The sequence below is a fragment of the Paroedura picta genome, chromosome 12, assembly GCF_049243985.1.
Source record: "Paroedura picta isolate Pp20150507F chromosome 12, Ppicta_v3.0, whole genome shotgun sequence".
In the NCBI taxonomy this organism is placed as follows: Eukaryota; Metazoa; Chordata; class Lepidosauria; order Squamata; family Gekkonidae; genus Paroedura; species Paroedura picta.
Genome location: NC_135380.1, coordinates 16632982 through 16695350, shown reverse-complemented (window position 1 = coordinate 16695350; position 62369 = coordinate 16632982). Strand labels below are relative to the sequence as shown.

At 47.8% G+C, this 62369-nt stretch overlaps 2 protein-coding genes across 3 annotated transcripts in view; one reads left to right on the top strand and one right to left on the bottom strand.

Annotated features, from left to right (window-relative positions):
• Positions 1-8010: 8010 nt before the first annotated feature.
• EIF4EBP1 (eukaryotic translation initiation factor 4E binding protein 1) lies at positions 8011-23539 on the bottom strand. The gene is made up of 3 exons (XM_077305052.1): positions 23295-23539; positions 9213-9383; positions 8011-8435 (listed from the first exon to the last, which is right to left on the bottom strand). The coding sequence occupies exons 1-3, from the start codon at positions 23458-23460 to the stop codon at positions 8404-8406; spliced, it is 369 nt and encodes a 122-aa protein (XP_077161167.1). The 5' UTR covers positions 23461-23539; the 3' UTR covers positions 8011-8403.
• Positions 23540-61376: 37837 nt separating this feature from the next.
• The window catches only part of LOC143821467 (neuropeptide FF receptor 1-like), a 6376-nt gene continuing 5383 nt past the window's right edge, over positions 61377-62369 (top strand). For both annotated transcript variants that reach the window (XR_013225804.1, XM_077305451.1), the window contains exon 1: positions 61377-61678. Coding sequence is in view for 1 of the 2 variants with exons in the window: in XM_077305451.1 (XP_077161566.1) it covers positions 61414-61678 (265 nt within the window). In the remaining variant the exon portion in view is untranslated. The remainder of the gene's footprint in view (positions 61679-62369) is intronic.

Below are 62369 nucleotides of genomic sequence, written 5' to 3'. Positions count from 1 at the left end.
GAGAGAAATAAAACAGCCCTACAAGCCAGTTGACAAAGAGCTGGCTTTTGTTTATTGGATTTTGGAATGAATTTAGAATTTCTTGACTCTGTGCAACCATCTACAATGCTGCCTTTAATTTGAAAAAATGAAGAAAAAGAGAGACCGAGTGAGAATCTGTCCCCCAGGGAGGAAGGGGTGGTCTACATCTCCATGGCAGGGCAGGCTTGATGTGCACTGACCAAGCCAATGCTCTGAGTCTTGGGCAGGCCGGGCAATTGAAAGGAAGATGCTGGTTCATCAAGGCAACCCTCCCCCCCCCCCCACTCTTCCACTGGGCCCATTACTTCCAATCCACATCTCGGCCTGCAGATAAACAAAGCCTGTCTGCTTCTCGCCCCTGAGGCCCTCCTCGGAGCAAGAGCTATTCAGGCCCATATTTCACACTGAGAGCCAGTTCAACAATTAAGGAGTGACTAGAAGCTCATTGGTACATGTGCGTGGGAGGGAGTTGTTAGCTAAAGTGACTTCCCAGAAATAGTATCCCTTTTGCCCCAAACAGCATCCCCCAGGGTGATGGAGCTTAAGAAGATGGAAAGTTGTGTCCCATCACACCCCAAACATCCCAGGGAAAGTAATGGCCCATCTGTTCCCCCTTTATCTTCATGGAGGAGGTGTCACTTGACAAATCGATCCTTCTCCGAGACTGACCTAGACCCAGCCCAGCCAGCTTCCATATATATTCCAAAGGTTTCTCCATCTCCACAACTGGGGCTGCTTTCTAAACTATTTCCCCTTATTAGGGATGCTTTATTGTGTGTTTTAGACTGCCAACTATTTTTTTATTGTTCCAAAATATACATCCTTCTTTCTCTGCTCCCCCCCCCCCTTAGCTAAAACTTGTATTGATGCTCTGGTTACCTTCCACCCTGTCCCCTGCAGTGTGCTTTTCTCTGCACTCTTTCTTTTATCCCTCTTTGCAAAACTCTGCCTGGATTTCACTCCTGTGATTCAGAGTCAGACCTCTTGGAGTCTTTTACTGGCTCCCTATCCCCTTACAGACTCCTTTCCCCTTTGCTTTCAGCTCTTACTTCTGTGACTTCTGCACTTCCATAAGATCTGGGTTTATGCTCTCTATCACCACCACCCATTCTTGTTGGAGCAGAACCCCTTCTTCAAACAGGTATGAGGTACCACTTCTCTGTCTCTCTCCCCCTTCAGATTTCTCCTCAGCTTTACTTTCTCCACAGGATCTTGGGACTTACCGTTCATCCTTATTCATAGCTGCAGCCAGGCTTTGAAGTATATGCACCTGCATTTTCCCGCATTCCTCTCTTGGACTCTCAGTGTTCTTTCTCCCCATTGTCTGTTTTACAGTCAAATTAACAAGCTGCAAATAGGACCACTACTGCATTTCCTTGTTCAATAGCTTCCAGTGTAAATCTGGCACATGATGCAGGTGGTGATAGTCTCTCTCTCTCTCTCCCCCATGTAGTTCTTTCCTAACCTTTAATGGATTCAATTTGCCCTGTTGGGGGAAACAACCTGGCTGTATTTTCCTCGCCATGGGAGCAGCTAACAAGGCCATTTGGGGTTTAGAAATTAGTGCAGGTAAGAGAGTTAACCACCTTGCCCCATAAATATGGTCCATGTGTCAACTGGAGACAGGAGCCTGCTTCAAAGTTGATATTATACGTTCAACTGTATATGATTTGAATGTAACATGAAGACATGCTCTCTGTGTGTATAAAGAACATGTACCCACTATGGCTTGTGAACATAGCTATTGTAAGGCAGCTTCACGTGGTCAGAATCAGGGTGTCTTGTGGCTGCTCTTTACCAAGGGACAGCCCACAGAAGATCCAGGCATGGATCTTTCTACTTTGCCTGCCTTTTGAATATAATCTTCTTGCCATCTTTAATTTGGCCTGTGCATCTTGGTAAGGTGTCCAGCACACATATAAGCACTGCATTGCAGTATCATCCTAACAGTAACAAAGATAACAAATCCATGCATTTCTGCTAAACACGCTTTGCTTATGCGTATTGCACCAGTGATGTGCCTGATGCTGGGAAGAGCAGTGTGCAACACGGCCGGTTCAAAAGAACATGTGAATAAAGATGCACTTGGCTTATTTTCACCTGAAAGGGTATTTTTAGCCCGTTGATTCCTTTCCATGTTGCAAACTTGCCTTTTCTGAATTTCGTTAGGGCATGAATCAAAATTTTTTTGCATAAACAGCTTTCGGGGGAACGCAGCGGGATTACCCCAGCTGCCAAAAAATCAACCTATTCATTTTTATCCCACCCTACTACCCAAGAACTACATGCATGGTTCTCTCCACCTCTTGTTTTATCTTCACAACAAGCCTGTGAGGTAAACCAGGCCCATGGAAAGTGACCAGCTCAAGGACACCCCGTGAACATCATGGCAGATTGGGAACTGAATCAGGATACAAATTTAAGAACATGTTCCCGGGAATTGGCTCCACTGAATGGAATGGGACTTGCTTCTCCCTATACCTGTGAAAGATGGCTCCCCAGGTCTCTACATCTAGGCCTATAACTACTGGGCCACGCTGTCAATTGTTTAAAATAGTTCTCAGAGCTTGCTGCTGTTTGTTACAGATGATATAGCACTCCAGAGGTGATCTGAAAGGAGTTTGGAGATGGATGCAATGAAGTGGACTCTGAGCCATGAAAGCTCCCACCCCAATAAATCTGCTTGTCTTGAAAATTCCACAAGAGTGTGCGATTTGTTCAAAAACAGTTATTTTTGTAGCATGTTTTAGTCATTTTTTTCACAATGCCACCCTCCCCTTAACTATAGCCTCATTGACAGCACAATCAGCTCAAAGTATTTGGCTTTAAACCGTTTTAAAGCCTATTGAACCCAAATAAGTCAGCTTACTTAACTTTGTGGATTGGGTTTGTTAGTACAGTCCCTGTTAATTGACCCATCCAAGCACAAGTCCCCAGAGACATGAATGGAAATAGCACACCAGCCGTTCTTTGATGGAGGGGAAAGAAGTCCCCAAGGGACAAAGGAATCTCCATTCTAACTGCTTTGCATATCATCGAGTCCTGTGATTTGTAGAACACCTCTTATCTACCCTGCCTTCCCCTTCATGATCTGCCAAACAAGCTCTGCTAGAACTCCCATCCTGAAGACGTGTGAAATCAAAGGGATACTGTGGCGGAACCGTTTCATGGGGCCCAGCAATTCTATACATCATGTTTCCTTGATGGGCAGGGATAAGGCATCAGCTTGGAAAGGAGCTGGGCTCCTCTGGGCCTGCAAGGCAGCACATAGCATTGGATTGCCATTCAGGAAACAAAAAGATAACTAAAGGATACACACACACACAAAAAAAGAGTCCCATAGCACCTTTAAGACCAACCAAGATTCAAGGTGCTATTGGATTCTATTTTTGTTGTGCTGCTTCAGACCAACATGGCTACCCACTTGAACCTAAAGGACAGTGCTGGTCTCTGTCTGGCATGAAAAGCAATTCTGAAACACACAACAGCTTGGATCCACTGCAGATTTCCTATTATAAGGAATTTCCGCCTGTGGAGTGAGACTTCCCCATTGCTCCTAGGGATGCCAGCCTCCCAGGAGGACATGGGGATCCCCAGGAATTACAACTCATCCTCGGACTACAGAGATCGATTGTCCTGGAGAAAGTGGATGCTTTGGAGGGTGGACACTTATGGCAATGTACCCCACAGAGGTCTCTTCAGGAATTTCCCAATCTGTTACTGGCAACCCTTCCCCTCCACCCCCAGCTGGTGACCAGGGGGACCTGGAATCCTAGCGTCCCCCCCCCCATTTCTGTTGTTAATCCAAAATCCCCACCAATGCTCTTCTTTGGGAGCAGAAGGTCTTCTGGAACAGCTGGGGGGAGAGGACTGCAGCAAGAATGGGGAATCAGCAAAAATCACCTGCTCTTCCTGTTTGTGCGAGTTCATTGACTGACTTTAGGCCACTGAATCTGAGGAAAGAGAGTCAAGCTGATTCCTGAGTTGCATGCAGACCAAATGGCTGTGGTGTGAGCCACCCCCTCGCCCCAGCTACATTTAGAAGAATTAATAGTAGACATCGGCCTGCATATTGAAGGCTCTTTGGCTGAAGTTTGAGATACTCACTTGGAAGACTAAATGGGAGTGTAAAGCAGCATGCATGTTTCAAATGGGAAAGGCAGTCCCCTTGGGAGTTTAAAAAACAAACAAAAATACAATACAAACTGTAAGCCACTTTGGACCACAAAGGAAAGATTCGGTGTAAACATTTAAGTAAAGAAATAAGCCTTTGATGTTGTATTGGATTTGCTTAGAACAGAGGCCGTTACTCAGCAGTATTTATCACATCATGACCCAGAAGAAAGAGAATCTGTTGGTGGGCAATTCAAGGTGGAACAGGCTGCTAAAATCCTTCACTGTTAACTGTCCACCTTGCCCTCTGACAGACATTTAAGTGTTAAAATGCTGGAAACGGTCATTTGAACCTTCAGGCAACTGACTTGTTTTACAAAGAATACACAAAGGGAGGCGGCACATCTGCAAACTCTTTGCAAAGCTTCAGTTGTTTTTTATGCCGATATTACGGACCAGTAGCAGACTGAAATCAAGCACAAAGGGGCTGGTTTGTCAGAAGGGGACCATTTTGAGTGCTGTTGATTTAGCAACCCTTTAGATCACTGAAACAGATCCCAGCTGACTTAATTACTTTAACCTCCGTTTCTGATCACCTAGTGGTCTAGTTTAGCAAGCAGGAAATCAGCAGTTTGTTCTGGCAAAGCATCTGGATTAAAAGACAGATGCAGATTTCTGTCTTTCATCTCTACATGGTCATCCCAATGCTCCATTCACATCTTTTGCTTGATGTACGGTCATGCCTTGTTGACGGCTCCCGCAAACTTCCCTATAGGAAGATTGTTTTAAAAGGTTAGGTAAACACAAGCAGTTCTGTTGGCAGGAAGCATTAAGACCAGTCACAAATTAAAAAGGCTCCACTAATTCACTGGCATTTTGGCTTGACAAGCCAGGAAATTAGGGAGTAGGTCCAAAATGTGAATTTATATGTCAGGCATATTATTTTATCCCTCCTAAATGGCTAACTTGAGGGCAGAGGGTCTATCAGATGTAGAGCAAAATCAGCTTATCCAGACAAGATGTATGCATACTTGGGGGGGGGGGGGAGGCTCTCCAGGTATGCAGAATTTGCAAATTATCCCTCAAAGAAATGAAACCTTCCTAGAAGCTGCCTGATGGAATGCTAACAGGTGGGAATGAGTAAAAGGACAACCCAACCAAAAAGGAAATGGCAGACTGGCAGCTCAAGTTCCTAAGAACATACAGAATTCTGGAGGGGGGAAGATTACAGTGTCAGGCAAGGGGACATTTCTAAACTGTTTCTCTCATACCATCTTCCATGCCCCTCCCAGCTTGAGTTCTTCAATAGCAAAGCTCATAGACAAGTGCCAAAGCAACAAAATCGCATTTGCAGACAAAGTTGCCATTTTGAATGCTTCAGGAGTTCCTCAGGTATGCAGGAAATATGAATATGTCAACCTCCCCCCCCCTCCGCCTACCAGGTCTGATGGAAGACTGAGCATTCTCACTGATCTTGGAATGTTGAGAGGAAGGAGGAAAGGGGGTGGAAAAATTGACCTGTTCATATCTCTAAGTGTGTATAGGATCTTGGAAGGGAAGAATACCAATAGTATATGTTTCATCTCCGCAATTCCTTGCGATACCCTAGATTTTAATTTTATTTCGTTTGGCATTGCCCTTTCTCATGATTAGCACCCTAGGCTACTATTAGACTTCACGGTATAAAAGCAAAACTAAAAGGTAGATAAAAATCCAAGAAAAGATCTTCTGTCAAGAATATGTTATTCATATGTTATAGACCAGGGGTAGTCAAACTGTGGCCCTCCAGATGTCCATGGACTACAATTCCCAGTAGCCCCCTGCCAGCGAACGCTGGCAGGGGGCTCCTGGGAATTGTAGTCCATGGACATCTGGAGGGCTGCAGTTTGACTACCCCTGTTATAGACTGTTTTGTGTACTGTTCTTATGTTCCATGTAAACCGCCCTGAGCCTCCGGGGAGGGCGGTATATAAATATAATCAATCAATCAATCATCAGGTGGAATGAGGATGAATGGATTGTGAAAGCAGGTTGTCATAGTGCCTGAAACACAGTGAAGAACATCCCTAATGGCCTGACTGGGAGCTTGAGTTTAGAAAACTGCGGGTGACCAAACTGAGTGAGCTTGCCCATTGGGCATTTAGCGCTGTTATTTTTGGGAGGTTCACACATACATTCACTTTTGCAGGGCAAGCAGCAATTAGGTCTGGGTGACTTCCTAAGTAGCCCTTAGAAGATATCCCTGGACTGGAAAGAGCTTTACGTTCATGTTTGTCTCCTTTTGACCACTAACGCAGCCTGGAAGAGTAATTCTACTGACAGCAAAGCAATATTCTTTTTGGCACAGGGATTTTCAAGATTCAAGCACCTGACGGTATAAGAATCCCCAGGCATTATGCCACAGAAAGTGTCTCGATAAGAAAAACCTTGAACCCAAAATTTTCATCCCAAATCTTGCTTTATTTCTAAAATGTAGGATCTTCAGACATTTCTACGTTACACAGCTTCAAGATCTCTCATTCTCACCTTGGCTGTTACTACCTTGCTCTTCCCAAGTATTTACTTTGGGGGGCATTTGGATGAGCCAATTCCTTGGTGGGATGATTCTCTTTGGGGACTGTTCACTCCTGGTTTTACTGCTGATACTTTTTTTGGGGGGGTGGGGAGTCTATCACAGGACTGTTTTCACTGTTTTACTGATGTTTTTATGACCAGCTATAGCCGTGTTGCTTCTAGTTGCTAATTTTAGATATTTTACTGTAGTTTTTCATTGAAGCCTCTAAATCGTTTCAGTGCTATTTAAGTAGAAAAGTGGTGCAGAAATTCCCTAAAACAAATTAAATGCTCCAGAACTCACACTTCCATCCATGTGTCCCATCAAACATGGAAACACCAATTTCTCAGTAAATGTGCAAAAGACAGATGTGAATCTAGGACAAAATCTTGGTTTGCGTTAGACACATAGCTAAAGTATGAACTCATGTAGTGACCTTATGCCTAGTTAGATCATGGCCAGTTATCTATTCATTAACTCGTGTGACTTCATGACTAAGACAAAACACACACTACTCTAGAACTCAGAACAGTTTTAAAAAATCATTTTTAATGTTTTTGATACAGGGAAGAATGTGTGCATCCCTTATTTATCCAAGTCTTTATGTAAGACACCCCCCACCTCTTTTTTAAAGAAAAGGAAAATGTTACAAGGCTACCCAGCACATTCAAGATTGAGAATGATCAGACTCTTCAGCTATGATCTGACCAGCCTCACCAGCCCACTGTTTTGTAATCGAGGAAGCAAAGGAGACTATATGAGTGATAGACACAAGATCAGAGACAACTTTCTTCCACTCTCAGTTCCTATTTTATCAAAGCTACCGATATAGAAAAGAGCCTCTTGTGGCGCAGAGTGGTAAGGCAGCAGACATGCAGTCTGAAAGCGCTGCCCATGAGGCTGGGAGTTCAATCCCAGCAGCTGGCTCAAGGTTGACTCAGCCTTCCATCCTTCCGAGGTCGGTAAAATGAGTACCCAGCTTGCTGGGGGGTAAACGGTAATGACTGGGGAAGGCACTGGCAAACCAACCAATATTGAGTCTGCCATGAAAACGCTAGAGGGTGTCACCCCAAGGGTCAGACATGACCCGGTGCTTGTACAGGGGATACCTCTACCTTTACCGATATAAGCACTAGTGCAACAGACATGCACAAGAGGCATGCCACGGTTTTGGTTTAATTAACTGTTTATTTGGTTTATTTCACTGTTTTGGTTTATTTTATAGTCTACGCTCAACACACCCATCTCTCCATCTCTCCCAAGACTTGAGATAAAAAAGAACTTAGTGCATGATGTCTGTGAACAAGAAGAGATCCACAAAGTTAAGTAATCATCTGCATCCAGCATGATTTTATTTTGACTCCTTACATTCAGTCCCTTGCCTTCAGAGCAATGGGTATTGTTAAACAAACAAAAGGCACAGGGATTTGAGACACAGAAGTTAAAGCATTCCACTCTTACACCAATGGTCATCGGTGGCAGCACCGCTATCCCACGCAGTGAAATCGGCCACCATGGTCACTCCTTACGCAACAGGAAATCGTCTTCCCCTCTTCCGCGTTAAAAAGTAAAAATCGAGTGGATTTTCCAGCTCAGAAGGCTTTGCAAAGCGTGGACTATTCTACGAGTCCCACTTGTTTTGGAAGCACGGCTGATTCTGCGTCTCCACAGGAGTGGGAGTGTTTTCCTCCCCCCATATTCTTAGGACAGAAGTTTTAGATATCCATGTCAAACTGGGCTTCGTCACCTGGTGGAGAAGAAAATGAATATGGGTCAGGTCCAGACTTCACACATGTGGGGCCCTTGCAAATATTATTTCGGCCCACCTGTTTGCCTGTTAGCAGCCTGCCCCCTTCTCTCTGCAGTCAAACTGGCTGGCAGCCTTCGATGCAGTCAGAGCCAAGAGGAAACAGGATAGCTTCTGACAGCACCGGTTAAGTAGGTGAAGGATTTTGCACTTTCAAGCTCCTGTCAACCAAAAGGTACAAGCCCCCCTCAAATGCGTCCTTCTGGCTAAGGGATTCAGCAGTTTTGGCTATGGTAGTGAATCCTGTGTGGTCCCATCATCCACAGCCCTGAGAAAGACTGCTCTGTGAGAACAGCCTCTAACAGGACTGTGACAAGCCCAAGGTCATCCTGCTGGCTGCATGTGGAGAAGAGGCGAAACAAACCCGGCATGCCAGATTAGAAGCTGCCACTCTTAACCACGACACCAAGCTGCAGCATACTTTTTTCCCCTGGGTCTAACTTTGAAATAAGCAGTCTTACTCCTGAAAAAGGTTACATTGAAAGGGTGTCATGTTGCACCCATCTAGCAGGCATGTTTCTGCAGGTGTCACTGATCTGACGAAAACAGCAGGAGAGAACAGAGATGTATTGGGTAATCTCTGGTAGGCAGGTACTTACGCACACACACATGCACACACGCACACACATGCGCACACACACACACACGACTCATGCAGCCTGTCTGAACGAGGCAATAAAAGCCCTTTTATAGTGCTAGCCACAGGTAACCACTCACCTATGCCAGGTTTCTCCTCCATGTTGTGAGCATGATTGGTCTCAGATCGCAGTTCCTTTGCACACGGACTAGTGACGCCTGGAATGTCAGGAAGATCACATGGCGGCGTTTTGGCAACTGGAGAATTGCGACACTCCATTAAAAAATGACGGTCGTAAATGATCCGTGTACCTGGAAGGGAAAACACAACCTTAATTCATCACAGGGTTTCCCACCAACTGGCAAAGAAATAGCTGTTTTTGGTTGGAGGTGCACATCTTATTTCCTGCTGGACAGCAACTAACATAATACATTTGTGTGCATTCTCACACATAGTTGTTGAGCACACAGGTCATGCAATCTGCCGTAATTCCAAGAAAAGAGGCGCAAACTCTAGTCCTCCTCATCATGGGAACCAAGTTATCATGTCCTCGGCTGGTCTTGCATCTCCAGCCTGTTGTTAGCAACAGCTTTCCCCCCAAAGCTGCAAAAACACTCAACAGCTAGCAGTGAGGGTTCTGCAGGTGCTGGGGATGACACCTGGACCTTCAGCATGCAAAGGAAATGCTCTGCTGCTGAGCCAAGGCTTCATGTAGAGGGCTGGACACCAGAGGGCAGGGTGCTGCACACAAAGGTATCTCCTTGAGCCAGAATGCTGAGTCTCAGAGCACAAAGTTGAGTTTTCAAGAGAACAGAAGTAGAGAAAGAGAGAGGACAAGCTCATAGGGCCTCCTTCAGCTGTACTGAGCTTGGGCTTTTGTGATCTAAGTGCCAATCGTGGTTCAACTACCCATCTGTACCTTGCTATGCATTAGGCAAGTGCCTACTTTTTGGGAAAGTGCTGACTGTAACAGTTACACTTTCATTCGCTGCCTTATTAAGAGAAATGGAAGCAGTGCAAAACAGGCAGAGACTTGGGAGGGAGAAGATGCCGAACTCCAAGGAGGCAGCTCACAAACAACACACACAGCCAGCTGCTTCCAAATGACCCTAGAGGGAAAACAAAAAGACCTGTTTGGACTGAGCACAATGAGAGCACGCCCAAATTGCCCCCACTCTTCTAAAAACCATCAGATATGTCCGCCACCTTTCAACGCAGTCATGGCATCTAACTGAGCTGCAACATGTTTGGGGTAATTAAACAGACAGGCTCCTTTGAAGCTCATTCCACACCACCTCCCATACAGGAACAAACGGTTGCCTTTTGCAGATACAAAGTTTAGGAGAAGTTAAGGCAGAGCTGGAGGTTCCTTGAAGGACGACTAGTATGTGAAGGAAAGCTGTGACCAAAACTGTAGAGAAGCAACAGCAAGTAAGGAGGAAGACTGAGATGCCTCTGGAAATTAAGATCCCTGCACTGCCGCCAATCTGATCTGGAAATATGTTTGAGGCACACTGTTTGCTTTGCACTTGGGACTACCCAGAGCAGAAGGAGGAGGACTGAAAAGTCCTTCATGTGCTTCAATGGAATTTCACCTCGACACAGCAATTGTACCCAAAACAATATCTGGAACGGGACTGGAGAAAAGACTCTCCCCCCCTCAAGGTCTGCCGTTTACAAATGAACAGAGCCTGCAACTGGAACCTTTCAGAGCCTAAATGCTACCATCTGCTAATAAAAAGGGGCTTGACTCGGTAGGCCGCAGTGCTCTGATCCTGCTTCATCGGTCCCAGGAAGGCAACCGTTGCAGCTGCAGTGGCTAGAACAGGGATTCCCAACCAGCGGTCCGTGGACCCCTGGGGGTCTGCAGGAGTTCTGAAGGGGTCCGTGAGAGCTCTGAAGTGGCATGATATGGGGGGGGGGGGTTTCTAGGCTGTCTTCTCAGCTCCTACTCTTCTTTCTGATTTATATGCTGCAGAGCTGTCATAGTAGTAGTAAAGGTGAGGGAAGGGAGCAAAAGGAGGGCTAAAGGTGCGGGTAGTGATGTCATTTCCAGCAGAGTGGCAGGGGTGTGGCCAGGTGACATCACTTCCAGGGCTCCTCAAAGACTGGAAAATTATTTCAGGGTCTTCTCCACGGTCAAAAGGTTGAAAAAGGCTGGCCTAGAAGGACAAATTGCAAGAACCCTGGGTGTGAGTTCTGATCCGTAGCCTAACTACAATCCAATAGAGGGCAGTGAAGGGGAACAAGTGTTGTGTTCCTCAAAGGAGCACAGAAATTACGGTTGGAAGAAAAAGTTAAGCACTTCCCCATTCAAAGGGACCTGTTTCCTGATGCGGCTTTCTTCTTCTTTGCAATGCTATCAAGAATTCATTGCATGCATTTTCATGTCATGTGTGTTCAGGCCAATGATGTAAACATTGTCCCTACAAAGCCTTGGATTAGTGGCTCCATCTCTTAGCCTTCTTACATCTGGAACAAAATAAGGACCAATCTCACACATGAAAGGCCTTTGAATCTGCTGATCTGCCATATTAACACATTGTATATATGCATTTCACTGAAACAGGTAAGGATTCCTCTTGTGCCCACTCAACAACTGGTTCAGGCAAGGCAAGAGAAGCTACTATGGAGCTCTTTGTGGAAGACTGGGATGAGGGAGAAATCCCTCTCTCTCGAGAGCAGGGGTAGCCAACCTGTGATCCTCCAGATGTCCATGGACTACAATTCCCACAAGCCCCTGCCAGCATTTGCTGGCAGGGGCTTGTGGGAATTGTAGTCCATGGACATCTGGAGGACCACAGGTTGACTACCCCTGCTCCAGAGCATTCGGAAGGCCTTGCCATGTGCTCCTACCACCAGGCACCTGGTTTTGAAGACTCTCTGCTGAATTATTTTGCAACACACGTACTGCCTTTCAAAACTGGTTAATCTCCACGGATCAAGCGGGAGGGAGGCTACGGTTTACACTGGCAGAGGCGCCTGTTCGGGCCTCCGCCCAACATTAAGGGCACCTAATCAGCGTTTGGAGACGACAAGGTTTGTCGGTGGTTACAGATGCCAACTGTTAGAACCTTTGCAAACAAGGCCGGCTGGGGGCGTTGTCAGCATATCAGCTATTTACAAGGACATTTCACCACAGGGTTGCCAGAGGACAACGTTCCTGGCTTTTACATTCAGGCGCCCGCAGCTGCATACCCAGTGATCCAGTTGACTCCCCCAGACACCTAGCACCAGGGCAAATAAACCTGGGGGTGGGATGGGGCTAGGAATGTAAACTTTTCTGAAAATGTTATTGGGGAGGGCAGGTTAGGGTCTCGGGAGACGCATGCAGTAGATTTCTGCTTTCCAAAGTCAATACAGGAACGGCGAGTGTTTTATGTTTAACTTGCTTAGCGCATGGTTCAGCTGACCTATCCAAGTACAGTTCACTCAGTCACCTACTGAAAACAAAATAAAAGAGAGGATCAAGGGAACTTCAGTTCAACTCTCCCACTCAGCCACAAGGCCCATTGGATGACCTTGGACTAGTTCCTGTCTTTCATCCTACTCTACCCTCACAAAGCTGTTGCAATGGTAAAGGGGGAGGAAGAACGTACCTGACTTCCTTAGAGAATGGGCAGGACTAAACAGGAATCCATAGACAGGATAGAGATTGAGAGGAAGGTTATGTAACAACCACCACGGTGTTTACCTAAAACAACAATGTTCAGACCTACGAAAATACACGTATTCATTACAAAGGAAGTTAAAAACATTACAAGGCCTCACATGCAGAATCAATTCCTAAAATCTCAAACAAGGACCAAAAGCATCTCGGCACAACAGCATACAGGGATCAGGCATACATTAAGCAAACACATGTATGCTTGTACATTTTTAATGATCTACGCATTTTATCTATATTATATATTATAGAAGGCAGCATGTTTACATTCCTTAACCCTTTTGGGTCCTTGATTCAGTAAACAGTTACCCCAAAGCAGAGGTATTCAAACTGTGGCCCTCCAGATGTCCATGGACTGCAATTTCCATGAGCCCCTGCCAGCATTCGCTGGCAGGGGCTCCTGGGAATTGTAGTCCATGGACATCTGGAGGGCCACAGTTTGACTACCCCTGCCCCAAAGTATTTAGTTCTCAGAAAAACTGAACAGGCGTTAGGGTTGGGCACACTCAGTGTGTGTGTGTGTGTTTTTTTAATTCTCTGAAAAGCCCATACAAACACACCATAATGTTGGCTTTCTGATAACTGCCCTCAGTTTCAAAAGCCGGTTGCCACACAGTATCATGTCAGGACGCTGAACGGGCAATGAGGAATAACAATTGCGCAGTTCTCTGAATCCCAGCCTGACCTTTCGCATCACCAGCAGGGATATACCCCAAGAGGACTCCCTTGGTTATTCACCCAGCATCATCACAGTACACAGCGTGTTGCAGCAACCTCTGCAAAAGCAGACGGTTCCCTGTCCTCAAGGAGAATACACTTAATAATAGGAAAACAGGGAGAGTCGGGCTCCAGGTAACCTGAGATGCTATCCGCATTGGCCTTCGGCCAAACAGACCTCCACAAACAAACCCGAGTAGCTTCAGGTCAGTCAATGGGAACATGCTGTTGGAAACCTACCAATGAAGATTCAGCAAGAAGATTCAGCCCCACATCAGAAAGGTTCCTGCTTTTGCCAAGCTTATGGGCGAGGGCCTGTGGTTTTGTCGAAAAGCACATGCACTTTGCACGGAAAAGGCTCAGGTAACGGGCAATAGGAAAGACACTTTCTTCTCGAGACCCTTCAGAGCCCTGATGGCCAAAGGTCAGATGAATCAAGTGTCTGATTGGGCAAGGTGGTTTTATATGTTCAGTAATTCCATCCAAGGCTGGGGAAATGCCTGGGCCAGCTATGTAGCAAGATCCAGCTAGCAACTGCGACGGCATATTTTCTTGAGAGCAGGAGAAGGCGAGGGACTCGCCTTCCAGGAAGCTGTTTGACTGGATAAAATTAGCACTTTGTGGACATTCCGATAAGGGCCATCTTGTCCAGCTCTTCTGGAAGGTCAGACCTTGCTCACCCTCATAATTTGGCAGACAGGGGAAGAAAGGCTAAGTGACCGACACCGCTTGCTAAACAAAAATTTGTGGCAGAAAGAAGGGTCTGGTTGAGATCTTTTTAACTGGAGATGCCAAGGACAGAACCTGGGACCTTCCCACACGCAAAGCATCTGCTCCACATCTGAGCCACAGTTTAGGTCAGGGGTCCCCAGTGTAGTGTCCGTGAGTGCCATGACAACCACCAAACCTTTCCTGAGGCCCACCAATTTGTTTTTAAAAGTGGGTGGTGACCAAGTGGGGCTTCTGACTGGCCGTGCAGATTTTTCGAAAGACTGTTTTGGTAGCGAGCTGCCACCACAACACAAAGGATCTTCTCTGTGCTACTGAATGTAAGCTGAAGCAGAAATTTTATGGCTTGCTCCACCTCCTTCGGTAGCCATTTTGAGACATCCATTTTGTGGCTGCATCCACCATACCATCTCAGAATCCCAAAGGCTCAAAAAGGCCGAGAGGGATGGTTTAGAGGATCAATCTTTGGGTCCCTACCTCATGGGGTTGTCGTAAGGATGAAATGGAAGGGTGGGCAAAGGAAAGCCATGCAAGCTGCCCTGAGCCCCTGCAAGGAAGTGTGGGATAAAAATGTTAAGACGTAGATTTCAAATGAAACGGAAACAGTTACTGCCAATACACAATGGATTTCTTGGCTTCACAGAACCTATGACAACGATTGACTACAGTCCAATTCTGCCATAAAGATGGACATTCCTGCATGCTGTTATTTAAAAGGAGGGGCCTGCAATCCCTCCAATCTGAATGCAAGACAATACTTGGTAGGTAAATATATGGCACAATGGAAAGAAGCCATGCTTGCATTGCATCATCTCCTAGGCCCTGCAGCCCAGAATAGCCATGTTATGCCCCCTCTACCATCACACACAAGATGTGACTTTTGGGGTACACCTTAGAACACTGCTTTACAAGAATTTGCACTGGATTGCTTAGAGCCAAACACGCCACGTCTTCTCCAGATTGTGCCATGCACTGAAGGGCTGGTTCTCCATGCGATCCATGCTTGCGTAAGACCATGGGTCATATGGGCAAGCTTCCTAACAGCAACCCGAGATCGCTGAAAACAAACCACAAATAGGGCTGGTGACCAGCCGCCTAACCCCGCTGAGGCACTGCCAGTGGGGTTATTTTCTCCCTCTGATGGATCAATGCCCATTTACGCACGGCAACACCTGCAGAAGTATCCCTAGTGAAAGCTCTACACTTCTGTCAGCAGGGGCTCTGTGACAATCGGCTTACACAATCATCGCTTACGAAGCCAAATAACGTTTGTCCTTATCAGACAAAAAACAAGGGAGCTGGTTCTGCCCTGTGGCTTGCTCTCACTTCCCTGCTGTCAGGAAACAGACTAGATAAGGTTCACCCCATTCTCTGAAAGCCTCTGTTAGAAAGCCTGAAAGCTGGACTTGCTGACCCTACAGTGAAAGGAATGCGCCCAAACCCACATCTCTCCCATTCCAGATATGGGAGCGTCACATCTCTTTACTGGGCTTTGAGCAAAACTTGCTCTGGGGGTGTAGTGGTTAGGAGTGTGGACTTCTAATCTGGCGAGCCAGGTTTGATTCTGCACTCCCCCACATGCAGCCAGCTGGGTGACCCTGGGCTCCCCACAGCACTGATAAAGCTGTTCTGACCGAGCAGGAATATCAGGGCTCTCTCAGCCTCACCTACCTCACAGGGAAAGTGACCGCAAGCCACTTTGAGACTCCTTCTGGTAGGGAAAAGCGACATATAAGAACCAACTCTTCGTCTTCTTTATATTCAGGCCATGGAACATGAAAAAAGCCCTTTCACACATGTTGGAGAGGAGAGGAAAACAAGGTACGTCACTCTGGGTCCTACCGGGGAGAAAGGCGGGCTATAAATGAACTCAACAAATGAACTCCTCCAGCTTTCTCCTCCCAGAACGGCTTCTCACTAGCTGTGCTTACGGCCTTACCGAGAGAGGAACTGATTATCTGACTCCTCCCAGAAACTCAACAACTGACATCTTCCTAGGGAAGACTTTGCTCATGCCACAAGGCAGGGCTCCCCAGTCTGGCTTCACCTGCCTTTCTATCTTGTGCATCACCAGAAATTTATCTCCAGAGCTGTTCATGCAATGGCTATCAAGTCATTCCTTTGTTCTTGCCCTACAAGGGAACTTTGAATCTTGCTCCGTGTCAGAGTGGCACAAGGGAAATTCCTGGCCTTTGTCATCTTGGTGGAGAAAACCCCACTTGTTACTTCTTCTTCCTCACAGCGACCTGGATCGCACACATACTCCACTGCAAACTGTGTTGCTGTGAAGTACTGTGCTTATCTTGTACGTATCTTGTACGTGTTTGAGATTATACTTAGCGCCGTTACAGGCTGTGCCATTTGCATTTCGTGGCCTTTGGGCCAGAGTGTTTACCACCTTCCTCTCTTTTGTATACATATCTCTCCGGAGGATGGAGGATAACATTCATCCTGCAGAGGACTGCCTGAACCCTACAGGGTTAGGCCACTGTTCTGTCAAGGCCAGCAATGCCCTCTGTGACTGGCAATGGCCACTCAGGTTCAAGACATGGTCCTTTAACTGCAGCTGAGTGGAACAGCCTCTGCTTTGCATGCAGAAGCTCCCAGGTTCAATCACTGGCGTCTCCAGTTTAAAGGATGTGAAATGCCTCTACTTGAGACCCCGGAGAGCTGCTGCCAGTCCAACAATACCAACCCTGATGGCCCAATACTCTTATCCAGTATGCTGTTTCGTGTGTGTGTTCAACTGGAAGCATCAGGGATTTGCATTGGGGATCTTCTCCATGCACAGCATGTGTGCCGGCACACAGCCATGCTCCCTCCCACGGTTTTAGGCCATAACCATGCCACCAATAAATCAGAAAACCTTTAAGGCACCACAAGGCTCTTGATCCTGCTGCAACCAAATAGGTGTTAATGTATCCCACAAAAATAGCCGCTCACAGTCAGCTGGCTGCAAGCTGAAGCACGGCTGCAAACAGCAGACCAGTGAAAAAAACGCCAACCCTCCTCTTTCAAGGCAACACGGGGGAGACAAAGCTAACCTACCCTGGAGCAAATGCTGCAACAAGCTAATGCACTTACAAACTTCATACCCTCCAAACAGAAGACACCATGCAAACTAAATCACCTGTTAGAGTACAGTGTATATCATTCCATGACTGGGAGTGTATATATATATATATTTAAATTGATGGACATTTATTGGGTGATATGACCATATGGTCATGTTGACCCACTGACTCCTCCCAAAATGGCCAATGATGGTCTTGGAGGGGACCACTGCTACAGAGCATGCACTCTTTATATAACTGCAACTCCACAGCTCCCGAAGAATTAACATCTGGGGCAGACCACCAGGAAGCTAATAGGTTGAGAGAGAGGAAGAAGTTAATGTATGCTGCAAGTCACTTTGACGGTCTTACAGAAAAAAGCAGGATATAAGCTTTAAAAAAATGCGAAGGGCTAAACCTATCAGTCTGCCAAAAAAAGAGAGAGAGAAAAGAAAACATGTCATGCTATTTCGCAGATAAACAAACTTCAGGAAATATTTAACTAATTGATGTTTGTCTTTCGCTTTCGTGCGCCAGGAATCATACGGAAGAGCCGATCACAAGACCCACTGGAGGTTTTGTTTTGGCAAAGGTTCTACTCGCCTTCCTTGAATCCGGTTAAGTTGCGTAAGAGATTAAGGCCCCACAGTTCGACTCCAAGCCTTACAAATTGCTCCGATGGCTGGTTGAATGCTTTGACAGTCATCCTATCATCTCCTCAAGACTATTTAATCTGTACTCCTGTGAAATACAAGCTTAAATGCATCCATCCCCTGCTTTTGGAGCCAAGCCAGCATTCCAGGAAAGGCCTCAACATGCCACCAAATGAGCGGGCCTTTGCAAGTTAGTTTATCTACACAGGTAGAGAGCCAGTTTGGTGTAGTGGTTAGGAGTGCGGACTTCTAATCTGGCATGCCACGTTCGATTCTGCACTCCCCCACATGCAGCCAGCTGGGTGACCCTGGGCTCGCCACAGCACTGATAAAGCTATTCTGACCAAGCAGTGATATCAGCGCTCTCTCAGCCTCACCCACCCCACAGGGTGTCTGTTGTGGGGAGAGGAAAGGGAAGGCAACTGTAAGACGCTTTGAGCCTCCTTCGGGTAGGGAAAAGCGGCATATAAGAACCAACTCTTCTTCTTCTTCAGGTCACCTGTCCATACAAAACTCAAAGAAGCCCTTTGCAAAGACAGAAAACCTGTGCATGATACAACAATGGGAAAACAAAAACTTTCTTGGCCTTCTCACAGTGTATAAAATTTCGCTACCTTAACAGCTGGGTCTTAATTTTTGCCATCTGTATATAATATATAAGGAAATAATACAAGGTGAAATTTTTTAAAAATGGTGAATTTCCTGCAGAGGGTTGGACTAGCTGACCTTGGAGGTCCCTTCCAACTCCATGATTCTGAGATGTTGTCATCAATAGAAGAAAATATGACCAGAAACTCTCTCAGAATCCCGGCTGGGCTAACAGCGCATTGAGACATTGGCCTAGATAGCACCTCTGTATCACCAACAAAATGAACTCTTTTAATGATGGATTATTTATTTAAAGCAATAAACATACACATCGTTGAAAATATGCTGTAGATGCCTATAAAGGATGTATGGGGGGGACTGTCTCAGGGAGGGGGAAGAAAAAAGAAAGAAGGGAAGACTGTCTTAGGGAAGGGAGAGCAGAAAGGAGGGAGATTGGGGAGGAAAAGCAGGGGGGACAGGAGGAGGGAGCAGATTGAAAAGGGGGGGAATGTTTGAGAAGGGCTGGGGGTAAGGCAATGGGAGAGTATTACTTGAAGTGGGGTGGGGAAGAAAGAGGGGAAAGACTGTAAAGGGTGCAGTGGTGGATAGAGGAAAGCAAAGGCGTAGGAATGCCCCCTCCCTGCAAGTTTATTGTGGGTCCCCACTTATATCTCTATAACACTAATATTAGCACACAAGAAGATTCATTCTCTACATCAGCCTTTCTCAACCTTTTTGCCGCTGTGAAACCCCTGAAACCTTCTTCAGCCTATGAGAAACCCCGGAAGTGGCACGATCGTGCATAATATGGTTGGGAAGCCCAGCTGGAGCCCCCCCCCCCCTTCTCATCCTCTCCAGGCCCATCACTGGCCATTTTTGGAGAGATGGGTGGGTTGACATGACCATACATGTAAACATTTAACAAATCTTAAAAAACAACCCCAGGGTTTCATGAAATCCTGCTCTACATAGCCCAGGGTAAACAGAACACATGAGACCTTATAGGGCCAAGGAGCTCACTTCAGCTCTTACTAACATGCAGAGGCATAGCATCTCATAGGTCTCCTTTTTTTTTTCTTGCCAGTTTTGAACGTTGCTCTTCCTCCAAAGAACACAGGGCAAAGTACCAGATTCTCTTCCATTCCATTTCCCCCTCCTCACCCACCAACACAGTGAAGAGGGCTAGGCTGACTGGCCCAAGGTTGCCCAACGAGCTTCAGGCCAGATTTGAATCCTTTCCTCCTAATCCACCGGACTAGCTCTTGCATGTTTTCAACTAGCCTAAGTTCCTGAAGGGGAACCATTCCTAAGAGCTCTTGTTCTAACAGCTATTCTGACTGCCTTGCCCTGTCTACAGTTCATGGGGAGGGAGGAGCAGGGAGAGAAATCACACCACCGGGCTTATTCTGCACAGTCTGCTGTTTCAGCTATTGTGTGTGTTCTTCTGCCCTGTGGCTGGGGATAGGAAGCGTACAACCCGTGTTTCCCCAAGCAGAAGGCCCAGCCTTATAAATTATACGCAACTCATTTTACAAAGAGATTTCAAAACAGCAGCTTTTTGACACGGCCTGTCGGCAGAGAAACTCTCTGGAACTGAAGTTTGCAGTTGCAGTTCCTTTAATGCAACATCCCCAGCGAAAGCAACTGCGATCTGCACAAGGGGCAGCTCATCCACTGAATAGTTCTGCTGCAGAGGTCTCTTCCATGACCAGGGCTTCCCTCCCTTCCAGGGAGAAGGTTATGCAAGTTTCTCAAATGCCCCATTGCTCATGTGAGAAATTGCACCTGCTATTTCTGCAGCTCAGAATCTATTGAAAACGTACTGATTGGCTCACGAGAGGCCCGTCCCGTTTCCTTCATTTGTCACCACGCACTATAAAGCACGTTGTTATGAAGGCCTTTGGGTGCATGCCAGTGAATCATTCTTGACTCAGAACAAACAGAGCCGGGCACACCTCCCCTCTGGCCACAAACAACAAGGGCTGGCACAGTAACAGAGCTCAGCTTTAACAGGGCCCTGGCTAGTGCACAGAACAGATGTGAGGCAGTACAGACAGAAAGGATAGGGGCAAGAGAAATCTGCAGCTACATCTGGAGTGCATGTTGTGTGTATTATGCTACCAAAAAGAAAGAAAAACCTGTTCCAAGGCTAGTAGCAATGTTTGCAAACTTTATACAGAATAAAGAAAATAAAAGGTCTCTTCTTTCTGTATGGCTTTATTGCAGGATCCAACCAAAACGGATTTCTAGATAATTTCCTCAGTGGTTGTTCCTCTCACTTGTAAATGAATTGGTACTTCAATACCTCTATGAAATGAAATTGTTTAAAGCATGTGTAGTCAACCTGTGGTCCTCCAGATGTCCATGGGCTACAATTCCCATGAGCCCCTGCCAGCATTTGCTGGCAGGGGCTCATGGGAATTGTAGTCCATGGACATCTGGAGGACCACAGGTTGACTACCCCTGCTTTAAAGTATACCCCAGCCTTTGGCTCTGCAGTGTAGGGATGCTAGTAACTTAGTGTGTGCCCACCCAACACGCTGCTTGAAGGTAACATTTATAAAATGCTTTGAACAACGAAAGCACTATACAAATGCTATGTGTTATTACTGTTACTAAGAAGACCGTCACAGGTCTTGTTTCCTTGGCCGAATATAACAATAACCATTGAACAGTTCGCTATAAACCATGAACAATCATTATTATTCTTCTAGCACAAATATTTATAGCCAAACATTCCCCAGCTCAGTTGGCTCTCCCTGATTTCTATGTCAAGAGTTTATTTTCCATAAATGCTATAGAACACAGTCTGTCTGAAGCTGAACAGACTGTGAGAGGGAAAATAGAAGCCAGGCCATTTATCTCTCCAGTTTAGGATGAAGCTCCTGTACACTAGAGAAAGTTTGGAAAGGCTGTCCGCATGACTGCCCACAGGATAAATCTCCCTTCCTGCAGTCCCTCAACCACTTCCAGCATCACTGCTCTGCGAGGACAGACTTACCCACCTCTTAATACCCCCTGTCCTCTCCAGAAAACTCATTAACAGATGATCCAATAGCTCTGGATGCAGGCTGGTCTTAGTTTCCCGGAGAGATTCCATTCCAAGCTGCTATAAGGCAGGGGTAATCAACCTGTGGTCCTCCAGATGTTCATGGACTACAATTCCCTCATGGAGGGCCGCAGGTTGACTACCCCTGCTATAAGGTACACAGCTTTCAGAAGAAGTGCATTCTCCAGAATCAGAGAAATCCATCCTTCTCCCATCCCCAGAGCAAAAAGATGGAGAAAGCCTGCAACTTATAAGAATATTTCCTTGGAAGTAAGCACTATGAATCTCTCTGTGGGACTGAGCTCTGAGCAAGCGCATGGGACAGTGCAACATTAAGGAGCTGCCTGCAGGGTTCCAGGGGGTTTGCTGTGTTTGTGTAGTTTTGGCAGCAAAAACCTAAATTCCGTAGCACCTTCAAGTCTGCCACATTTCCTGCAAGCAAAAGCAATGCTGGGCTTCAGCCAATCTTGTTAGAGGCAGCAAAGCACACGCCAAGTCCCAAAGCAGCTACAAGATCTGCACATCATTCTCTCCACAGCCCCTACATACAAGCACCTTGCAACATCTGCTTATCTGCAACCATCTACTACCTCGTGTTCCAATCCCAGGCATCATCCTCTGCCTTGTGGCCCAAATCCTTCTACATACACCCCCCTCCCCATCATCCCCAGCCCCCCTCTCTCAACTCCACAATACCCACCCTCTCCGTGCAAACTGAAGACCACTTTTTGGGTATCCTCCAAGTGTCTCCAGTCTGTTGTTTTGGTTCTTTCTGTACCAAAGGCACCCACTGAGACCCTTGAAGGAGCTGCATTATCTGATATTTTAAAACCTCAGGCATTTTTTTGGGGGGGGGGGGCTGTTCCTACACAGTCAATGGAGCTGTTGTTTCAGATGTTTCATGTTGATTTCAGAGTTCAGAAAACTGGTTTTCAGGCTCTGCTCTGCTTTGGAGTGGTCTCATAATACCTACCCCACCCTAAAGTCAGAAATGTTCTCCTAGCCTTATAAATTGAGCAGTTTTTTAATATACAGACAAAGGAGAGATGCTGGGGCTCATGCCAAGAGCCCTCTCTCCATAACGATGCTTAATGCTCAAATACCTTGAAGCACACAGGGGACTTCAGCGCACATGCATCTCATTTATGCAAAGGGCGTGTTTAATTTGCAGCCAGGCAAACGACAAAACAAAACTGACCTCGCACCATCCCATGTGTAACCCAAATAAAAACAAACCTCGTGTTTTAGCCTTGCCTCAAATGAGCTCCACAATCTGCCTGTTTGAACAAGGGGTCGCCTGCTCTTGAGAAGCGCAAGCAACAGGCCGAGTATCTAAACAGCTAGAAGGGGATATGCCAGGGCAAAGCCCTCTGCTGCAATTTCATAGCTCAGACTACATGTCCAGGAAAGGCAGTGCTCCGCACATGCACGAAGGCATGCATGGCGAACACCACTAGAGGAGGAAAAAAAAATAAAATTAAAGTAGCTTACTCCAATTATCCCCAATAGCCACCCCTCATTCATGGCCACAGCCTCATGGCACCCTCCTGGACCCCTATATCGAAGCACTTGCCACTCCTCAGCAGGGCTGGGGGGTGGGTGGGGGACTGCATACGCTTAAGTGCCAAACTTTGCACATGCTCAGAGTGCGCGCCGAGCGTCGCACGTGCTCCAAACCCCGGGGCGGGGGGCCATTCCCAAGCGGCACTCTGCACACGCCCAAGGGGCCCGGGAAGGACCCTCCCGCCGCCCCAGCCCCGCCTCACCCCCCGGCGTCGTCCCGAAGAGCGTCCCGCCCGGCGTGGTGCTGTAGTCCCCGGGAGGGAGCGGGACCCCATCGGGGAGGCTCAGCCGCTTGGCGGGCCCGGGGATGTCCCGGCTCAGCGTCTGCCCCTGCGGCGGAGGGGGTCGGCAGCAGCTGGCGGCAGACATGGAGGGACGGAGCGAGGCGGCGAGGCGACTCCGCGCACCGACAGTCCAGCAGCCTCCGACGGGCTCCCCGCCACGCCCCCTGCCACGCCCCCGACCGACCGCCAAGCACGCCGGGAAGTGTAGTCCTCGGAGGGGAGGGGCGCCACGCCTCTTCCTGCGCCGCCTTTGGTCCGGTCAGTTCTGCTGCGCAAAGCGGCGTGTTGCTTCCAAGGGTATTTTTACTATTATTTTTTAATCAGAGTCCCGGGGCACCTTTAAGGCCAGCAAAGATTTATTCAAGGCGTGCGCTTTCGAGTGCAAGCACTCTTCCTCAGTTTTTATTTTTATTATTTTTATTTTGCATTTATATGCCGCTCTCCCTTGTAGGCAGGCTCAGGGCGGCCCACAGAGGATTGAAATGGAGTGCAGTGCTCAGTAGAATACATATTATAACATTTAAAATCCCATTCAGCATTAAGTGGAAGCAAACCGTAGCACCGGTCTGCGTATGCCGTGTCCAAGTTACGCTCGCCGGCTACAGCGTTTTGTTTGTTATTGAAGAGCTGCTTGCATGCCTTTGGAAACATCCGCCGCTCCTCGCTCGTCGGCCTGCCGGGTTAAGTCAGTCGGAACGCGGCTGCTTGAAAGCCAGGGATGGGTTCGGTCAAAGTCCTGTGCGGGGGGCTGTGTGGGATCTGAGGAAGGCAGCTCTGAGTCTTGTTGCTCTCCAAGGGGCTACTGGATTCGAATCGAGCTGTTCTCCTGCGGACCAACACAGCGACCTTCGGAATCGAAGGTTGCTGGTCTCCAGGCGGTGGCTGGAGATCTCCCGGAATCACAACTGGCTATAGAAGTCACTTTCCCTAGAGAAAAGGGCTGCGTTGGAAGGTGGCCTCTCTGGCATTATACCCCACTGGGGTCCCCAGGCTCCCCCCCCCCATATCTCCAGGAATGTCCCAGTCCAGACCTGACAACTGGATCTGAAACTGCTATCTTGGTGTTCTTTGCTGCCCATTCACTTCCCATTTATGGAGACCCCCACAGACTTCCTATAGTTTGAGCCCCTTGGTTTTGAATGGCGGTAGATTGGTGTAACTCTGCATAAGGCGGCAGTGGCATTAGTTTTTACTGGGGTCTGCAAGTTTTTCATTAGCTGTAGTTCTTCATAAGATCTTAGACAGATCTTCATAAGATCGTCTGTTTTAAAGAGCAACGCAATTTTTCTTTAAAAGAAATGACTTCAGCAGTTCTTCAGCAACCCTTTTCCACCCAAGACCTATTTCTTGGGTGGAGATGAATGGGGCCAGCAACTAGTCTCTTTTAATTATTTCTTTTTACAACAGGGAAAGTGTCTGCCATTAATTACTGATGTGGACAGTTTTTTTTCTTTCTCCAGTGTTTTTGTGAACTACAACTGAACTCAAAGGTTCCTGAAGTGTGTCTATATAGATGTTGCTTGATTATGGTGACAGATTCTGGCACAGAGGCGTTCTCTTTAGAATTGCCCCTCGAATAACCCAACAGTACGCTATCTTGCATCTTCTTCATGCTCTTTGTCCTGATTTCCAATCTCCTCCTTTATGCCCCATCAGAGTGCCTTGTACCTTTTCCGTCACGGCTTGCAGCCTGACTCATTCCTTTTCGTACACCGTAACACCCATTGTCATGTGGCCGATCCATTCTTTATTCCTGATAAAAATTTATTTCATCGCCATGTATTTGCAGTGGTGGCTTTCTAATCCTTTAATCTCGTTCCTTTCATCTCTTAACTGCACTGCACAATCTCAAACCTGCCTCGTGGACAGCTGCTGCCTTTCTTTCAAGTGCTGGCAGCCAGAATGTGTGCTCATGTGGTTCTGGTCCCTTTCTGCTGCCTTGGAGAGACAGCTTGGTGTAGTGGTTAGGAGTGCAAACTTCTAATCTGGTGAGCCGGGTTTGATTCCGCGCTCCTCCACATGCAGCTAGCTGGGTGACCTTGGGCTCTTCACAGCATTGATAAAGCTGTTCTGACCGAGCAGTGATATCAGGGCTCTCTCAGGCTCACCTCCCTCACAGGGTGTCTGTTGTGGGGAGAGGAAAGGGAAGGTGACTGTAAGCCGTTTTGAGACTCCTTCTGGTAGAGAAAGGTGGCATATAAGAACCAACTCTTCTTCTTCTTCAGTAATATCAGGGCTCTCTCAGCCTCACCTCCCTCACAGGGTGCGTGTTGTGGGGAGAGGAAAGGGAAGGTGACTAAGCCGTTTTGAGACTCCTTCTGGTAGAGAAAGGTGGCATATAAGAACCAACTCTTCTTTTTATTCTGCACCAACTGTGTAATCCTAAGAAGAGTCATGCTGTTATAAATCCACTGAGGTCAATAAATTTAGAAGGGTGTAACCCTGCTCCGGATGGCATGGACAGAAATGCAGTGTCATGTGTATTCCATGAAAAGTTTGGGATATGGAACTCAAGTTTGTTGTGAGTTTAGGGATTTTTTTTTAGGAAGCATGTTCCTAGTCCTCTCCATTACAAAGTTTAGCTGGACTGTACACAGAAGAAAACTTGCAGTTTTGTATACGTTATGAAGAACATTTAATCCTAACGACAACAACAAAGGAACATATAGTGCCCTGGGCCATCTTCATTCTTTCAATCTTATGTATTTAAAGTGGAATCATCATTTCCACGTTTGGCTTCCAATGTTCTCCCTGGAACACACAAGTCCCTGTCTAGATGATCCACACTTTTGAGTCTTGCATAGAAATCTGACAGATGACACCTCTTGCACAAGAGGGAAAGTTAAAGCTGAGACAGTTTAGAACAGAGTGTCCTCAGCAGAGTTAGCTCCCATCTCCTACTCAAAGGGAGAGTATCAGTAAGAAATATACTTTTCACCCACTCCTATTATATTTCATAGCCTTTAAATCCCCTCTGTTTGCAGATTCTTTTCTCTCCTTCCCCCTCTCTCTTTCCGATGCCTTGGGTGTCTGAGAAAGATTCAGCACGTCTGGTGAAACCCACAGAATCTGTCATTTCTTTAGACATTTATACCTTGACTTTCCCCCCCAGGAAAGATCAGGAGGGCCGTGTGACATTTTTTCCTGCTGCCTTCCCATTTTCACAATCACCACTCTGTGAGGCTGAGAGAGACCAGCTGGCTCAAAGTCACCCAACGAGCTTCCATGGTTGAGTGGGAATTCGCCAGCATGGTGTAGTGGTTAGGAGTGCGGACTTTGGACTTCTAATCTGGCGAGCCGGGTTTGAATCTGCGCTCCCCACATGCAGCCAGCTGGGTTACCTTGAGCTCGCCACAGCACTGATGAAACAGTTGTGACCGAGCAGTAATATCAGGGCTCTCTCATCCTCACCCACCTCACAGGGTCTCTGTTGTGGGGAGAGGAAAGGGAAGGTGATTGTAAACCGCTTTGAGACTCCTTCGGGTAGAGAAAAGCGGCATATAAGAACAAACTCTTCTTCTTCATCATCCGGCTCTCAGATCCTAAGCTAGCACTGGTCACCTCACTGTACTGACTCTCTGTAGCATATGCTGCAGTAAATCACAGTTTTTTTCTTCTTCTGTGGATTCATGATCTAAAGACTTACAAAAGTGCTAATGATCACATCACCTCTTGATCACCCTTCCTCCTCTTTTCAAGTCGCTAATGTCTTCTCAGTGGGTTCCTACTTGGGCTTCAGTTGGTGCTTGGTCCAGGTCTCTCTTCTCATCCCTGTGGGCCGGCTTTCTCTGGGTGGTCCTGAGAAAATGCCAGATTTCAGGGTGGTCTTATCTCGGCGGCCTTCAGAACCAACTCGTGAAATCTGTGCCGTGTCAGATTTGGCAGCCTTCTCTTCCTCTCCCTCCCCTTGGCGGCTGGGTAGAAACAAGAGCCTTTGGTATGTGACCTTGCATTTGTGAGAGATGTTCACCTGTTGAGGTGGCAGCAGAAGGTGCAGAAGAATCAAAGCGAGTTATTATGGCTCATGCTCAATATCTCCGTCAGGGTCAGCGCCTGCAAAATGCCAACAACAAAGGCTCACGAGTGGGCTTCCATCTGTCTGATCTTCTTCCATCAAAGTGTTGCCATCTGTATTGCTACAATTTGTATAGAAGTTGACTTTTCATTGGACCACCCGACAATTCCAGTGCAACCTTTCTGAGGCACACAGAACTCTTTCTCAGGCCAATAGTGATGTGGACTAGAGGTAAACTAAGCTCCTTTTCTCTTTGAACCTTGGCTGGTTCTCCTTAATTGTGGATGCGATCTATCATGCTCAAGGTGTTTCCCCTTACAGTAACCTTGCAAAGGAGTTTAGGCTGAGAGACAGTCGCTGGCTCAAAGGCATCCAATGAGCTTCGTGGCTCAGGGCCTGAACTAGGGTTGCCAACTCTGGGCTGAGAAATTCGTAGAGATTTGGGAGTGCAGCCTGGGGTGTACGGGGATTGGGGAGAGAAGATAGATCTCGGTGGGATATAATGCCATCATGTTGACCAAATCAGCCATTTTCTTCCGGGGAGCAGATTTTTGTAATCTGGAGATCAGTTGCAATTCCAGGAGATCTCCAGGCCCTGCCTGGAGGTTCTACATGAAGTTTGTTAATATCCCACCTGGAGGTTGGCAACTCTAACTTGAACCAATCTCTTGTGTGTTCTCAAGTTTCATGTTTCCCATACATGTGTAGAGGGGAGGCGGTTTGGATCAGGGAAGATGGTTCTTAAGCTTCTCCCCACATTCCATTTCCCCTGGCCCACTGTGGAAACCCCCCTGTACGACGGCATCCCCCACAGAGGATCTGAACCAGGCATGCAGATTCCCCTCTGCCTTATGCACCTCACAGGGTGGTGGTTGTATCGGGAAAAGGAAGCCAAGGAGAGCAATGTTGGAAGTTGCTTTGGATCCCCATTGAAAGTGTGGTATAAACACACCAACCAACCCAGGTTTTCTGGTCTTAGCACCAAATTTTCTTTTGTCCATCAAGTTTCATAGAACCTAAGGAAATCCCTTAGGGCAGGGGTAGTCAAACTGCGGCCCTCCAGATGTCCATGGACTACAATTCCCAGAAGCCCTTGCCAGCATTCGCTGGCAGGGGCTTCTGGGAATTGTAGTTCAAGGACATCTGGAGGGCCGCAGTTTGACTACCCCTGCCTTAGGGTTTTCAAGACAAGAGACATGTATAGGCATTTCCCCATTGCCTGCATCTGTATCACAGCCCTGGCATCCCTTGGCGGTCCCCCATCCAACTGCAAAGCGGGGCCCACTCTGCTTAGCTTCTGAGAGCTGAGCTAGCCAGGTCAGGGCAGTGCCAAGCTGCAAAATACAAATGGCACAGGTTTGCCATGGGCACTGACAGCCACGCTGCAGCTCTGAATTCCTGGCAGACACTCCATTTAGGAGTAGCCACAGGAGCCTGATTCTAATTCGGATGGCGGCACACAGGGAAGAGGGGCTTCTCCCCCCCCCCTCTTCCTGAGCTGAATCATACAGGGCCCCCCTGAGGTCAATAATGAACTCCTGGCACTCCGGTGCCATTTCAGCTCAGGAAAATCGCTCCGGAAGGGGTAGGCAGGAGGGGGTAGGCCATTCCCCCTTAATAGAGTCCTGATCTGAACTGGGGCCCTGTGGCATTTCCAAATGGAATTGCTGCTGGGAACCAGCAGGTGCAGTGTGGCTTCTGGTCCCTCTGGCTGACGCGGGCAACTTGGTTCGCGTAGCTCGGCCCGCAGCCGAACTCCTTGGATATTCCACTCTGCAGGCCCTGTGCTCCGTTTCCTCCTGGCGAGAAATGAATTGCCCTCTTCCACCCTCGAATTATGGAATTGGGCAGAGAGGGGCCCTCCCCAGGGACCCCCTCTGTATTTATCCTGGATTGCCGGATCTTCCAAAGGAAGAGAAGAAGGCATCAGAAACCGTTCCCACCTCAGCTTCAGAAGGTCGCAAGGTCCCGGGAGTAAAAGAGAGCGAAAGAATGATATTGTAACGGGGCCCATTGTGCTGTTGTGTGCCATGAGTCCTGTGAGGGCGGCTGCAAGTGTCATACAACAGAAGTGGTTCCATTCCGGAGGCGCCGTCTCACACTCGGGCTATCGAGTGAAGGTTTCTTAGAAACCACACAATGCACCCGCTGAAGTGGGCTTCTATCACTATGTACCTCTTGAATCCTACTCTGCACACATTGGATAATGCCCTTTCCATGCACTTTAGAAGTAGGTTTTCCTGTTTCCCGCAGGAAAATGAAGCTGCGACAGCACATCGAAAGTGCATCATGCAACACGTGTGAAATCCTCTGACACAGGGGTAGTCAACCTGTGGTCCTCCAGATGTTCATGGACTACAATTCCCATGCAAACGCTGGCAGGGGCTCATGGGAATTGTAGTCCACGAACATCTGGAGGACCACAGGTTGACTACCCCTGCTCTAACAGACTAACATGGCTGTTCCCCAGAAGTCTTCTCTGATCTTCCTCAGCCTGAAGGTGGAGCCTGATGGTCCCTGAGCAAGACAGGGGACTACAAGGCCCCAGTTCAGTGTGGCCCATTCTTAGCCCCGTTGTGCCATTGACACGTCAGCGGAGGAGCTGGAAGCTTTGCCATGTGCTCAAAGCGGGGCTAGTAAAACAAGGGCCGTATCTCTGTGACTCCAGGGGCCTTCTGTTCTGCTCCGGCTCTTCCTGTTGACTCGAGGGTAAAATGCCATTCAAATGGCATTCTCAGAACCGGGGAGGACGGTGCCCGTGCCAGGTGTCAATGGAGGAAGGCCAGCTGCCATTTGTCACCCCTGGAAACGGCTTGATATTTAGATCGTTATGGTTCCCAAGTGCTCTTCAAAGAGCGTGTCCATCAACATTTGCACCTAACTTGAAGGGGAAGGACAGGGTGGCCTCCAAGAGACGGAGCGTTTGGCGAAAGAGCAAAGGAGTCCGTTGTCAGCGGCATCTCCGATGAACGCCCAGATGACAGCCGAATGTTGTTCCTGCTTTGAAAGAATGTATCATGAATCATGTTGAGCTTCGGCTACAGTGGAGGAGAGATCGATGTAACCCACCTTGGCTCCCCACCGGGGACTAAGGTGAGATACAAATAAAGTAAATTATAATTAATTAATAAACATTATATATTTAAAATAGCCATAGCTGAATAGATTAAAACATACAAACTAGCTAATGATTATCTCCCCCATTTCTGAAATACTTATAGGGCTGACCCACATCTTGATACCTATTATTTCAGAACCAAATCATCGTGTTTACCTGGATACACACTAATTTTGGGCAGTGCAATCCTCAACAGCATTACGACCTTCTAAGTCCGTCCGAACCGTGCTTGCTCCCCTCTTCTGCTTTCTTTCACAACAGCCCTGCGAGGTAGGTTAGGTGGAGAGAATGACTGGCCCAAAGCCACCCAGCGGGGACTTGAACCTGGCTCTCTCAGCTTCTGGCCTGACACTGTAACCACTACGCCATGGGGGTGTTGTTTGGAGGGAGCCTTCCGTAATCAGGATATCACTGGGGTGCAGACTGGGAGACAAGCGTGAGAACGCTTATGACAAGAGAGGCCCAGAGGAAAGAATGCTCATCTGTGCTCTGAGACACTGCTTGCAAGGGTTGCTGTGGAATGCAAAGAAAAGGCTTGGAGGGAGTTCAGCTTTTTCTCAAAACTATGAATCAATCATTTGTACGGTAGGCACAAGCCGTGGCCTCGGGTCCTTGAGCAATGAGATGTGCATTGGGGAGGGGCCGTGGCATGTCCTGTGGCTGCCATCTCCAGGGTCAGACAGCAGGTTTTGGGAAGAGAATCAGAGCCAAGAATTCCAGAGGGCCGACGGTCTGACTCAGGGCTTCCGCTGAAGTCCTGGATGGTTTCCCCAGGCAGCCCAGCTATGTACTCATATACAATGCAGAAGTATTAGCCTCTCTCACAGCAACCTGGCTTAAGGCAACAGCTGGGGTGGGGAAGCCATGTAATGTGCCATAGTAATTAGATGGGAGACCCAGGTTCAGATTCTGCCATGGACAACCTTGGACCTGTCACTCACTCAGCCTCCCTTGGCTCACACTGGTTGTTGGGAGGATTAGATTAGATTATTTATTCACGGTCATTGACCAGCATTAAAGTATGAATCAAACCGCATACATTGTTACAGCATTTTAACAGCCAGGACACGCAGCATCTGAATATAAACGAAGCCGCAAACATTATTACAGCATTTTGACAGCCAGGTCACTCAGCATCAACAGTAACCAAGGATTTCCGCACTCTGCTGGCAATGTAGCAGAACTTCGCCACCGTGTAAGAAATAGAATTTTCTCTATCTGCAAGCAAGATGGTCATTAGATGGTCCTCTGTAAGTCTAGCGAGCCTCCTAACAAGGGCAAAATTAAACAGCCTCTGGTGATGTGCTTGGAGTGGGGCGTCTTTCTGAGCCTGCAGGCATTGGAATTCTGGAATAGGTTGGCCAGTGCAGCCACAAAAATGGCTGCCGCAGGAGGCGGAGCCAACCACACAATGGCCGCTGCAGATGACCCTCAACTGCACAGTAAAGATACTGTGGTAGCAATGGCTACTGAAATGGGGATTTTAAAAATCTGCACAGCCAATCAAACCTCCAATGGCTTTTATTTAAGGGAGCGTGTGGTCTTAGTTTCCTGGTTAATGAGAAAATGTAAGGAGTGGTTTGAAAGGCATTAGTCGATACACAATGCTGGGAAAGTCAGATCAGGCTGCAATCTTATGCAGACTTCCTCGGGTGTAAGTCCCGCTGACATCAGGGTGACTGTCATCAGGATAGAATTGTGTTGCACGTTTTTCTATGCAAAACACCGTATGGGTGGCAATAGGGAAAAATCAAGACCTTTGATGTGAGCTTGACTTGCAACAAGGAGTATTCTTCTGCGAAAGGTGCATTTTGTTCCATGTGTAGGGCAAATTAGACTAGGGCATTGACGGTCACCTCTGGATACCAGCGCCTCCCAGTGCCTTTCTGTCTGTAAGACAATTCTCCTAATGTAACCTCCTTTTTTGATTGTTGCCGGTTAAGCTGCTCATGCACACTCTCAGCAACTGCATAGCATTGTGATGGGGGGGGGGGGCTGTTCCCAGTCATCTGGGTGTGGGCAGAGGGCCGTCCACTCGCTGCCATGTCTTTCTTGCTGACTCTCCATCTGGCAAAACTGGAGCATGCTCAAAAGACACAATAATGGACAGTGATGAAAAGTGCATTGAGACGCAGCCTGTGAATCTGGGTGAAAGCCATCTTGGATAATCCCTACTCTGAGCATTTATTTATCACCCTTCTTTGGTGTAGTGGTTAGGAGTGCGGACTTCTAATCTGGCATGCCAGGTTCGATTCTGAGCTCCCCCACATGCAACCAGCTGGGTGACCTTGGGCTCGCCACGGCACTGATAAAACTGTTCTGACCGAGCAGTGATATCAGGGCTCTCTCAGCCTCACCCACCCCACAGGGTGTCTGTTGTGGGGAGATGAATGGGATGAATGGGAAGGCGACTGTAAGCCGCTTTGAGCCTCCTTCGGGTAGGGAAAAGCGGCATATAAGAACCAACTCTTCTTCTTCTTCTTCTTCTTCTTCTTCTTCTTCTTCTTCTTCTTCTTCTTCTTCTTCTTCTTCTTCTTCTTCTTCTTCTTCTTCTTCTTCTTCTTCTTCTTCTTCTCCCCAGAGGGAACCCAAACCTTACATTATCATTCTGTTCTTCTTCATTTTATCCTCCTAACAACCCTGTGAGGTAGATGAGGCTGAGAGAGAGAGACAGAGACAGAGAGTAACCCAAGACCACCAAACAAACTTCCCTGGTAAAGTGGGATTCAAACATGGGTTTCCAAGACCCTAGCCTGATACTTTTAACTATTTTCTGGCTGTGTGGTTTGTAAGCCCCATGATATTTCTCAGCCAAAGTGTAGTTCTCAGTTGCATTTGGAAAGAACTGGCAAAGCAGGTGATATTTGCTTTCTGTAGGAATAGTACCTGGAAACTTGTGCCAGCCTGCTGGCCCATAGCCGCTTATGTAGCATACACAGTAATCTGGCTGCGTGCCCTGGGAAACATTAACCCAGGCAAATTTTGTGTGTGGCTTTAGTTAGCTGTGGGCAAGAAGGTTTATATGCACTAGACTTCTGACTTGATATTTCAAGGCCAAAGGCATTTCCAGTTCTCCGACTATGGCTCTAAGTATTTGGAGCAAGCGCATAGGAAGCTGTCCTAGTATGATAAGGGTTGAGAGTGCTGAACTAGACACAGGGAGACCCGGGTTTCCCATCCCCATTCTATGATGAGGATTATGGAAGGACCTTCAGCCATCTGCCCTTCACAAGGATGTTGGGAACATAAGCTGGAGAAGGACAGAACTGTGCATCTGCCCTGAACCCCTCTGAAGAAGGGCAGAACAAAAAAAGCAATTAGCAAAAGGTGAGAATGTTCTGGACACTTGTCTGAGTTCCTTCCTTCCTTCCTTCCTTCCTTCCTTCCTTCCTTCCTTCCTTCCTTCCTTCCTTCCTTCCTTCCTTCCTTCCTTCCTTCCTTCCTTCCTTCCTTCCTTCCTTCCTTCCTTCCTTCCCCTGCTTTTCTCTCCAGTGAATCAAAGTGGCTTATGTCATTCTTGCCACCTCCGTTTTATTCTCACAACAACCCTGTGAGGTAGGTTAGACTCTGAGCGAATGCCTGGCCTATGATTACCCAGCAAGCTTCCACGGCAGGGTGAGGATTCGAAATGGAGTCTTCCAGCTTTTAGAGTGACACCCGAGCTACTCCTCTACCTTGGCTCTCTTGATTTGGTGCTTTTTGATCCAACCTGTCCTCCCAGGAAAGAAAGGATGGCAAACCCGGTTCCCCCACTCCTCTCTTTATCGTCACAACCACCCTGCAAGGTTGGCGAGGCCGAGAAAGAATGACTGACTCAGGGTCATTCAGGGAATTTCAGGACAAGTGGAGATTTGCACTCAGGAGTCCCTGGGCCAGATGCTTCAGAAGGGCCTCCAGACTACATGTATTGGGTTACTGTTTTTTATTTGGTGACTGACTTTATTTCAAATATATGAGTGGCTTGATAATTTATCTTGCAGTAAACACAGCCAACGAACGAAGGCTGCACCATTGAGCCAAGCCATGAGATGCCTGTCAGCAGCTAAGCAAGAATTAAAACACGCTGAACTGCACAACCATTCCGATGTAACTGCACATCACTAATTGCTACCGTCCTCCAGAGAAGCCTGTCAAAAAACAGTGATGTGCACAGGAAGGGATGCAGAAATATCTTTGTGGCACAATGCTGCCCCCTAGTGACCATATTCACACAAGGAACAAGTTTCAACTTAATTTTCAGTTTTCAGCTACTGCAATGGATAGGCCTTGTTAATCTGTTCAAGAAATGGGAGATTTACCATGCTGATCAATGGCCTTAGAAGGGTGTAACTCTGTTCAGGACTGCATTGTTCTTATGCAACTTATATGTGTCAGGTTGGGACTGGGAGGGAACATAGCACAGTATAGCCTGATTTTGTCAGATCTCAGAAGTGAAGCAGGGTAGATACTTGGATAGGACATCAATGAGAAAAAAACTTTGCATCGTAAGGTCCTGGCAGACCACCTCTGCTTCTGACTTGTTGGGGGGTTACCACAAGTTGGTTGCAGCTTGATGGCACGGTCCTGTTAGAGCTGTTCCTGCTGAGCAGTTCTGTCAGAGCTCTCTCAGCCCCGCCTAACTCACATGGTGTCTGCTGTGAGGAGAGGAAGGGAAGGCGAGCTTTGAGTCTTCATTGAGTAGTGAACAGCCAGATATAAAACCCAACTCGCCTTCTAGTTAGCATACTTCAAGCCATGACTTGAAACCACAGTTTGAACTTGGTTTATTGCCCACAGGTCGTCTTCACTGTGATTTCTGGTGGAGTCCAAACGTGGACTTCTTAAATGAATCTCACCCTGTTTCCAGGCTCTGCCACCAACTGCAGGCAAGGCAGGATGCCAAGCGGGCCTTTTGATTAATGGGATGCTTCCAGTTTTTGCGGCTTTCCCCTAGAAAGCTACGTTTGCAACAGAAACAATTTTAAATTGTTCAACATTTCTCACAAGAAGCTTAGAAGACAAATCTGTGAGATTGTGGTCTCCTCCCTTAAGAACTTCCAACCTGACAAAGAATTCTGGGGAGCAAAAAACCCTCCATCACTGATTTGGCTGTAGGTCTTGGGACTAATTTAGGGAAGTCAGCTTCCAGCCTGACCTGGGGGTTCCCTGGAATTGCAGTTCTGCTCCAGACTGGGGAAAATGGATGCTTTGGAAGGTGGGCTCTAGGACAGGGGTAGACAACCTGTGGTCCTCCAGATGTCCATGGACTACAATTCCCATGAGCCCCTGCGGGCAACTGCTGGCAGGGGCTCATGGGAATTGTAGTCCATGAACATCTGGAGGATCACAGGTTGACTACCCCTGCTCTAGGGCATTGTACCTCACTGGGGTCCCTATCCTGCTCAAGCCCCATCCCCATATGTCTAGGTGTTTCCCTACCAGGATCTAGCAACCCTCCCTCCCCCTCCCACCAGTGGCTGCAGGGACCTGAAATCCAGGGGTGGCCACCTGTGGCTCTCCAGATGCCCCTGGACATCTGGAAAGCCACTGTTTGGCCACTCCTGCTAGTAATTAGAAGTATTTTAGGGCTGGGAGTTGGGAGATTTCTCTTTGGACCAGCATGACTCCCCGGCAACCCAACATGCTTAACGGTGCAATCGGAAGCAGAGCTCCGCCCTTGTGAGCCCGCTGACTCTTTAGTATTTTTCTCTTTGACCGTTTCCACGCGGGGAACTTCGCTGCCTCAGCTCCCGTACAGGAGCACAAATCGGGGGCGGATGAGGTGCACCAGGCCAAATGCTCCCCCGTGTGGGTACAGGAAGAGGTGGGGCAACCCGCCACGACTAAAACTCCAGCCTGCAGCCCCGGCATGAAACCTCCAGTGCGTAAACGGACTTTGTCAGTGGATGAATCACATGACGGGTCCTGCGCCTTGCTTATCCACGATGTGAAATGCCACCTCTGGTCCTGGCATAAGCCTTGATTAAATCTTTTAATGGGAAAAGTGCAAATAGCGCCTCAGAGGTCATTATCTATTCCTAACGCTTTATTAAGATTCCGATCAACATGGCTTTCAGGATGTGCAGCTTGTGGAAGACGGGAGCTCTTTGCGACTGGGGCTCCGCGCGGACTTCAGCCGTGGCCTCGCGGCGGCGTGGATTAACATGTGCTTGCGTGGCAGCAAGGAACCTAGGACTGCCGCAACAGGAGACGCTCTCAAACGGAGGTGCGAAGGCCATTTGTTCTCTGTGCTTGGGCACGTAAGGGAGCATCGGAGAGTACATTTTCGTGCGCTCTCTCTCCGTCTCTCCCCCTCCCCCCTCCCTCCCTCCCTGCCTGGCTCAACAAATGAGCTATAATAACCGAAAGAGCTTGCTAAGACTTTGCAATGCTAAGATTTAATAACGATAAAGTCAAAGCATGAGCAACGTCTGAGGGTCCTATGTTATTTCCCAGTGCCTTGATGGAGGCACAGCAGTGATAAGAAGGCTCTTATCGTGAACGTAGGCCCGGGAATGTTTGCTGAATGCCCATGCTGCCTAATGAAGCAATTCCTCCCAATATGAATGGTTAATGAATCTGTGGATCTGAGCCAGGGCGGGGGGGGGGGGGAGCTCTTGCGCTGAAGCTTTTGCAAAGGACAAACGACACCTTCCCATCTGGGTGATTATTTTTGAAGGTCCCTGCAGAAAGAAGGCCCCAAAGTGATGCTGTAAAGGAGAAGAACTGTGTTTCTTTTTTTGTATCCTGCTTTTCACTGCCTGAAGGAGTCTCAAAGCAGCTTATAGTTGCCTTCCCTTTCCTCTCCCCACAACAGACACCCTGTGAGGGAGGTGGGGCTGAGCGAGCCCTGAGAGAACTGTGATTGGCCCAAGGTCACCCAGTTGGCTGCGTGTGGAGGAGAGTGGGGAATCAAACCTGGTTCTCCTGATTAGAGGTCGCTGTTCCTAACCACAATGCCAAGCTTATGTACGGTAGCAAGTTCCGATTCAGGCAACTTGGGTCCCAAGTAGACCCCAAATGGCCCCAAAGGGTATTCCTTGGCCCATTGGCAGGGCTACATGAGCCATGTTATTAGCCCCAACAGAAGGGCAGATAATGTACTTGGGGCCATTTTGTGGCAGAACCCCACCCTCGCCATGGCAGCTTGCTGAGTGCCCTTGGAGCACTTGAAACTACTTCCCAGGGTGGTGGTGGGGATGAATTGGAGGAGAGGAGAACAATGCCCAGGGCCCCGCTGGGCAGAAAGGTGGTGTACGAATGGTGCACCACTCCCCATTCTTTGGGGAGGAGTAAATGTGGTGTAGTGGTTAAAAGTGGTGGCTTCTAATCTGGCAAACCGGGTTTAATTCCCCGCTCCCCCACATGCAGCCTGCTGGGTGAACTTGGGTTTCATCGCAGCCCTGATAGTACTGTTCTCATAGAGCAGTCCCGTCAGAGCTCTCTCAGCCTCCCCTCCCTCACAGGGTATCTGATGTGCGGAGAGGAAGGGAAGGCGATTGTAAGCCGCTTTGAGACTCCTTCAGGCAGTGAAAAACGGGGATTAAAAACCAACTCTACTTCTTATGTAAGGGAGAAGGCAGATCCCTAGGCTGGCTATCCAGTGCCCCAGGCTAAGGGCTACAAGCTAAGGCCAAGAGCTCTCCATCCTCCTCGTCACCAGTCCCATGCTGGCATCTCTGGAGGAAACAGAACCAGTCAAGAGCATGAGCCAGCCACTCTGAAATGTTTCTGCCTGTTCCTCCAGGAACACAGGGTGGCATCCCCCCCCCAATCTGTCTTCTCAATAACTCTCTGAGGTTGCATTGGTTGAGAGAAAGGGACTGGTCCGAGGTCGCCCAGTGAGTTCAGTTGGCAGAGTTGAACAAATGGCTCCACCCACATTGGACTTTCCTGTTTTGCGCAGGAAAACCCAGCTGCAAAAGCCCATTTGCAAGTGCATTCTCCAGCACGTGTGTAGAATAAGCACAGTCCTAGTCCAAAGCTTTAACCACTACGTTGCAGCACGCTGGAGGATCTCAGCCAATTGGGGATCGCATAGTAAAAAACGAGGACTCCCGCAAAGGCAAATAAAACCCTCTGGCCAGACATTTTGTCTGCATTGCTGAGCTTCGAGTGCAGCAGCATAATCTGAATGACATCTCGAGGAGCCCCCAGTATATTGCTGGTGCTCCAAACGCCTTCAAATAACTCATTTCCCAATTTAAAATGCAATGGTTAATCTTCCAAAGGAATCGTGCTCCTCCCCGATGTCTTGAGCATTATCGTTTTTACGGGTTGGTCTCTCAAGCGTTTCATTATCTACCCCATGTAATGACTTGCTGCCATGTTACTTCGACTGACATCAATTTCAGAGGAGTTCTCATAGGCCGCTGCTTAGTATAACATCGGCGGTTACTGGTGAATATCAAGCAGGAGACACAGATGGTTGTTTTGATTTTCTCGCACACGGCTTCCATTTCCCCGACAAGAGAGAGAGAGAGTCTGAGATAAGTTTGTCTGGCTTCTCTCCTCCTACGGAACAGCTGAGTTGGTAAGGCACCTTGGTGGGGATTCAAAGATAATCGGCCAATATCATTTGCAAACAGGCAGGAAATGCTGTCCGCTTAACACCTTAACTGCATCTCGTGACCCTGGGTACATTCCACAGTAACGCTTTTTTTTCCTGACGGCATGCAGCTTCAAAGCAGTTCTGCAGAGGGATCTTTAAGCAAAAGGCACAGGGTTTCCAGGCAGTAGCCAGGGCTGTGATCCATCATCCACAGGACCCTTGGCCTGAAATAGCAGCAGGAATAAGAGACACGTTCTGTTGTTGATGGTGCCCGTGTGAAGCTTTGCCCTGGATCTTCTGGAGAGCTTCAATTCCCCCTTCTAAAGTGCTAAGGGGTATCCGATTACCCACAACACATTCCGAAAACACAGTATGCCCCTCTTGGATCACCCGTCCCAAGGACATTTTTTGGCAAGACTCAGATTAAAATGTGCAAATCATAGGTTTGCTGTGCTGAATTGGGGCATCTTGAACAAACTGGGGCGTCCCTTGAAAAAGCTAAAGAGTGAAACGGGTTGGGATTTGTTGAATATCAAAGAACAAAGAACAATGGAAGTTTGAAGACTCCATAGAAGCCTACTCTGTATATTTAATTTGCCATATTGGTATCCCAGTGCCTCATACCGTGCCCTATGTTTAGAGCAAGCTTGAGAAGGGTTGGAGGGAGCAAGGGAAGGGGGAGTATTATATGCACTCATCTAGGGATGCCCATCCCCAGGTGGGACCTGGAGATTCCCTGGAATGGACCGTCATCTCTAGACTAAAGAAATCAGTTCCCCTGGAGGAAACAGCTGCCTTGGAGGGTGGATTCCGTAGCATTATCCTCCACTGAGGTCCCTCCCTGTCCCAAATGCCACCCACTGCTGGATCCATTGGCAAAGTCTGCAGGAATTTCCAGCCCAGAGCTGGCAACCCTCCTCTTGTTTCTCCCGCCTGAGAAGATGGCCCTTCTTGAATCCGAAGCACTTAGCGTGGGAGATTGGAACATTCCTGTGAGAGCAGCCAAGAACTATCTCCGCCATCCCGCCGGCGTCTCGCTTGCCCAAGGCTTGCTCGGATTTGCTTTCTGCCTTGGAAATTATATTTGATATGCAGAGGTCTCCAGTCAAGCTGCTGCTGATACTGGAAAGGATCACGGGGGAGAGGGAAGAAGCTGCTGACATTTGCATCTCGGGAACTGTTTCCTGTGCGGCAGAGAGGAGAAGTCTCATTTTCAAGTGTTCCACTGGAGATCAGAATAGAGCCGTCACCAGCGGCAGGCTAGTGGGTGGGAGTCTGAAGGAAACCTGCTCAGATTCCTCTTTTAGCCCTGCTTATTGCTCTCGCGCTAATAAAGCCAGTTTTCGACGGGTTTAAATATATTCAATTCAGAGATAAATATTAGAGTGGATTAAAATAGGAAAATCAGTCAGTGTTAAAGCAATGTTAATATTTTTTGGAATATGCAAGATCTGTAGTGTGCATGATTTAGGGCCATCTGAGAAATATCCTACAGGGGGCATCGGAGGAGATTCATGTTTAGCATAGTTAGAATAGGAACTTGCTGATGTTTTTCAAATAATCTGCAGGGTCCTGATTGGTTCATTTGAAGACTTCCTGTTCCTTTGATCACACTTCCTCCTTGAATGCAGAACAACATTTAGACAGCTAGGACTCTCTTTCTTCTCTCTTTTTATACAAAGTTGTTTCTCCTCTTAATAAAGCTATTTCAGTTTTTTAAGAAGCCTGGTGCTTGACATATCTCTTGCATATTTAAACTCTGCCAACAAATATGAGCAAATTAGAAACCAGAGTGGGCCATCTGTAAACAACTCCACAGAGCGGGAAGAATAATTCAGTAATGGCATTGTGGGAGGAGAAAGGGGCTGGCTGAGTCTGTGATACAAACTTGAAGGGCCAATTGGCCCCTCCAGGTGTCAGTCCAGGGCCAAGTGGCCAATCAGGAGCTGTGCAGTGCGCAGCTCCTGATTGGCCACTTGGCCCGTTCTGGACTTGGAGGTGAGGGGGCCGGGGGAAGAGGCTTCACAGTTTAAAAGGTCAAAAAAGGCTGATGTATACTCTTGATTGTTTTTAATACATGCACAGTAACTTTCATGTTGCATTCAGCATATATACATATGTAAAGATATGACTGAAACTCCACTTTCCTCCAGGGACTGACTCCCAGTTTCATTAGATAAATGAACATTCACTGGCTCTTTATTACAAATAGACCTCCATGCGCACACACTGGATGCACATAGGCTCATTGCTGCACATGAGCAGTGCTTTTCACCCCAGTGCAGCAAGCCAGATATGCCCTGTTGGGCTTTCTAAACTCCATGAAATTCCTTCCACTTGGGAGAATTTGACTCTGGTTTTGTTGCCAGGGCAACCCAGAGGATGGCTGAATTCTTGAGAGAGGATGGAATCTTGAAAAAGTTGGAGAAGGATATGTGTGTGGCTTTCTGTGCTCACTTGAGAGCCGGTTGAAGGAGTGCATTCCAGAAGGCAGGAGTCTACCGCTGAAATTGCCTTGTCCCTGGCTGCTGCCCACCTCCTGTTTTAATTAAGCAGCAGTGTGAGTGGCAGATTTTAACCGGCAGGCAAGGCAGCCCCATTATAGGCCCCCTTTAGAGTTTTCCAGGACTCTATCAGGCTAAATGTAAAGGGTGGGCGGGTGAGTGAGTGGAGGGACCATGGTCTTTATTCAAAGTAGAAAACCAGCCAGGGATTCTACAGAGGAATGTCAAGAATTTGCAATTTGGGTTTCATCACAGCCAAGTTATGGTTGTTCCTTTAGGGTTTTCAAGGCAAGAGACGTTTAGAGCAGGGGTAGCCAACCTGTGGTCCTCCAGATGTTCATGGACCACAATTCCCATGAGCCCCTGCCAGCAGATGCTGGCAGGGGCTCATGGGAATTGTGGTCCATGAACATCTGGAGGACCACAGGTTGGCTACCCCTGGTTTAGAGGCTGCCTCTATAGCATGACCCTGGACTTTCTTAAGAGTCTTCCATCCAAATATTGACCAGGGCTGACTCTGGGTTGCTTCTGCAATGGAACAGGCCAGCAGCTCCTTTAAGCAGTACCGGTCTATGACAATAGAATAAGTACCTCAAGGCCAAATTACCTCCATAGTATTTGGAGTGATTGTTCTAAGGGTGGCTAAACGGTGGCTCTCCAGATGTCCATGGACTACAATTCCCATGAACCCCTACCAGGTGGCCAAATAGATGACCAAGCAGTTCCAGAGTTGGTAAGCAGAGAAATGCAAAGGCAAACCACAAGGATTAGTCTCTTGCCTTGAAAGACCTTTCAGGGGCTGCCATAAATTAGCTGTGACTGAACAGCACTTATACACACAGATCCTACATTTTCCCACCCATGGGAGACAGATATTTTTGGTGATTCTATGAGACTAATGGAAGGTTTCCACTCCCCCCCCCCCCGTCCCATGCTGATGGCCATACAGGCCATCTAGTCCAGCCCCCTGTTCAACGCAGGATCAGCCCTAAGCATCCTAAAGCATCCAAGAAAAGTGTGCATCCAACCTTTGCTTGAAGACTGCCAGTGAGGGGGAGCTCACCACCTCCTTAGGCAGCCTATTCCACTGCTGAACTACTCTGACTGTGACTTAGTGTCCTTCTTCAGCTGCATAGCACCAATGCGTCCAATGTGCCATTTCAAAGCACCTCCCATCCGTTCTCTCCCAATCCTTACAACAGCCCTGCAGAGTAGGACGATATCGATACTGCAGGGGAAGCCCAAGGGAGTATCTTGTCCGCGGCTACTTCCTGAGCTTTTGGCATAGGTGTGTTGTGGGCCACGCTCCTACGGTGGCTCAAGTTCTGTAGCTTCCCGAATGCTCAATATAAACGGATGCGTGCGTGGCTCGTGAGCCATTGTTGGTGCATCAGCCACTGCGCCACCGCAAAAAAACAAAGAGAGAGAAGCGGCTGCAGCAAATGATGTGTGTAATATCAGTGTGACAAAGGCTTTTTTTTTTCCTTATAAAAAAAGGAAATAAAAAAGGAAGTGGGGGAAGTAGAGAATCAGACACACATCTCTTCTTTGCTGCCCTTTATGAATTTCGAAGCTCCCACAGTGACATCACTGCTCTTGCCTGTATTATAAGGGGATTGCGTGTTCTCTTGCCGTTCAGTCGGAGGGGAGGTAGTTTAGCTGGGAAAGGGAAACAGCACCTCCTTCTGTCTTGCTAAACCTGATCTGATATTGCTGGTTCACTGCCAGCCCGCCCTTCTCTTAAGAGAGACTCCTCAACAGATTGGAGATGAGATCTGGGTCCTGCTTTTTAAAATCTGTTCTCATGACGGAAGCCTAATATCCTAGTCGCAAAGTTCGGCGCTCTTTTCCCCCCTCCCCAGCCACAAAGACGGATTTTCCAGACGACTTCAGGATGCAGGTAAGGAACTGGGCTGAAAGACATTCTGGCTCGTTATTCTAAAGTCAGCAGTATCTCCTCTGTTTTATAGATGTGGAATTATTTAAATGGATGTTAAATACCGGCTTCCCACCTTTGTCCAGGAACGGATAAAGGGAGGGAGGAGATAGTATTTGTTACTTATATGTATGGGATATATTTTGTAGTTGCATTCAATGCTTTGCCTAGCTGATCAACGCCTCTGCAAGGCAGCAGTCTGTAACTTCTGCTCTTGCCTTTCCCAACTAGACCCCATCCCACGGAGAACTTGTTTCTGGATCCCAAAGCCACTGGGGAGATTTCAGAGGGGTGCAATCGAGCAGACATAGTTTTTGACAAAGTGGGCTCACAAAAGCTTCTGACAAAACCAACAGGCTAGTCTTTCAAGCCGTGCCCTTTTTCATTTGGGCTGCAGTGGATAAATACGGGTCTCCCTCTGAAGCTAGTGGACCATTGCTTAATGGACCTGCCCAGACGCCATTTGCAGTGCCCCAAAGAACACTTCCTTGGGAGTTTGTCCCATTGAACAGACCAGAATGGGATTGCTCTGGGGGTGTCCTGACTGTGTGCCTACTTTGCATGCATTTCTGAGTTGGGCTTAGACTTGTCAGATGCTGTTCATCTCTGGTGTTTTATGGACTTTAATCCCAGGGGTCACATTTGCACCCTAGATATATCCACCTGAAGCTCCTCCTCTTGACTCAGACGGTCATTCAAGGTCAGTTATTACTTGATTGTTTTTGACTGGACATGCCAGGCATTGAACCTGGGACCTTCTGCATGCAAAACAGGTGCTCTGTCAGGAACTGGGTGCTCCAAGTGCATATATACCAGCTATCTGAACATTTATCACATGCGTCTGGTGGAATGTGCTCTAGCCTGTGAATGCTTTTCAAGGCGGCAGCTTTCAACTGGTGTCACAAGACTTTTCTCTTTTTGCTATGGGAATCCCCCCTTTAATCTCAGGTGCATAAGGTTATGCTGCAGTTATTTATTTAGATGTATACCCCCCTTTTCTCAATGGGGATCAAAAGTGGCTCATAATGTCATTCTTGCCTCCTTCTTTTCTCTCCATAACAACAACCCTTTGAGGTAGGTTAGGCAAAGATCCAAAGTCTGGCAGAAAGTCACCCAGCGAACTTCCCCAACAGAATGAGGAAGAGTCTATGAGGAGGGAAACGCATCCTGAGAAAATACCTTCTTTTGCTTCTTTCCATACAATATCCCAGCAAGGTACGCCAGTATTATCACCCCGACACTGCAGATAGGGGTTAAGAGGGTGGCTTGCTTAGGCTCCTCTGCTGAGTTCAAAAATGATGACGATAGTGAAATCCGAATCAGGGACCTAAAAGACATCTCCTTCCCTTAGCAGCTAACCATTCATAAGGGTTGGCCCGGCTAGCTGTAGCAGAAATATGATTCTGTGATTCTATGAAATAACAAACAAATAAAAAAGAGTTGTGTAACAACATAAAGCTTAATAATACTTTATTCCAACATAAGATTCAAATTTGAAGAAGTGGAGTCCAGGTCACACACGCTGATGCTGGAATAAATGTTGTTACCAGACTCCACTTTATTTTAGCAGTGATCAGCTGCTTCCCCAGTTTGCAAAGATCTCCTCGTACACCAAGTCCCTCTTCCCTTTCATCCTCATAGGAAGAAGCCGGGCAGGACCTGCTAAATGTGACCAGCCCAAGTGAGTGAGGATTTGACCCCAGTTCCTCCCAGTCAAAGTCCCAGGTCAGGCATCCTTCTCCACCCCATTCGTTCTGGAGGGAAATACACTCTGTGCATGCCCCCAGAAAAACCACATTGCCCCTCCTGGATATTCCTTATGGATAACCCTACAAGTTTTAATCTCTGAACCCAAAACAATTCCCAAGGCTGGCTATCGGCTTCCAATCCATCCCTTTCCCCAGCCTCTTCCTAGTCCTTTCAGAAGCCACGTCAAAGAACGGCGTTCCGTTTCTTTCTCTGATAACTTAACCTGCTTTGTTTGTCCTTTTTAATGGGAGTTGAACAACCCATTTTTTTGTTTGTTTTTTACAAAGAGCCGTAATTTTTTCTCAGGGACGCCAATCGGGTGATTCACTGCAGTACACCTCTGTAAGCTCCGGGCTCTGCAGAGAACTGCCTCTGGAGACTATGATGCGATATGCCATCCCATCCTGCCGATCTTTATTTTCTCTGTTTGTACACCCTGTTTCTAAATCGGTTATCAGATAAATGGTAATCATTCCCACACCGCGGTTCAGGGTGCAGAGTTCTTAACAAAGCCATCTGCATTTGTTCCTCCGACATCACTGGGAGTTCAAAGCCAGCTGAGAGAGAGAGAGAGAGAGACAGAGACAGAGAGAGAGAGAGAGAGAGAGAGAGAGGGAGAGGGAGACAGAGAGAGACCCCATCCAATATCTCCTAGCGAGTTTCATGACTACCAATGTGAAAGTAGCCTCGCTTGTCCAAAGCCAGCGCGTCGCCTGCTGCACTAACACGTCTAGAATGGAACGGAATTCTTTGTTCCAATTGTTACGGTTCACCTGCTCCCCAGGAAGTCTCTTCCGCACAGTGGGACTTGACTTCTGCACATATCGTTTAAAACTGGCCAGGGGATGGGAAGTTGCTGAGCAACACGACCCAGGAAGCCCCTGAGTTGCTGCTAGCTGGGGAGTCTAAGGAAGAGCACAGCTGGGGCCAATTTGGCCTCGCCAACCACGGAATGAGCCTTGCTGGATCAAACCAAAAGACCATCTGTTATCATCCCGTTTTTTTTTTTCCACACTGGCTCACCAGATGCCTCGAGGAAGCCCACAAGAGGCACAAAGAGCATGCAGCCGCTATGTCCTTGTTGCTTCCCGGGGAATGGTATTCAGAGGTACACTGCTCCTGAGCATGGAGTTCTATTTAGCAATAGAAAATGATTTCAGACTGGGTTTCTTGCTGTCCTTTGGCTTGAAGGGAGCGATGCGGTGGCTCTCAAAGGGAGGCTTGGGACCCAAATGTGGACCATGCTTGCTGCTGTCATGTGAATGCAAAGGGAGTAGACATTGATCTGCTGGACGAAATTGACTGGACAGGGCATTGCCTTCCTCCTTGCCCCGGCTGACTTCAGCTTCAGGAGCCTGGCTGAAGAAAAATGTTTTAAAATGGCTTGGGGTGTTTATGGGGTAGGTTGCCAACTCCAGGTTGGGAAGTCCATGGAGATTTGGGGGTTGGAGACCACAGAGGGCAGGATTTGGAAGAGTGGGGTGTAAGACCAACAAGCCAATCAGTGTGTGTGGGGGGACTAATCATCCCACCAGTCCTGCATGGACAGAAGGGTCTTCAGAAATCAGTCTGGAGGTTGGTGCAGCAAGGAGATGGCTGGCGAGAGGGCAGGAAAGGCTAAGATGCTACCATGAGCTACACTGGAGGCAGGGCAGGAATGTAATGTAGAAAATCCTCTAGGACAGCCTGTCTTCCCCTCCTGATGTGTCACTCTGGATTAATGGCAGCAACTTGTTCTACTGACATCTACGTTTAGTAAACGTGGATAAGGCAGATACAAAACTTGCACCTGGTTTTCATATAGGCCCTTGGCACTGCAGCATTCCCCGTTTTGTTTTGTTTCACCTCTTATAATCTCAGTTTACCTCCCTGGGAAATTCCTGGGAGGGAAGCCTGGGGGGGGGGCAGGGTTTGGGAAGGGAACTCAAGGGTGGGAATGCTGTCATGGAGCCTGCCCTCCAAATCTGCCATCCTGCCTCCTGAAAAGACTTGTCCCCATCAGTTGTAATTCAGGGAGAGCTCCAGGGCCCACCTGGAGGCTCACCACCTCACTCATAAACAAGCTTCATTTAGGGACTGTGGACTCATGGTCATTTGTTTCAGGCAATAATGCTGAATGTGGGCCATAGTATCCATTTAACCTTCCATAATTTTGGTGAGCACACAAGAAGAGCTCAGCAGGATCGGACAACAGGCCAACCAGTCCCAAACCCTGCATCTCATTCATCATAGTCCCCCAGTAGCTTCCAGAAAGGCCACCAAAAAGTCTTCCTGCAATAAGGGCTATGTGGGATTTCCTCTGAACATGGACAATTATGGCCACTAACCATGGAGATTCCCCACAAAGGTGTTTAGTTTCCTTTCTAAAACCCATTGAAGCTAGGGGCTATCACCACACCTGGGGGCTTATGAGCTCCACAAGTGAATCACCCATTATGTGAAAATGCAGCGTGCATGCATGTCCCTCTTAGGGTGACCAGCCTCCACCCACCCCCAGCCCCAAATGTAGAAGCAAGCCTTGCAACCGTCTTGTGAAATCTCCAGGGAACCAGTCTGTGGGTTCTCTAAGACTGAAAACAAATGGCTGCAGAAAGAAATCTGACAGGGAAGATTTGCAATGCGTACATTGGTAAAAGACGCGACTCATGCAGAATCAGATTACTAAAATGGCTTTTAAAAGGAGAGGGGAATGACAGGGAAAGAGGGAAGGGCAATGCAATGGACAGGGAAAGAATTGTTGCAAGGCAAAGTGCAGGAAGGTCGGCCTCGGGGGCAGGAGGCGGTAAGAGCTTCACCGTGCAGGGCAGGGGGCACGCTGGCTGTGGTCACAAGAAGGACTGCCATCAAGTGCAAATGGGGGGATTCATCTCCCAGCACTTGAGAAGGAACAAACGGTCCCACTTCTTCTGGCCTGCATTGCTGTGTGTCCGGATAGCTGTATTTGCACATTGCCCTTTTTATGTGCTTAGTTGGCAACCCCATTGTGCGCACTTATTGTGATGAAGGACTGCAGTGTAGAAGATTTTCACATTATCATCCTAAACCAGATGTTATTCGCTGTTGGCCCTATTTTGAGTTAAACAATATAATTTGGTTTCACACAGTGTGTTTCCTTGTGGCGATGAACAATCTCTGAAGCACTATAGTCATTTCAAACAGTCCTGCTCCCCCCTCCCCCACGTTGCCCTTTTGCACCATGCCATCCTCCTTGGTATTTTCTGGAACATTCTAAGTTGAGTGCTATGGCAATAAACCAGTATAGCGCCTGTGCTATAGCAGCAGCTTTGAAATGCCTTGACTCTACCGAATGAAGTCAAGGCGTCTCAGTAATGCTGCTGTAGCACTCAAGCACAATAGGAGTTCAGTGCTACAGCACTCCACTTAGAACGTTCAAAAAAAGTCCATGGAAGATCACATGGTGATAAGGGGTGTGTGTGTGGGGGGGGCAGCATTGTTGGATGTGCTGTGGATGTTTTAAACAGCACACCACAATGATTCAGAAGCTCAAAGAAGGGGCAGAAAATGGAAGGAATCCGTTTACCGCAAAAGTGGCTCAAATGTGCTTTGCTAACCTGACACAAGTGGATTAGTATGAACAGGTATGTTTTGCTAGCAGCCAGTTATTAAAACAGATCTTTTGGAATCGAGAGGAAAAAATCCATTCGCAAACAATGTCTAAAATGGAATACAAAGGCAGTTTGAAATAGTGATAAGCAGGATTTATCTAATTCTACATAAGGAGGGGGAAAGTGCTTAAAAAGAACTCAGCCCCTCCCAAGAGCCCCCTTGGTGTAGTGGTTAGGAGTTCTAATCTGGCAAGCCAGGTTGATTCTCCGCTCCCCCACATGCAGCCAGCTGGGTGACCTTGGGCTCCCCACAGCACTGATAAAGCTGTTCTGACCGAGCAGTGATATCAGGACTCTCTCAGCCTCACCCACCTCACAGGGTGTCTGTTGTGGGGAGAGGAATGGGAAGGTGACTGTAAGCTGCTTTGAGCCTCCTTCGGGTAGAGAAAAGCGGCCTATAAGAATCAACTCTTCTTCAAAATACCGGAACTCAGTGGGCACCTCAGGAAGCAAATGAGCAACAGATTAAGGACAGATCAAAAAGTACATTACCCTGACTAATCTGTGGAGCTGTCAGCTGCGGAGTTCCAGGGAAGCAGTCAAATTCATCCCAGACCAGAATGATCCAGGGTAGCCTGATTCCATCAGCTCTCAGAAGCTAAGCAAGGTTGGCCCTGGTTAATAACTTGATGGAAGGCCACCTGGCAAGTCCAGGGTTGCTATGCAGAGGCAGGCAACGGCATACCACTCCTGGATGTCTCTTGCCCTGAAAACCCTTTGGGATCACCATCAACTGGCTGTGACTTGATGCACTTCCCACACGTACACAGGGAAATTCATAGAGCGTGGAAGTCAGTGAGAGCCAGCTTGGTAAAGTGTTAACAGCAATGGCTTCTAATCTGGCGAGCCGGGTTTGATTCCCCACTCCTCCAGCTGGGTGACCTTGGGCTAGTCACAGTTTTGATCATGCTGTTCTCACAGAGAAGTCTTGTCAGGGCTCTCTCAGCCTACCTACCTCACAGGGTGTCTGGGGAGAGGAAAGGGAACACAATTGTAAGCCGCTTTGAGTTTCCTTTGGGTAGTGAAAAGCAGGGTATAAAAAACTTCTTGGAAATTTGCTCACACATGCTCATGTTAATCTAATTCCCTGGGCTGTCGAGGATAATGGGGAGGAGAAGAGAGCTGCTTTGGGTCACTATTGGAGATAAAAGTGGAGTATGAATTATATAATAAATAATAAATCCTATGTTCAGAGGCCATGTGCCATTGAGTACTTCGCCAAGAGGCAACAACCAGGAACATATTCTGACTTCTGTGCTCCTACAGGTGGGCCTTGTGGGTATCAGGTTAGTCACCCTGGGTGACAGCAAGCTGCCTAGGTGGATGACTGGTCAGCTTGGTGTGGTGGTTAAGACCAGAGGACTGTAACCTGGAGAATAGGGCTTGATTCCCCACTCCTCCACACAAAGCCACGTGGGGTGACCTTGGGCTAGTAACAGTTCTCTTAGAGCTGTTTTCACACAGCGGTTGTGAAAACTCTCAGTTGTGAAAACTCAGCAGTGGTGAAAACTCTCAGCCTCACCTCCATCACAGGGTGTCTGTTGTGGGCACAGGAAGGGTAGGTGATTGTAAGCCACTTTGAGACCCCTTTGCTTAGTAAAAAGCATGGTGCAACCCCCCCCCCCCATCTCTTCTCCTCCTCTTCCTCCTCTGTGATAAATATATATCCTCTATAAAGTGTAAATAGTCCATCCACCCTCCCTTTCCCTTGACAGCTTGATCAGTGCTAGATCATAGCCCAAGATTTCTATTGTGAATGACAGATGTAATCTGAGATGCCAGCATACTCTGAAACCATCTATTTAAAAAATGATCTAAGAAAGGCCCAAGGCAAAATGTGCAATGAGCAGGAAAACACCTTTCTTATTCCTACTAGTCTTTCAGACCAAGCTTCTTCCACATCTTTCCAATGAAAAGCAGCAACTGGTGAGTCCTAGGAGCAGAGCCTGTTTTACTCACTCACCAGGCTGCAAGACTGCAGGGAATCATAGAACCATAGAATTGGAAGAGACCTCCAGGTTCATCTAGTCCAGGGGTAGTCAAACTGCGGCCTTCCTGGTGTCCATGGGCTACAATTCCCATGAGCCCCTGCCAGCATTCGCTGGCAGGGGCTCATGGGAATTGTAGTCCATGGACACCTGGAGGGCCATAGTTTGACTACCCCTGCTAGTCCAGCCCTCCTGCAGAAAGCTGGAACTCACAATTACCTGCCCACTCACAGCGACCCCAATTTCATGCCCAATGATCCCTCCACCAAAAAGCCGCTGTCAGTGCCATGCTGGAAAAGGCCTGGCAACGCAACTCTCTTTCCTGTAGTATATGACTTCAGAGGTTCCGGGAGTGAACTGCTTCCACATTTCTTTAACCTGCTTTCCACAAAAGTCATGGAAGACCGATCTATTAACAACAATCAGCCAGGGGACAAAACGGAACCTCCATGTGTGGCGGCAGTGTACCTCTGAATACTGCTAACTGGTAATGAAGCAACAAGTTGGAGAAGGATGTAAACTGCACGGAGCTTTTATTCCAGTCCCAGGTCGATTCAATCCCTGCCGTCTACACAGAATGCGATTTCCGTTTTGATTTTGGGCTATTTAAATTTTCCTTCTGCAACAAGAAGGATTGATCCGGAGAGACCCTACGTTTATTGTGCGATATCTTAGAATGCTTTTAATGTTCAATATTTTAAAAAAATCTAATTGAGAAAGCAGGCTGTTTTGAATCTGGGCTTTGCTCCGTGGTAGAGAACCCCTCATTGGCCAAAGCTGATCATGTGACAAGCTTGCCTTAAAGGAGAAGCCCCTAATTTCTCTCAACTTCTATCGGATTTTTTCCTCCCTCCTCTGCCTTCTTCAATCCTCTCTCCCCCCCCTCCAAGAAAAGAAAGAAAGCTTGGCTCCCCCCGCTCTTCTGAACTACCCTAACCACGTGCAGAAGACTTTCCTGTTTCAATGGGGGGGGGGAAAGGAAGACCCGAGTTCAAATCGATCTGAATTCAACAGGATTGACAATGGAATAAACAAAGTAAGTGCAGACTCTGCCAAAAGAAGGTCTGGCCGCCATGCCCTGCTTGAAAGCTTCGCTTTCATGGGGGAACAGGATGCTGGATTAAACGTGATCAGAATCGGCACGGCGCTTCTTCAAATGGTATGACTTCAGGAGGTACATTTCGCAGCAGAGCATTCATGCAACCTTAGTCCAACATTTATCCAAAGAATAGGGTTACCAGCTCTGGGTTAGGAAATACCTGGAGACTTTGGGAACGGAGCCAGGAGGGGGCAAGACTTGGGGTGGGGAGGGACCTCTGTAGAGTATAATGCTTTGTAGTCGACCCTTTCAAAGTAGCCATTTTCTCCAGGGGAACAGATCCCTTTAGCTTGGAGATGAACTGTAAAAGTGGGGGATCCCCAGGTCCCACCTGGGGACTGGCATCCCCACCAAACCAACCAACGAACAAACCAACCAACAAACAAATAGGTATCCGCAGTCACGAATGCCCACAGACCCTTCTTTTGGCCCTGCCGCCCAGTTCCCTTCCTAAACCCAGATACTGCCCCAGGGCCAAGTTCCTTTCTTTCTCGTCCGCACCATCTGTATCTTGTCAGACACCTTTGATGGAGGAGAAGTGGCTTTTGTGCCGCTCCTGCGTCCAGTTCCCCTTGCCTGCCGAGGAAGCAGCTGGCAGCCCTCGGCAGCTTGATAAAGATGTGATTTTCGGAGTGAGCAGACCTGATTAAAGGACCACATGTCACTTGCTTACTAAACAGCAGATTAATTACACCACTGAATAGCATCCCCCCCCCCACACCTGCCCCCATGACAACACAGGGATGGTTGCTTCATTATGTGTTTAAACTAATTATCGAAACAGAGCACTAATGGAATGCCGATCGTGGGCATAATGCCGGGGCTCCGGTGTGGATTTCTCTCCCCCCCCCCCCTTAATAGCCTGTTGGTTGATAAAGAAGTTGTTTACTTAGGTTCAGTGTGTTCCTAATTAAAGCTGGGGTGGCTAAGGCCAGGCCTACACAGGCAGCAGCAAGGGGGTCACATTCCAAGGGTGATGATGAAGAGGACGCCACACGGTCCAATCTTCAAAGCAGCCATTTTCTTCAGAGACCCGCTGTGATTCCACAAGATCTAAAATCATAGAGTTGGAAGGGGCCATAGAGGCCATCTAGTCCAACCCCCTGCTCAATGCAGGATCATAGAATCATAGAATCATAGAGTTGGAAGGACCAATAGAGGCCATCTAGTCCAATCCCCTGCTCAATGCAGGATCAGCCTAAAGCAGGGGTAGTCAAACTGTGGCCCTCCAGATGTCCATGGACTACAATTCCCAGGAGCCCCTGCCAGCGAATGCTGGCAGGGGCTCCTGGGAATTGTAGTCCATGGACATCTGGAGGGCCGCAGTTTGACTACCCCTGGCCTAAAGCATCCAGGATGAGTATCTGCCCAGATGCTTCTTGAAGACCACCAGTGAGGGAGAGCTCACCACCTCCTTAGGCAGCCCATTCCACTGCTGAAGTACTCTGACTATCAACATTTTTTCCCTGATATCTAGCCCCACCTGGAGGTTGGCGACTCCATTCTCCCCTCCATTTCCACAGCACAACAATCTTGTGGGGTAAGTTAGGTAGAGAAAGAGTGGCTGGCTATTGTGGGATGTACCACTTCAGACTGCGGGAGAGAATAGGGTCACATGCTGACGGCCTCCTTCCAACATAAAAAAACACTTCCTGAAAATAATCCTGCAAATAGTCAAAAAGCAGACCGGCGGGAGATATAAGCTATGCTAATTGTCTGCTTGCAGAACTTTATATCAAGGAATCTCTGTCCTACAATCTGTAGTTGTGCAGTCCATTCTAGGACCTCACCAATCAGATCCTGCATTGCCACCTCATTGGGTTGTCTGTGTAGACGGAGCCTAAAGGCCTGAGGAAACAAAGAGAGTTCTGAGTTCAAATCTTGTGTCTACCTAAAAACTCACTAGATGGGCAGAGGGAAATTGCCCTTACTCTCCCAAAAAATACACGAGGTAGTTACAGGGCTAAGGAAAGGATCACAGAACTAATGCATATGGAGACTGTGTAGGTACAGTTGGGAAATACCTGGACTTTTTTTTTGAGGGGGGGGGGAACCTGGAGAAGGTGGGGTTTGGGAAGGGGAGAGACCTCAGCAGGGTATAATGCCATAAAGTCCAACCTCCAAAGCAGCCATTTTCTCCAGAGGAATCCATCTCTGACATCTGAAGATCAGTTATAATAGTGAGTGATCCCCAGTTGGTAACAGGAGGGTGGTAACCCTACGTCCAGGCTTGCCGTTGATCGTGACCCAGAGGCTTGGGTTCAAGTCTCTGCTCAGAAGCTGCTTTCTGTCTGCCTAATTCCTCTCACAGGGTTGTGGTTAGCAGGAAAGCCATATCTGTCACATCAAAGTATTGGGAAGAAAAATAGAATTAAAATGTAAGCTGCATTTATCCTGGCGGATTGCTTTCTGCTGCGTCAGTGTGCTGCTTTGGAGCCAATTTATTTATACAGCGTCAATAGCGATACATGACCCATTAAATAAGCAAAGAATAGCCAGGTCTTTGCCTCCAGAGAACTTTCTGGCTGAAAGGAATGAGGGAGAAAAGAGCGGAGAGTAGGCGTTACAAGGGGAAGTTGGGAGCTGTAAAGCAAATGTGGTTATCTATATACATAACGCTTTGAATCTATCTATATGCATATCTGCTCTGGTTACGGTTAGGACTGAAGATTAAGCTGAAAAAGTTGAGGGAAAGTTGTGAGAAAGAAGGGAGGGAATACAGAACATGAATATATACAAGCATTTACCTCGCACAGGGGTAGTCAAACTGCGGCCCTCCAGATGTCCATGGACTACAATTCCCAGGAGCCCCTGCCAGCGAATGCTGCAGTTTGACTACCCCTGAGTCCTAGCACATTGGGAGCGGACAGAATCCTCCCTGGTTCTCTGTAACAACAATTTCGTGGGATAAATTAGGCTGAGAGAGTTGCCAAGCTAAAGGCACCCAAAGAGCTTTGTGCCTGAGCAGGAACCTGAACCCAAAACCCCCAGATTCCAGCCTGACCATCTGGCCCAGAGCCTCAGCCTTTGCAAGCCGATGGGCCTTTAAAAATTTTTGACATGGTGCCCAACCACAAAAGGGCTGCCATGGGAGGTGGAGTCAGCTACAAAATGGCTCCCTGAAGAGGTGGAAATAAGGTTCCCAATTCCAGGTTGGGGAATTCCTGGAGGTTTCAGACTGGAGCCAAGTTTGGGAAGGGGAATGGCCTCGGCAGAGTATAAAAGCCATAAAACCCACCCTCCAAGGCAGCCAAGTTTGGGACAGTGAGTGGTCTTGGCAGAGTATGAAAGCTATAAAACCCACCCTCCAAGGCAGCCATTTCCTTGAGGAGAGCTGATCTTTGTCATCTGGAGATCAGTTGTAATTCTGGGAGATCTCCAGGCTCCACCTGGATGTTGGCACCCCTTTGTGGAAATGGCCACAACACGTCAGGGAGGGAAATTACGCATAACACAAACAGTCAGATTCCCAATGGCCATTCAGAAGCCCTGATGGGCGAAAGACCCACTTGCCCCCACCCACTTTCAAAATATACTTGGTGGGCACCAGGAAAGTCCTTGGTGGTCACAACAGAGCTTATGGGAACCATGTTGCTGATCTTGTCATCTCACCATGCTGGTTCATTCAACTGTATGGCCATCAGCCCAGCTGCTTCTTGCACTTGAGGACTAGCTGTATGGCCACCAGGAATGCACAGTGCTGGTATGGAGAAGTACAACATGTCTTCGCATGGATGTTCATAGTAAAGCGCTTCAGAGGCAAATTCCTGAAGCGGAATCCTCAGAGGGGACGCCACTAAGAATTGGCACATTTGTGAAATCGTTTTGACAATAATTTCTTAAAAACACAGTCCTTCAAGATGGTCTGCGTGGTTGGGACCACATGGTGCTCCCTTACATGGGAATCCTGCAGGGAATGTTTATTCCCCAATGCTTCTATGCGACTGAAAATGCTTCTATGCGGTTGCTGCCACTGGAGGAAGAGAACCAGTCTCATCAGGCTCATGGTGGGGTGGGCAGAAGAGAGAGAACAGATGGTGTGTGGTGGCAGTGGAGAAAGGGAAGCAGACTTAGGAAGGTTTGGGAAGGCTGTTCGGTTACCATTACATGAAGTCGACAAGTGAGCATGGGTAGCTTTAAAGAAATTAGACTGCACCGTTTTCAAATCTGGTGGTTTACACAGGAGTGCAGGGTTTTTCTTAGAGGCATTGGCTTGGCTCTTGAGATGTACAAATGGGAATATGAAAGGACTAGCACAGGCTTTCTCAACCAGGGTTTCGTGAAACCCTGGGGTTTCTTGACAGCTCTGGAAAGGTTTCCCAAATGGGTGGGAGAATTTATATATATATATATATATATATATATATATATATATATATATATATATATATATATATATATATATATATATATATATGTGTGTGTGTGTGTGTGTGTGTGTGTGTGTGTGTGTGTGTGTGTGTGTGTGTGTATACACACATACATACACATACACATACACATATATATACACATACACATACACATACACATACACATACACATACACATACACATACACATACACATACACATACACATACACATACATATACATATACACATACACATACATATACATATACATATACATATACATATATATATATATATATATAAATTGAAACACTTATCAGGTGATATGACCATATATAGGCACGTCAACCCACCCACCCCTCACCTCCCAAAATAGCCAATGATGGGCCTGGAGGGGGTTGGAAGGAGAGGAGCCACAGGTGAACATGTACACAGTGTTGCTTCCCAATAATATTCCGTATGATTGCACCATTTCCGGGGTTTCTTGAAGCCTGAAGAACGTTTCAGAGATTTTCTCAACAGTAAAAAAGTTGAGAAAGGCTGGACTAGCACAAGGTCTTGTGCAACACCTAGCACTTTCCTCCGTATTTATTAGGTGCTTGTGTGTGTTGTGCATCTGAGTCACTTCCGACCTAGGCAACCCTATTAATTAATGACCTCCAAAATGTCCCATCATTAACAGCCTCACTCAGGTCTCACAAACTGCTGGACATGGCTTCCTTGACTGAGCTAATCCATCCCGTGTTGCCTCTTCCTCTTTTTGTTCTGCCTTTAACCTCTCCTAGCGTTATTGTCTTTTAAATCAGTCTTGTCTTCTTATATTATACTAGGGGCAAAGCCCGTTGTCTCCAAGAATACAACGGCCGCTAGAGCTTGGCAGTGGGAAGAGGAAGGGGAGGAGGCCTGAAGGGGGGGGGAGCACTCTGCAGCCTCCTGCCAGCTCTGTCAGGGTTCTGAGGCAATTTACAGTTGGACATGACAGTTAGGACAGCCTTGGGGCGAAAAGGGCTGGCGCAGCCTCTGTTCTCATCCCCCTTGGCAGCCCTACTGACCTCCTCTCCCTTTGGTGGTCAGGAGCAGAATGGCAGCCAGACTGGGCTGGGTGAATGGAATTTTGGTCTGTCTTGGTGAGGGGCCAATAGGAAGGCACTTTGCGCGCCTCCCCATTGGCTGCTTGGCCCTGGATGGACACTCGGAGGGCCCAATCAGGAGCCGCTTTGCGGCTCCTGATTGGGCCCTCTGAGTTTTTATCCTGGACAGGGCCCGCCCCAACTCCTCCCCAGGTGGCCTTACTCTTTTATTTAATAGGACCCTGTCCTATTTAAAGACTAGAATTAAAGCCCCTTGTAGCTGATACAACGGACGCTAGCATGGGGGGAGGGGGGAAATAGCAAAGAGGTGGAGAGAAAGAGAGTGACTAAGAAATATAGAAAGAGAGAGAGGAAGAGGATAGAAAAATAGAAAGAAAGAGAGAAGAAAAGAGGGGAAAGAGAGTGAAATATAGGTAGAAGGTAAGAAAGAGAGAGAGAAAGAAGAACAGAGAGACAAATATAGAGATAAAGAGAGGGAGAAAAAGACACAGGGAGAATTACAGAGAAAGAGAGAGAATTAAAGAGATAGAAATTAAGAGAGGGAGAGAAGTAAACAAAGAGAGGGGAAGAAAGAGAAAAAGACAGAGATAGAGAGAGAAAAAAGAAAAAGAGTGAAAGAAAGAAAGAGATAAAGAAAGGGTGAGAAAGAAATAGAGAGGAAGAAAGAGACAGAAAGAGAGATATGGAAGGAGAAATGTCAAAAGAGGTAGAAGAGAGAGAGGGAGAGAGAGAGAGAGAGAGAGAGAGGAGAGAGAGAGGAAGTGGGGAAGGCCTGGCACGGCGTCTCCAAAGCTGCCCAGGGCTTTTTGTGGAGAGGCGGTGGCAGACAGCCCTCCCACGCACACTTCTTGGTGTGCCAGAAAGCCCTCCTGTGGCCTCTGTGAGGCCGCAGGAGGCCTTCCCAGCCCAGGGGACTTTCTGGCCCAGCCAACTCTCCTCCCCACACTCACCAGCCCTCCAGCGGCCTCTTGGCATGGTGGCCAGGAGTGCAATGGTGGCAAGTTTACCAGAGCATTCCTGGCCGGAGTTGTTGGGGGCAGGCAGTAGTGGTGCCAGGCTTTCACCACTGGATCTAGCCCAGTAGTGGGGCCAGGCCAATCAGGAAGCACACAGCCTCGCTGTGCACTTCCTGATTGGCCGGGAGTCTGGACATGTTCTGCCCACACTCCACCCAGGAGGGCTTAGCCCTTTTACATATTTATAGCTAATAATGGTTACAGATGTGACCAAAATATGATAGCTTCAGATCTAAGCATTGTAAGGGGGAATACAATACTATGAATTATCTTCATCAGTAGCACATCCTTCCACTTAAAGACCTTTTGTAACCAACCATATTCTGCACTATTGCACTACTCCTTGGCTGCCCTTTCCAGTCCCAATCTCCTTCATGATTTCTTGGTCTCAATCTCCCTCTTGGTTACCAATAGAACCCATGAACAGAAAATCTTAAACAGCTTCAATTTCTGCAATTCCTCAGCAGTCCTTACTTGGGCCTTCTTATTACAGCATCTAGAAGTTGGTTGTGCCAACATCTTGTGCGGGTAGACTGCAAGCAGGGACACAAGGTTAATTTAGCACAAGTGCCCATCTCTGTCTTTCCCCTGTGTTTCCACTTGCACAGACAGCGCTAGAACCAGTGGAAGCTTTGCACTGGATCTAACCCATTATTTCTCTGTACAAAAAATAAGCATCTGTAGAGCAAAACAGCTGTCAGCGACTGGGGAGAAGGGTTACATGACCCTTTCTAAGGGAGTTGGGTGGGATATGAATCCATGTAGGATTGTCATTGGTTTGTATGTAGAAGAGAGGAGGGAACGTTCCCTATTCCATTATTTTTATATGGTTTGCATGTTTCCCTTCTCCACATTCTTCTGTGGGCTTGCAGGTTTATTTGCATCCTATCTGCCTATTGTACAGGGTTTTTTTTTTTGCACAGCATTTGAATGCCCTTTACAGGACAGACATTCCACCCACCACGGTTCTTCTTTCCCCTGCTCCCTGTTGCCTCCCCCTTCCCTCTGTCGCCGTCCTGGTGTCCTCCTCCTCCTCCTCCTCTGCCCAGCTTCTGCCTCGGAGGCTCTGTGCCAAATGTCTAGGCAGGTGTCTTGGCAAGCACTGCGTTTGCCATGGCAACCCACAATGGTGGTGGAACTTGAGCCAGAGTTTCACTGTTTTTTTCCCTAAAGTTTGCACTTGCACAGAAACTGTAATTAAATGGGGAGGGGGGGGGGAAGAGTTCCATCTCCAATTTGGGGGGGGGGACATTTTTAGACTCTTTTCCTCACCACCACCCTTTCCAATTCTCTTGGGTTTATGGAGCGTGAAATGGTAGCTGGGGCTAGTCCCTTAGCACGGCTTTCACGATCCACACAAGGATTAGCCCCGGTCTTCTGTCTATGGCAATCATAGGCGTGAAAGGCTAATAGGATGACACAGAAAGAGTGACTTTTCCGTAACCCACCTTGAGCTTCAGAATAAGGCAGGATAGAAATTGCATACACAAACAAACAAACAAACAAGCAAACAAATAGATAATGCTGGAAATGGCATACGTTTTAGGGGGAAAGGTGGTGTGGGGAAACAAAAATGGCATGAAAATAAGGGATCAAAGCTTCAATCCGCACAAGGAGAAAGCAAAATCTTACTGGATACATTAACTCTCCAATGGGGAGGGACTCAATCATAGAATCCTAGAGCTGGAAAGGACCGTACAGGCCGTCTAATTGAACCTTCTGCTCAGTGCAGGATGAGCGTCCAGGATAAGTCGCTGTCCAGCTGCTGCATAAAGAACACCAGTGACCACCTCTTTAGGCAGCCCATTCCACTGCTGAATGACTGGATGATTGCTGAACTAATGTAGCTTATAACACCCCTCTCACTTCCTCTATTTTCCTCTCACAACCACAATCCTGTGAGGTAGGCTGGGCCAGGGGTGTGGGACTTGCTTGAGGCCACCAGGGCATGTTTCTGTGGCAGAGGAGAGATTCACACCTGGGAGTCCCCAGGCTTCCTCCAACCACCGTGCCGGTGCTGGCCTGCATGTTTTTAAGCCAAAGCTGCAGAGATCAAATGCTTCCCCCCCCCCTCATTTCCTTACGAAATGTAATCCAAATGCCCTTTTCTCTGGGGCATAGAAATGCAGTGAGCCATCCTGACAAATGGGAGAGGGATGACCAAATGTGTAGACACGTAAATAATTAAAACATGTAAGGAAATAAATGCACTGCAGGGGGAGAGGGGAGGAAGTGGTCTTGTCAGATCAGTGGAAACTTTCCAGTCCCTCTCTCTGCCACGAAGCACACTCACACATGAAGCTGCCTTATACTGAGTCAGGCTATCACTCCATCTGGTAAGTATTGCCTCTGCAGGCTGGCAGCAGCTCTTTAGGGCAGGCTTTCTCAACCAGGGTTTAGTGAGGGTTCTTGATTGCCCTGGAAGGGTTTTCCAAGTGGGTGGGAGTTAATTAACTTAAATACATATATTTAAAATGTGCCAAACATTTGTAGTGATATTAACCATATATGGTCATACCGATCCCCACTCTAAAGCGATTAAAGATGGGCGTAGAGGAGGTGGGAAGGAGCCCCAGGTGGGCATGTACACAGCTGTGCTTTCCAACCATATTCTGCACTATTGCATACTTCTGAGGTTTCTTGAAGCCTGAAGAAGGTTCCAGGGGGTTTCTCAGTCATCAAAAAGTTGAGAAAGACTGCTTTAAGGTCTTAGGCTGAGGTCTTCCACATAACCTACTACCTGATCCTTTCACCTGGAGAGTCCGGGAATTGAACCTGGGACCTTCTGCTCTACCACTGAGATGTAGCCTCTCTCTTCTGACTGTGACCCCCTAATCTTGTGGGGTTAGTTTCTGAACTAATGGCCAATGGTGATAACTTTCCGATAAAGTTGCCGTCTCGAGGTCTGCTTCATCTCAGCTCCTGCCATTAACCCTTTGGTGGTTTCCTCTCAGTTTCCCTGCCAGGTGAGTTGAATTCCTGCCCTACCACGGAGCCCTCTGCAAGCAGCATGAACCGAACCCTCAATGCCACCAGGAACCTGACTTACTCGCCGTATTACCAGCATTCCCTGTCTATTGCAGCCGTCTACATCGTTGCCTACCTGTTCATCTTTGCCTTGTGCATGGTCGGGAACAGCCTGGTTTGCTTCGTGGTGCTGAGAAACGCCCGGATGAGGACGGTCACCAATTTGTTCATTCTCAACCTGGCCATCAGCGATTTGCTGGTGGGCATGTTTTGTGTGCCCACCACGCTAGTGGACAATTTAATTACAGGTAAGGAAAAGAGGGGTTGGTAGGGGGATGCTTGGGGGGGGGGGGAAGAAAGTGGAAAAGACTAGCAAAGCAACACCAAGTCATTATGTGCATAAGGGCTTATTTGTACCGGCTGTACTTGCAAGAAGACAACAAACGTCATTTGCCCTGACCTAGATAGCTCAGGCTCACCTGCTCTTGTCAGATCTTGGAAGTGAAACAGGGTCAGCCCTCTAGTTTGTATTTGGATGGGATCCCACCAAGGAATATTAGGGTTTCTATGCAGAGGCACAGAGCCGCTTGTGGCGCAGAGTGGTAAGGCATCAGACATGCAGTCTGAAGCTCTGCCCATGAGGCTGGGAGTTCAATCCCAGCAGCCGGCTCAAGGTTGACTCAGCCTTCCATCCTTCCAAGGTCAGTAAAATGAGTACCCAGCTTGCTGGGGGGTAAACGGTAATGACTGGGGAAGGCGGATGGCCAGTAGGGTTGCCAACCTCCAGGTGGTGCCTGGAGATCTCCCAGAATTACAACTGATTCTCCAGACAACAGAGATCAGTTTCTCTGGATAAAATACCTGCTTTGGAGTATGATGTATAGCAGGGTAGTCAACCTGTGGTCCTCCAGATGCCCCTGCCAGCAAACTCTGGCAGGGGCTCATGGGAATTGTAGTCCATGAACATCTGGAGGACCACAGGTTGACTACCCCTGGTGT

Excerpts from the sequence above, each read along its gene's own strand:
- EIF4EBP1 (XM_077305052.1), bottom strand. The coding sequence starts at position 23,460 with ATGTCTGCCGCCAGCTGCTGCCGACCCCCTCCGCCGCAGGGGCAGACG. Across the intron at positions 9,384-23,294 it reads CTTCGGGACGACGCCGGGGG|GTACACGGATCATTTACGAC; the intron begins GTGAGGCGGGGC and ends TTTCCCTTCCAG. Across the intron at positions 8,436-9,212 it reads GGAGGAGAAACCTGGCATAG|GTGACGAAGCCCAGTTTGAC; the intron begins GTGAGTGGTTAC and ends CTTCTCCACCAG.